Below are 68630 nucleotides of genomic sequence, written 5' to 3'. Positions count from 1 at the left end.
GTGAGAGTTGGGTGTGAACACAGGTGGGAGATTACAAAATGAAGCAACATAAGAGGAGGATACTCAGCTCATTATTTTCATGCATCTTAAAAATTCATTCATGGGATGTGGTTGTCACTAGCTGGGCCCAACATTTCTTGCTCATCCCTAGTTGCCCCCCTTGAGAAGGTGGGGGTGAACTGCCTTCCTGAACCACTGCAGTCCATGTGCTGTGGTTTTACCCACAATGCCCTTAGGGAGGGAATTCCAGTATTTTGACTCAGAGACAATGAAAGAACAGCGATATATTTCCAAGTCGGGATGGTGTGTGACTTGGAGGGGAACTTGCAGGGGGTGGTGTTCCCTTGTATCTGCTGCCCTTTCTGGATGGAAGTGGTCATGGGTTTGGAAGGTGCTATCTGAGGATCTTTGGTAAATTTCTGCAGTGCATCTTGTAGATAGCACACACTGCTGCTACTGAGCGTTGGTGGAGGGAGCAGATGCTTGCGGATGTGGTGTCAATCAAGTGGGTGCTTTGTCCTGGCATGGTGCAAATGTCACTTGCCACTTCTCAGCCCAAGCCTGGACGTTGTCTAGATCTTGATGCAATTAAATGTAGATAGTTTCTGACCTTATGATGAAAGGAAGGTCATCAATGAAACTGTTGAAGATGGTTGGGCCAAGGAACTACCCTGAGGTACTCCTGCAGAGATGTCCTGGAGCTGAGATGACTGACCTTTAAGAATTATCTTCCTGTGTGTCTGGTATGACTCCAACCACCGGAGCATTTGCCTCAACACCCACTGATTCCAGTTTTTCTTGGGCTCCTTTGTCCACACTCAGTCGAATGCAGCCTTGATGTCAAGGACTGTCACTCTCACCTCACCTCTGGAATTCAGCACTTTTGTCCATGTTTGAACCAAGGCTGGACTGAGGTCAGGAACTGGGTGGCCCTGGCAGAACCCAAACTGGGCGTCTCTGAGCAGGTTATTGCTGAGCAGGTGCTGCTTGACAGCTCTGTTACTGACACCTTCCATCACTTTACTGATGATCGAGAGGAGACTGATGGGGTGGTATCGGCTGGGCTGGATTTGTCCTGCTTTTTATGTACGGGACATACCTGGGCAATTTTCCACATTGTCGGGTAGATCCCAGTGTTGTAATGTACTGGAACAGCTTGGCTAGGGGAGCGGCAAGTTCTGGAGCACAAGTCTTCAGTCCTATTGCTGGAATGTTGTCAGAGCCCATAACCTTTGCAGGGATGGTGCAGGAGAGAGGGTTTTGGATTCTTGGATAATTGCGGCTCTTTCAGGGGTAGATGGGACCTCTACAAGCAAGATGGTCTTCACCTGAACCAGAGGGGTACCGATATCCTGGGGGGGATATTTGCTAAGGCTATTCAGGTGGGTTTAAACTAATTCAGCAGGGGGATGGGAACCAAAGTTGTAGTTCGACTATGGAAAAGGTTGAGAGTAGGGTGGTCTGAAATAAAGTTTCAGGGACGCAAGATGGCACCGGCAAGCAAGAAGTTGGTTTGAAGTGTGTCTACTTCAATGCCAGGAGCATCTGGAATAAGGTGGGTGAATTTGCAGCATGGGTTGGTACCTGGGACTTCGATGTTGTGGCCATTTCGGAGACATGGATAGAGCAGGGTCAGGAATGGTTGTTGCAGGTTCCAGGGTTTAGATGTTTCAGTAAGAACAGAGAAGATGGTAAAAGGGGCGGAGGTGTGGCATTGTTGATCAAGGTCAGTATTAGAGTTGCAGAAAGGATGTTTGGGGACTCGTCAACTGAGGTAGTATGGGCTGAGGTTAGAAACAGGAAAAGAGAGGTCACCCTGTTGGGAGTTTTCTATAGGCCTCCGAATAGTTCCAGAGATGTAGAGGAAAGGATAGCAAAGATGATTCTCGATAGGAGTGAGAGAGACAGGGTAGTTGTCATGGGGGACTTCAACTTTCCAAACATTGACTGGGAACACTATAGTTCGAGTACATTAGATGGGTCAGTTTTTGTCCAGTGAGTCCAGGAGGGCTTCCTGACACAGTATGTAGATCGGCCAACAAGGGACGAAGCCACATTAGATTTGGTACTGGGTAATGAGCCTGGCCAGGTGTTAGATTTGGAAGTAGGTGAGCACTTTGGTGATAGCGATCACAATTCCGTTATGTTTACTTTAGTGATGGAAAGGGATAGGTGTTTACCACTGGGCAAGAGTTATAGCTGGGGGAAAGGCAATTACGATGAAATTAGGCAAGATTTAGGGAGCATAGGATGGGGAAGGAAACTGCAGGGGATGGGCACATTAGAAATGTGGAGCTTATTCAAGGAAAAGCTCCTGTTTATCCTAGATAAGTATGTACCTGTCAGGCAGGGAGGAAGCTGTAGAGCGTGGGAGCCGTGGTTTACGAAGGAGGTGGAATCTCTGGTCAAGAGGAAGAAGAAGGCTTATGTTAGGATGAGATGTGAAGGCTCAGTTAGGGCTCTTGAGGGCTACAAGGTAGCCAGGAAAGACCTAAAGAGAGAGCTCAGAAGAGCCAGGAGGAGACATGAGAAGTTGTTGGCAGATAGGATCAGGGTAAACCCTAAGGCTTTCTATATTATTTAAGGAATAAAAAAATGACGAAAGTAAGATTAGGCCCAATCAAGGATAGTAGTGGTAAGTTGTGTGTGGAGTCAGATGGGATAGGGGAAGCACTAAATGAATATTTTCCAACAGTATTCACCCTAGAAAATGACAATGTTGTCGAGGAGAATACTGAGATACAGGCTACTAAACTAGGTGGGATTGAGGTTCACAAGGAGGAGGCATTAGAAATCCTTCAGAGGGTGAAGATAGATAAGTCCCCTGGGACGGATGGGATTTATCCTAGGATCCTCTGGGAAGCCAGGAAGGAGATTGCTGAGCCTTTGGCATTGATCTTTAACTCGTCATTGTCTACAGGAATAGTGCCAGACGACTGGAGGATAGCAAATGTGGTTCCCCTGTTCAACAAGGGGAGGAGAGACAACCCTGGTAATTATAGACCAGTGCGCCTTACCTCAGTTGTTGGTAAAGTGTTGGAAAAGGTTATAAGAGATAGGATTTATAATCATCTAGAAAATAATAAATTGATTAGGGATAGTCAGCACGGTTTTGTGAAGGGAAGGTCATGCCTCACAAACCTTGTTGAGTTCTTTGAGAAGGTGACCAAACAGGTAGATGAGAGTAAACTGGTTGATGTGGTGTATATGGATTTCAGCAAGGCGTTCGATAAGGTTCCCCACAATAGGCTATTGTACAAAATGCAGAGGAATGGGATTGTGGGAAATATAGCAGTTTGGATCAGAAATTGGCTTGCTGAAAGAAGACAGAGGATGGTAGTTGATGGGAAATGTTCATCCTGGAGACCAGTTACTAGTGATTAACCGCAAGGTTCGGTGTTGGGTCCACTGCTGTTTGTCATTTTTATAAATGACCTGGATGAGGGCGTAGAAGGATGGGTTAATAAATTTGCAGACGATACTAAGTTCGGTGGAATTGTGGATAGTGACGAAGGATGCCGTCGGTTGCAGAGAGACATAGATAAGCTGCAGAGCTGGGCTGAAAGGTGGCAAATGGAGTTGAATGCAGACAAGTGTGAGGTGATGCACTTTGGTAGGAGTAACCGGAAGGCAAAGTACTTGGCTAATGGTAAGATTCTTGGTAGTGTAGGTGAGCAGAGAGATCTCGGTGTCCATGTACACAGATCCTTGAAAGTTGCCGCCCAGGTTGACAGGGCTGTTAAGAAGGCATACAGTGTTTTAGCTTTTATTAATAGAGGGATCGAGTTCCGGAACCAAGAGGTTATGGTGAAGGTGTACAAAACTCTGGTGCGGCTGCACTTGGAGTATTGTGTACAGTTCTGGTCACCGCATTATGAGAAGGATGTGGAAGCTTTGGAAAGGGTGCAGAGGAGATTTACTAGGATGTTGCCTGGTATGGAGGGAAGGTCTTACGAGGAAAGGCTGAGGGACTTGAGGCTGTTTTCATTAGAGAGAAGAAGGTTGAGAGGTGACTTAATAGAAACATATAAAATAATCAGAGGGTTAGATAGGGTGGATAGGGAGAGCCTTTTTCCTAGGATGGTGACGGCGAGCATGAGGGGGCATAGCTTTAAATTGAGGGGTGAAAGATATAGGACAGATGTCAGAGGTAGTTTCTTTACTCAGAGTGTAGTAAGGGAATGGAACGCTTTGCCTGCAACGGTAGTAGTTTCGCCAACTTTAGGTACATTTAAGTCATCATTGGATAAGCATATGGACGTACATGGAATAGTGTAGGTCAGATGGGCTTGAGATCGGTATGACAGGTTGGCACAACATCGAGAGCCGAAGGGCCTGTACTGTGCTGTAATGTTCTATATTCTATGTTCTTATCCAGTGTCTCCAACCATATTGTGTGCAGTTCTGGTCACCCCATTACAGGAAGGATGTGGAAGCATTGGAAAAGGTGCAGAGGAGATTTACCAGGATGTTCCCTGGTCTGGAGCGCAGGCCCTATGAAGAAAGGCTGAGGGACTTGGGTCTGTTCTCATTGGAGAGAAGGAGGCTAGGAGGGGATTTAATAGAGACATACAAGATGATCAGAGGATTAGATAGGGTGGACAGTGAGAGTCTTTTTCCAAGGATGATGACTTCAGCTTGTACAAGGGGCCATAGCTACAAATTGAGGGGTGATAGATTTACGACAGATGTCAGAGGCTGGTTCTTTACTCAGAGAGTGGTAAGGGCGTGGAAAGCCCTGCCTGCCAATGTAGTTAACTCAGCCACATTAGGGGTATTTAAACAGTCCTTGTATAAGCATATGGATAATGATGGGATAGTGTGGGGGGAGGGGCTTAGATTAGTTCACAGGTCGACGCAACATTGAGGGCCGAAGGGCCTGTTCTGTGCTGTATTGCTGTATGTTCTATGTTTCTTGATATCACGTGGAGTGAATCGAATTGGCTGAAGACTGGTATCTGTGATGCTGGGGACCACTGGAGGAGCCCAAGATGGATCACCCCCATGGAACTTCTGGCTCAACAGTGCTGCGAATGCTTCAGCCTTATCGTTTGACTGATGGGCAGCAGCTCAATAGGTAATGGAGTCGTAGAGTAATATAGCACAAAAACAGGCCCTTCAGCCCAAAGTGGTCCATGCTGACCATGGTGCCCACTTAGCCAGTTCTAATTTCCCCCGAACGGGGTGGAATTTTGTCAGATGTGTGGAGGAAAGTTCCCTAAATCACAATGTAGAGGCCCCTACTCAGGAGGGTGCAATACTGGACCTCTTTTGAGGAAACAATGTTGGGCAAGTGACTGAAGTGTCAGTCAGAGAGCACTGAGAGTGCAGGGAACCATAATTCTCTTAGAAAAAGATGTGACAGGTCCACAGGTTAAGGTGCTAAACTGGAGCAGGGCCAGTTTTGGGACCATTAGGCAGGATCTAGCAGAGATGGATAGGGTGGGTCTGTTTAAAGGAAAAGGAATGACTGGCAAATGGGAGGCTTTTTAAAAAAGTGTGATATCAGGGACAGTATGTGCCTGTTGGGGTGAAGGGAAAAGCTGGTAGGGTTAGGGATTCCAGGTGACGAGGGATATTGAGGCTCAGGTCAGCATAAAGAAGAAGGCATACATTGGGTTTAAGCTATTGGGCTCAAGTGAATCCTGAGATGACTATAAAAAGTGAAAGAGGAAAATTAGAATAGCAAAAAAGGGTATGAGATGGGAGATAGTGGGAACTCAGATGCTGGAGAATCCAAGATAATAAAATGTGAGGCTGGATGAACACAGCAGGCCAAGCAGCATCTCAGGAGCACAAAAGCTGACGTTTCAGGCCTAGACCCTTCATCCACTTCATCTAAGGGTCTAGGCCCGAAACGTCAGCTTTTGTGCTCCTGAGATGCTGCTTGGCCTGCTGTGTTCATCCAGCCTCACATTTTATTATCAAGGGTATGAGATGGATCTGGCAGATAAGGTTAAAGATAATCCCAAAATGTTGCATAGCTATATTAAGAGTAAAATGATGGCTAGGGAGAGAATAGGTCCCCTTAAATATCAGCATGGAGCCACAGGAGATGGGGGAGATTTTTAATGAACATTTCTCCTCAGTGCTTACTGAGGTGAGAATCATAGATGCTGAGGAAATAAGGGGGAAACAAGTGGGAATGTTTTGGGCCACATGCACTGTGTTTGCAGCCTTAACGTGCATTAAGGTGGGCAAGTCCTTTAGGTCTGATCAAGTCCATTCTCGGATGTTGTGGGAGGCTAGGGAAGAAATTGCAGAGGCCCTTGTAGAGACTTTCCCTTCATCTTTAGCCACTGGTGAAGTTCCAGAAGACCGGAGGGTGGCTAATGTTGTTCCATTGTTTAAGAAAGGGAGCAAAGACAAGCCAAGGAACTACAGGCCAGTGAGCCTGACATCAGCGGTAGGCAAGTTATTGGAGAGGATACTGACGGACAGGATCAACCTATTATTGGATAGTCAAGGCCTGGTTAGGGATAGTCAGAATGGATCTGTGCGGGGGTGGGGGGGGAAATCATGTCTGACAAATCTTTTAGTGTTTTTCAAAGAGGTAACCAAGAGGATAGATGAGCGTCGGGCAGTGGATGTTGTCTATATAGACTTTAGCAAGGCCTTTGAAAGGTCCTGCACAGCAGGTTAGTCATGAAAGTTAGGTCACATGGGATCCAGGGAGAGATAGCTAATTGGATTCATACTTGGCTCAATGGTAGGAAGCAGAGGGTGATGGTTGAAACTTGTTTCTTAAACTGGAGGCCTGTGACTAGTGCTGTGCCACAGAAGTCGGTGCTGGGACCTTTGTTATTTGTTATTTACATAAATAATCTGGGTGTGAATGTACAAGGCAGGATTGGTAAGTTTGTGGATAGTACAGAATTAAGAAGAGTCATTGATAGTGAGGAAGGTTATCATAAATTACAGAGGGCTCTTGATCAGATGGGGAAGTGGGCTGAAGATTGGCAAATACTATTCATTACAGATAAGTGTGAGATGTTGCATTTTGGGAAGTCAAACCAAGGCAGGAATTATACAGTAAATGGTAAGGAACTAAGGAATGTTATGGAACAGAGGAACATAGGAGTACAAATACATCGTTCATTGAAAGTGATATCACAGGTAGACAGGGTGGTGAGGAAGGCATTTAGCATGCTGGCCTTCATTGGTCGAAGCATTGTGTATAGGAGATAACAAAGTGTGAAGCTGGATGAACACAGCAGGCCAAGCAGCGTCTTAGGAGCACAAAAGCTGACGTTTCGGGCCTAGACTCTTCATCTGATGAAGGGTCTAGGACCGAAACGTCAGCTTTTGTGCTCCTAAGACGCTGCTTGGCCTGCTGTGTTCATCCAGCTCCACACTTTGTTATCTCGGATTCTCCAGCATCTGCAGTTCTCATTACCTCTGATCACATTGTGTATAGAAGTTGGGACGTTATGTCACTTTTCATTAAGTTGTTAGTGAGGTCATGCTTGGAGTATTGTGTACAGGTTTGGTCACCCTGTTATAAGAAAGATGTAGTTAAACTGGAAAGTGTGCAAAGAAGATTTACAGGATGTTGCCAGGACTAATAGGCTTGAGTTATAGGGAGAGGTTGGCCAGGATAGGACTTTATTCCTTGGAATGTAGGGGAATGAGGGGTGACCTTATTGAGGTGTATAAAATCAGGAGGGGCATAGATAGGAGGAATGTATATAATCTTTTTTCCCAGGAATGGGGATTTGAAAACTAGAGAGCATGGGTTTAAGGTGAGACGGGAGATATTTAAGAAGGACCTGAGGGACAATTTCCTCACACACAGAGTGGTGTGTATATGGGATGGGCTGCCAGAGACGGTGGTTGAGGCAGGTACAATAGCAACATTTAAAACACTTGGATAGGTACATGGATGGGAAGGGTTTAGAAGGATGTGGACCAAACGCAGGGAATTGGAACTAGCTGAGTGGGCACCATGGTCAGCACGGACCAGTTTGGGCCGAAGGGCCCGTTTCCGTGCTATCTGACAAGCATTTCATGTGCACAACCTTCAACAGCTCAGTAAAACTTACTCAGTAACTTTCCAGCTATGTAATTGTCTCCCTTGTTTAGCTGAGCGATCCTGAAAGGGGTGTAGTACTGTGTATACTCTATTTTAGAGCTGTGCTGGACAAGACTGGGTCATTCTGTACTGGGGTATAAGGCAACAAACTCAAGAACTCATTTTGAAAAGTGTGTTTAAAATACTTATTTTATGAAAAAGCAAAACTTAACAAATGTTGAATATTTTCAGCACTAAATTACTTTTGAAATATAAAATCTGCCTCTGAACTAAGAAATAGAGATAATGAAAAACAAATTTATTTAGGGTCTATGATTTTGGTTAAATGCAAATAATATGGACAAACTATAAACATCTTAGTAATGATTTCAAAGGAACCCCTTTTCCACAAAAGCCAGGTTTTCATTCATGTCTTTTGTAACTGGATTAGGATCTTCAAAAGGTGAAATTTGCGTAAGTCGGATGGTTCATTCAGAATCCCTGCAGTCACTCATCTTGCATTGACATGAAACTGGTTCGATAATTGTATAGATGCTGGTAGTGCCATCACCACAGGTCAAGGTGACTTTGGTAAACTTTGTATTTTTAGGCACGCAGTTGCCACACTGAGTTATCATGTGGGCCGTGTCTGGGTTGTTCTGTGCCATTGAGGAACACCTGTCTTCACACACATTGATGTTAACCTGTGAATGAGAGCAACAACCAAACTTAGAGGCTGAATCTCTGAAATAGCTTGGCCTGTGAAACAAGATTGTGCATTGTTCCCGTATCTAATTTTCAAGGAGTAGAAATGCTTTTAAAATGTTTATCTAGGTGTGCAAATACATATCAATGTTTTTGCATTACCTTTTGACAAAACAGAGACAACAAGCAACATGCAGCATGGTTTTAACCTATGTTCAGAATTTTTGATTATTAAAATAACTGAGCTAAAAAAGTTGATAAGTTCAAAGCAAATTGCTAAGATCTAAATTTAAGCAATTTACAAGGCATTTTCTTTTAGAGTAGAAGGAGTTTAAAATAAGGAACTTACTCTATAAATGAGACAATATTATACTTTGACGATAGAGAGTGGAAAAAATGTCAAAAGTTTGCTTAATTTATTGGAAAGGCAGTGGCATAATGGTGATGGTATCAGTAATGCCACTAGTATAGCTAGTGTTCTGGGAACGTTGCGTTCAAATCCACTGGAGTATATTGGGGGAGTTTAAACCGAGGCCTGCATTGGATTGCTGCCTTCTTCCTTTAGAGTGTAACTGGAGTTTAGTGAACGAGGGAGGGGCTGTTCAGTCCCTCATTTTCTCTCATTGGTGGATACTTCTGCACTTTAATATAAAAGTAAGGTCTTAAGATAATTTGGAGCATAAGGGGAAAGATCGACCTTCAGGAATTCTGAGTATCAGAGGTCAGAGATTGAGCAGCTGAGCAGAGTAACAGGAGAACTTTCAGAGGACCAGCCTAGTGTTACCTTCACTCAATCCAGAAATAGTGACACAGGGCAAGTAAGAGCTGCTGATTGGGTGAATATTTGTACTGTTTACAGAGTCTTTATTTTGTGATTTTGTATGAGCTATATTCATTTGTAAGGGCTTTATTCTGTTTTAGCAAGGTCTGGGGAAGAAGGGCCCTAAAGTAATTGATACTATTTGATTTTAACAGCCCTTTAAAGTTTAATAGAAAGGAGTGAATCATGGCAGATTAGCCGAAAGCTGTGGCATGCTCCTCCTACTCTGTGCGAAAAGTTAGGTATATTTTCAGTGCCTGGGATGAGGACATGTGCGGGAAGTGTCTTGAGCCGCAGTTCCTGAAAGCCCTGGGGGTTTCAGAGCTGGAACAGTCGCTGGGAACACTGTGGAGCATCCATGAAGCTGAGAGAATCAGAGATAGCACCTATAGGGAGGTGGTCACACTGCAGGCAGAGTCCACAAGCAGAAAGGGAATAGGTGACCAAGATAATAAAATGTGAGGCTGGATGAACACAGCAGGCCAAGCAGCATCTCAGGAGCACAAAAGCTGACGTTTCGGGCCTGGACCCTTCATCAGAGCATCAGGAATAGGTGACCATCAGGCAGAGTAATAGGACTAGGCAGGCAGATCAGGCAGACCTGTGGCTATTCCCCTGCTAAACTGAAATGCCCTGTTTGATGCTGTTGGGGGGAACTGCCTCTCAGGGGAAGTCAGGAACAGCCAAATTTAACCCATCACTTTTGGCACTGGTGTACAGAAGAGGAGGAAAAAAGTGCAGAAATGTAATAGTTATGGGAAATTCAATTGTAGTGGGAGTAGCCAGGCTTTTCTGTGGCCACAGATGAGAGTTCACAATTGTATGGTGCCTCCCCAGCAGCATATAATAAGGAACGTAAATGGAAGACTGGCATTTATTGCAAAAGGACTGGATTGTAAAACGAAGGCGATGTTGTTACAATTATATAAGGTGTTGATGAGACCACACCTGGAATATTGTGTCCAGTTTTGATCTCCTTACTTGAGGAATAATGGGATGGAACAAAAACAAAGTTTCTGGAAAAGCTCAGCAGGTCTGGCAGCATCTGTGGAGGAGAAAACAGAGTTAACGCTTCGGGTCCGGTGGCCCTTCCTCAGAACTGATGGTGGCTGGGAAAACGTCAGTTTATATACGGGATATGAGGAATAATGTGGTGGCACTGGAGACAGTTCAGACAAGGTTCACCAGATTGATTCCAGGGATGAAAGGGCTGGCGTACGAGGAGCGGTAGAATAGCTTGGAGTTCAGGACAATGAGGGGGTATATGATTGAGGGACATAAAATGCCAAAGGGGATTGTTAAGATGGACGTGGAACTCACTGCCCCAGAGTGTTATGGAGGCAGAATCAATCAACAAATTCAAGAAAACAAAAGATATTGGACATCAGACACCATTTCCACCACCTCCAGCATGATGCCACCACCAGGCACATATTCCTCTCCCCTCCCTTGTCCACCTTCCACAGGGACCGTTCCCTCTGGAACACCCTGGACCACACTTCCTTCACCCCCAACACCCCCCCACAGCCCTATGGCACCTTCCCCTGTAACCAACGAAGGTGCAACTCCTGCCCATTTACCCCCTCCCTCCCCAGTATCCAAGAGCCCAAACATACCTCCCAGGTGAAGCAACACTTCACCTGTACTTCCCAGAATCTAATCTCCTGCATTCGCTGCTCACAATGGGGTCTCCTCTACACTGGGGAAACAAAGTGGAGACTTGGAGACCACTTTGTAGAACATCTACATTCTGCTCGCAAAAAAGACCCTGAACTACCTGTCGCCTGCCACTTTAATGCATCACTCTGTTCCCTGGCCAACATCTCTGTCTCTGATTTGCTACAGTGTTCCAGTGAAGCCCAACGCAAGCTGGGGGAAAAACACCTCATTTTCTGCTTGGGACCCTACAGCCCTCTGGATCAATATTGATTTTAGGGCCTAAACTCTTCCATGTCTCAGCCCTCACACACCAGGCCCTGTTACCACACAGCCTGCCACTACACACTCCCTGTTGTTAGTCACTAACAGTCCCCATTAACAACTATTCACCCTCCCGGCCTGATCGTTAGCAACTCCTTTGTCTGTCCAACTGTCTTTCTCTGTCTTTGGGCTCTATCCTATCGTTTACTCCCCACCCTCCTCCCTATTTTCTGCATATAAACTGACATTTTCCCAGCCACCATCAGTTCTGAGGAAGGGTCACTGGACCCAAAACGTTAACCCTGTTTTCTCCTCCACGGACGCTGCCAGATCTGCTGAGCTTTTCCAGCAACTTTGTTTTTGTTCCTGATTTACTGCATCCGCAGTTCTTTTGGTTTTTAAAACAAAAGATATGTTTCAGATGAAAACAAGATAAAGGGCACTGGGCAGTGGGCAGGAAAGTGGAATTGAGACCAGGATAAGACCTGGTTAAGGCTGATTTGCCTACTCCAGCTCCTGGTTCCTATGTTCCTCAGAAATTAAGTCTGTGCATGCACACAGCATTTGGACTAAGGTAGGCAAGCTGACACTGCAAATCGAGATGAACAGATGGAAAAGAAAAGTACAGCACAGTACAGGCCCTTCGGCCCACGTATGGCCTCGTAGCCGTTATGGTTACTACAAGATCAAAATTGGGAACTTAAAATTCAAATGTATTTGACCTTTCGGAAAGATGGAAGGGACGGAAGAAATGGTGAGGTAGCACTGTAAGTAAGAAATGAGAAGTGGGCATTTGTGAGAAATGACCTCAGCTAGGCTGATGTCGAGTTGATTTGGGAGCAGGTAAGGAACAGCACGTGAAAGAAAACATTGGTATGAGAAGTGAATAGCCCCCATAAATAGCTGCACCGTATGTAATGTTATAAATCAACAAATTTTCAGAGTATGTAAAAAGAATAGAGCAACAGTTAATGGTGATTTTAATCTACATGTTGATTTTGTCAATCAAATTGGAAAGGGTAGCTCCTACAATGAGTTGATAGAATAAGGGATTGCTTCCTAGAGCAATATGTCATGGGCTAACCGGGGGCAGCCTTTCCTGGATAATAGGAACTGCAAATGCTGGAGAATTTGAGATAACAAGGTGCAGAGCTGGATAAACACAGCAGGACAAGCAGCATCAGAGGAGCAGGAAAGCTGACGCTTCAGGCCTAGATCTTTCTTCAGAAAATGGGCATTTCTGATGAAGGGTCTAGGCCCGAAACGTCAGCTTTCCTGATCCTAAGATGCTGCTGGGCCTGCTGTGTTCATCCAGCTCTACACCTTGTTATCTCACAGCCTATCCTGGATCTGGAATGAGGTAATGAGGCAGGTCTAATAAATTACCTCCAAACAAAATATCCCTTGGGAAGTAGTGATCATAACATGGTACGATTTAATATTCAGTGTAAGAAAATTTCTCAGAATTCACCTATGTTTAACTTAAATAAAATTACAATGAAATGAGGTTAGAGTTAGCTAAAGTGGCCTGGCCGGATAGATTTGCAAGAAAGACAGTAAATCTGTAGTGGCAGATATTTAAGGATGGAATTCATGAATCTCAACAAAAATATATCCCAGTCAGGAGGAAAGATTCCATGAGAGGGATAAACCTACCACGGCTAAGCAAGAACAAAGTCAGAAGTTACGTGACACCAGTTATAGTCCCGTAGGCCCGACCAGTCCCCCTCCACCGACACCCTCATCTGCCTAGCCGAACTCATCCTCACCCTCAACAACTTCTCTTTCGATTCCTCCCACTTCCTGCAGACTAAGGGGGTGGCCATGGGCACCCTCATGGGCCCAAGCTATGCCTGCCTCTTTGTAGGTTACGTGGAACAGTCCCTCTTCCGCACCTACACAGGCCCCAAACCCCACCTCTGCCTCCGTTACATTGATGACTGTATCGGCGCCACCTCTTGCTCCCCAGAGGAGCTCGAACAGTTCATCCACTTCACGAACACCTTCCACCCCAACCTCAAGTTCACCTGGGCCATCTCCAACACATCCCTCACCTTCCTGGACCTTTCTGTCTCCATCTCAGGCAACCACCTACAAACCAATGTCCATTTCAAGCCCACCGACTCCCACAGCTATCTGGAATACACCTCCTCCCACCCACCCTCCTGCAAAAATTCCAACCCTATTCGCAATTCCTTCGCCTCCGCCGCATCTGGTCCCAGAATGAGGCATTCCACTCCCGCACATCCCAGATGTCCGCTTTCTTCAAGGACCGCAACATCCCCCCTGCAGTGGTCAAGAACGCCCTTGACCGTGTCTCCTGCATTTCCTGCGACACATCCCTCACACCCTGCCCCCGCCACAACCGCCCAAAGAGGATCCCCCTCGTTCTTACACACCACCCCACCAACTTCCAGATACGACGCATCATCCTCCGACACTTCTGCCATCTCCAATCCGACCCCACCACCCAAGACATTTTTCCATCCCCACCCTTGTCTGCTTTCCGGAGAGACCACTCTCTCCGTGACTCCCTTGATCACTCCACTCTGCCCTCCAACCCCACCACACCCGGCACCTTCCCCTGCAACCGCAGGAAATGCTACACTTGCCCCCACACCTCCTCCCTCACCCCTGTCCCAAGCCCCAGGACGACTTTCCATATTAAGCAGATGTTCACCTGCACATCTGCCAATGTGGTATACTGTATCCACTGTACCTGTTGTGGCTTCCTCTACATTGGGGAAACCAAGTGGAGGTTTGGTGACCGCTTTGCAGAACACCTCTGCTCGGTTCGCAATAAACAACTGAACCTCCATGTTGTGAACCATTTCAACTCCCCCTCACATTCCTTAGATGACATGTCCATCATGGGCCTCCTGCAGTGCCACAATGATGCCACCCAAAGGTTGCAGGAACAGCAACTCATATTCCGCTTGGGAACCCTGCAGACCCAATGGTATCAATGTGGACTTCACCAGCTTCAAAATCTCCCCTTCCCCCACTGCATCCCAAAACCAGCCCAGCTCATCCCTGCCTCCCTAACCTGTTCTTCCTCTCACCTATCCTCTCCTCCCACCTCAAGCCGTACCTCCATTTCCTACCTACTAACCTCATCCCGCCTCCTTGACCTGTCCGTCCTGCCCGGACTGACCTATTCCCTCCCTACCTCCTCACCTATACGCTCCTCTCCACCTATCTTCTTTTCTCTCCATCTTCAGTCCGCCTTCCCCTCTCTCCTTATTTGTTCCAGTTCCCTCTCCCCATTCCCCCTCTCTGATGAAGGGTCTGGGCCCGAAACGTCAGCTTTTGTGCTCCTGAGATGCTGCTTGGCCTGCTGTGTTCATCCACCTCCACACTTTGTTATCGCTGATTCTTCAGCATCTGCAGTTCCCATTATCACTGACCAGTTCTAGTCCAACAGGTTTATTTGAAATCACAAGCTTTTGGAGTGTAGCTTCTTCCTTGACAAAGGGTCTACATTCTGAAAGCTGACCAGTTGAAATACAATGTGGTGCTGTGTGACTTCTGACTTTGTTCACTCCAGTCCAACACCAGCACCTCCGCATCATAGCTAACCAAGGAAGTTAAGGTGAGTATAAAGTTGAAAGAAAAATCATATAAGGAGGCAAAATCCTGTGATTGCCCTGAAGATGGAGTTAAATTCAGAATCCAGCACAGGAAGAATAAAAGGGTTAAAAAAAGACAGATACAATAAACTACGTCGGAAAGCTAGTGAGGTGTTCAAAAACGGACAATAAAATCTTTGCTGAATATATATTATAGAAGGGGAAACTGGTTAAAGTGAATGTAGGCCCCTTAGAAAATCAATCTGGGAAGATGGTTATGGGGCACAAGGAAATGGCAGAGGAGTTAAATAGATACTTTACGTCAGTCTTTATGGTACATCTCATTAATGTGAACAAAAAGGTGGGGGTGGGGAGAGGAATTAGGAACAGTACCATCACTAGAGAAGTAGAAACAGACAAACAAATGGAGCTAAAGGCAGTTAAGTCCCCTGGCCCTGATGGTTTGCATCCTAGGATCCTAAAAGGGGTAGCTACAGAGATAGTAGATGCATTGGTTATAATCTTCCAGAGTTCCTTGGATTTTGGAGAAGTACTGAAGGATTGGGAAACTGCCAATGTCACACCCCTATTCAAAAAGAGAAGGAGAGAGGCAAAAAGCCAGGCTTTAAGATAATGAAGTGTGGAGCTGGATGAACACAGCAGGCCAAGCAGCATCTTAGGAGCACAAAAGCTGACGTTTCGGGCCTAGAGCCTTCATCAGAGAGGGGGTTGGGGAGAGGGAACTGGAATAAATAGGGAGAGAGGGGAAGGCGGACCGAAGATGGAGAGAAAACAAGATAGGTAGAGAGGAGAGCATAGGTGAGGAGGTAGGGAGGGAATAGGTCAGTCATGTACCTGCCCAGTTATAATGTCATTGAATGGCAGAGTAAACTTGATGGACTGAATTGTCTATTTATACGTCTTCTGGTCTTTGGATGTCAAAGAGAAACAAAAAGTGTATGATGCTGTAAACCTAGTGATTGGACAAAAGACGGGGAGAGTAAGAGAAAGAGAAATCAGAGCATAAGAGAAAATTTGCAAGAGTTCAGAACTAGAGGGGCATAGGTTTAAGGTGAGAGGGGGATGATTTGAAAGGGACCTAAGGGGCACCTTGTTCATGCAGAGGGTGATGCGTGTATGGAATGAGCTGCCAGAGGAAGTGGTGGAGGCTGGTACAGTTACAACATTTAAAAGGCATCTGGATGGGGACATGAACAGGAAGAGTTGGTGGGGGGGGGATATGGGCCAAGTTCTGGCAAATGGGACTAGATTTATTTCAAATATCTAGTTGATGAGTTTGACCAAAGAGTCTGTCTCCATGCTGTTTATCCCCATGACTCTATTAATACAAACGTAGACACTAGAAGTTCTACAAATATATGAAAAGGGAAGTAGCTAAGTTCAGCACTAGTCCATCAGCAAGTGGAACTGGGGAGCTAATAATGGGAAATGGCTGAGGCTTTGACCATACATTTATGGGACTGAGGAAGTTAAAATAATCATGATCGCTGGAGAAAAAGTACTGGGAAAATTATCAGATCTTAATGCTGACAGGAGCCAGGACCTATTGCCTCACATCTTTGGGTCTTTGAATAAGTGGCTATAAAGCATTTGCATGGTTTGTAATCTTGCAAACTGCCCTAGGCTCTGAAAAGGTGCCACTGAAGAAGCTACAGGCCAGTTAGCCTAACACCTGTTCATGGGAAAGTGTGAGGATCTGTTCTTAAGAAGGTAGTAGCTGGAAATTGAGAAAACCATAATACAATCAAGAAAAGTCAATGAGTTTTGTAAGTGGGAAATGATTTTGAAAATGTATTTGTGTTTTTTTTTGAACGTGTAACCAGTAGGGTGGATAAATGGGACCCATTAAACATAGTCTGTTTGGAGTTTGACAATGCATTCAACAACGTACCATATAAAAGAACATTAATGATGAGTATAATGATAATAAAATGTGAGGCTGGATGAACACAGCAGGCCCAGCAGCATCTCAGGAGCACTGAAGCTGACATTTCGGGCCTAGACCGAAGGGTCTAGGCCCGAAACGTCAGCTTCTGTGTTCCTGAGATGCTGCTGGGCCTGCTGTGTTCATCCAGCCTCACATTTTATTATCTTGGATTTTCCAGCATCTGCAGTTCCCATTATCACATTAATGATAAGTATATATGGTTTTGGGGCTGATATATTAGCATGGAAAAAGGAGTAGCTGGCTATCAGGAAACAGACAGTGTGAAAAATGGGTCATTTTCAGGTAGGTAAACTGTAAGTAATGCTGCTTGGCCTGCTGTGTTCACCCAGCTCGACACCTTGTTTTCTCTGTAACTAATGTAATGTTGAAAGGAGCAAAGCCGAGGCCTCAACTATTTCCTATCTACATTGAATTGAGTGCTCTGCAGCTCAATTGCTGATGGTGCAAAGATAGACAGGAAAGGAAGTTGCGAGGAAGATACAAAACGTCTGTAAGGAGATACAGATAAATTAAGTAGATGGGTAAAAAATTTTCAGATGGAGTGTAATGAGGGAAAATGTGAGGTTGTACACTTTGGCAGGAAGATCACAAAAACAAAGTATTATATAAATGTAGAGAGCGTGCGGAATGTGGCAGTCCAGAGCAACCTGGGTGACCTCGTCTGTGAATCACAGAAGTCAGCATCGCAGAAACAACAAATAATTTAGAAGCCAAATGAAATTTTAGTCTTTAATATAAGGGGCATGGAGTTTAAAAGTGGGAATGTCTTGCTATAATTTTACTTTGGTTGTTGGTATAAGATACTGTGAATAGAATTTGAACGCGGTGGCTCAGTGGTTAGCGCCAGGGACCCGGGTTCGATTCCACCCGCGGGCAACTGTCTGTGTGGAGTTTGCACATTCTCCCTGTGTCTGTGTGGGTTCCCTGCAATTACTCTGGTTTTCTCCCACAGTCCAAAGATGTGTCACACTAAACTGCCCACAGTGTCCAGGAATGTGCAGGCTATGTGGATTGGCCATGGGAAATGCAGGGTTACAGGGATAGCGTATGAGGTTGGGTCTGGGTGCAGTGTTCTTCAGAGGGTCGATGTGGACTCAATGGGCCAAATGGCCTGCTTCTATGTTGTAGAGATTCTATTAGAATTGTTCTTGTCGTTTAAGGGCGACTGCATTGGAAGCAGATTAGAGAAAGTTCACAAGTCTTGCAAGGATAGGTTCACATGATGTGAATCAAATTGGCAAAAGACTAGATTCTGTGGTGCTGAGACATCCAGCGGAGGATCAAATGGATCATTCATTTGGCTCTGCAGTTTAAAGATTATTACAAATGTTTCAGCCTTGGCCTTACACTGATGTGCTGGGCTCCCCCATTATTGACAATGAAGGTATATTTGCAGCCTCCTCCTCCAGTGAGTTGCTAAACTGTCCACCACCATTCCCGAGGGGATGTGGCAGGACCACAGGAGATTACCTTCTTGAGAGCAACTAAAGATGTGCGATAAATACTGACCCAGCCGGAGACTCTGAAATCAACTGAATGAATAAAAAAAACAAATTGCTCTGGAAATCGTTGTCCTGCTGAATTGTCTAACATTATTTGCCTGCAACGGTAGTAGATTCGCCAACTTTAGGTACATTTAAGTCGTCATTGGATAAGCATATGGACGTACATGGAATAGTGTAGGTTAGATGGGCTTGAGATCGGTATGACAGGTCGGCACAACATCGAGGGCCGAAGGGCCTGTACTGTGCTGTAATGTTCTATGTTCTAATGGCTGTGGATAGAGTTTTCAGTGAATGGGATGGCTGAGAAGGGAGGTTTTGAAATGAAAAGAGAGAAGTTGTGTTTATAGATTAGTGTTGCAGAGTATCAATGAATTAAAAATAATGCAGCATCGGAGAAGAGAGAACATTTGTCTTAATGGTAAGAGGGCACCAGTGAATAAGGTTCATGTAAATGTGAAGAAATAACATTGAAGTGTCTGTATAAGAAAAAGCTTACTGTTGGGCCATGATGGAACTTATAAGCAGATTCTTCTGGGGAAGGTGGCTGTGCCGTTTGGATTTTTTCAATTGCATTTTTAATAGTTTTTGAGCTTCATTACAGAATAAACACAGATTCTCAGAGCAAGTGGCCTGCACAAGTGCAGTGGGTACTGACATCTTGTTCACAAAATACTTCTCTGTCACACGTGCTGGGCTGCAGTGTCAATGGGGTGTAGAGGCCCCCTCACCTAGCACCTACTCACCGTGCACCTATAATTTATCTTCTTACCACTCCATGGGCACCAATTGGCCATCTGTTGCGTGAGTGACTGAGCAGCAAACGCAGGGCTGGCAGTGAGCAAGTCACTGGAATTCTAACTCTTCCAGCTCACTGAGGAATCAGATTACTGGGTACATTTTTTGTCTCCATATCTCAGGAAGACTATATTTCCTTTAGAGATAATACCGAGGTGGCTTGCCAGATTGGTCCCTGGGAAGAGAGAGTTGTCTTCCAATGAGATGCTGAGTAAACTGGACTGAGGTGCTGTGGAGTTTAGAAGATGAGAGATGAGCTCATGGAAACATCCAGGATTCTGATAGGTTAGATAGGGTAGAATACAGGGGCACAGTCTCAGGATAAGCAGCCAACTATTTGAGACTGAGGTCAGGGAGAAATTTCTTCATTCAAACTGTTGTGAATCTTCACAATCCTATATTCTAGATTGTTTTGAAATGCTTCATCATTGAATATATTTAAGGGTGAGACACACAGGTCTTTGCTCACTCAGGGAGTTGAGATTTGCAGAGAACAGATGGGGGTGCTGAATTGAGGAAGAAGAGCTGGCATAATTGGACAGTACTGCTTGGCAGGGAAGACCTAAGAGTCAGTTCTGAGGAAGGGTCACCTGACCCGAAACGTGAACTCTGTTTTTTTCCCTTCACAGATGCCGCCAGAACTGCTGAGCTTTTCCAGCAACTTCTGTTTTTGTTCCTCCTTTCTTATGCTGTAATCATGACTGAAAATCGTTTTGTTTAATTTCAGATTTAATAAAATAATGAAATGCACCCTTCTTTTATTACAGTAGTGGGATTTGAACACGCGCTTTTAGTGCATTTATTCACACTAATTCAGGCAATATTACCATAATATTACCTTGTTACTTGCAACTGCTCTCAAAACTCAGAGTTTATGGGGAAGAAGAGGGAAAAACATTATGCATCATTACCTGGCCAGAGCAGATACCGTCAATCAATTTGACATTCTTCACAACTGCACTGCATGTTTGAATTGTCGCAGCAACTGGGAACAAAAACACAACAATAATTATTAATTGCAGGAATACAGCCAATTCCATAACCCAATGGATTTTATCTGATAGCTGAACAAGAGCTGAATCTCCAGTGAGGGGAGCTGATACTTGGTAACTATGACTGGAATTTTCCGGTTTGAGATTTTCAGGATTAAATTTACAAAATATTATATAAAGGCTTAACATGTGGCAAGGCCACATGGTAGCAAATTCCAAAGACTGGTGCTCCTCTAAGGAATTCCTCCTCATCTCAGCCGTCTTTTTTGAGACTATACACACTGGCTCCAGACTCAGCTGCGAGGACAAACATCCAATCTACATTCACATTTCTGTGACTGTTAGAATTAAATAAGATCACAGCTGAAATACGCCCTAACTCCGTATGTTTGCCTCAGGCTCATATCTATTGGAACCCATGCTGAATCAAAAAAATTGTCTCAGATTTAAATTTAATACTTGAAGTAGCATTGAATACCATTTGAGAAAGAGAATTCTAAACTTCACTTGTTTCTTGTGGAAGTGCTATCTAATATCTGTCCTGAATGACTTGGTCCTAATTCTTAGACTATGTCCCTGATCCTAGAATCTTCAACCAGTGTAAACAGTTTAATCTTTATCTACCCTATCAACATCGCAGAATTCCTACAGCGCAGAAAGAGGCTATTTTGACCTTTCAGATTGCATTGGCCCTCTGAAGACATCCAATCCAGACCCCTACACTGTCCCCATTACCTCACATTTGCCATAACTAAACAACATAGCCTGCACATCCCTGGACACGAGGGACAATTTAGCACGGCCAATCTGCCTAGCCTGCCCATCTTTGGACTGTGGGAGGAAACCATACAGACACAGGGACAATATACAAGCTCCATACAGCAAGCTGCCTGCAGGTGAAATCAAACTCGGGTCCCAGGCACCGTGAGGCAGCAGTGCTAACCACTGAGCCACCCTGCCACCCCAGAAAGATTCTAAAAATCTCCATAAGATCACCCCCTAACTTTCTAAACGTTGGCACTGTGTCTCAGTAAGTGGTTAGTCCAAAGATGTACAGGTTAGGTGGATTGGCCATACAAAATGTGGGGATACAAGGATAGGGTGGGGCCTGGATTTTGGCATAATGCTCTTTGAAGGGTCAGTGCAAAGTCAATGGGCCAAATGGTCTCTTTCTGCACTGTAGCAATTCTCGGATTCTGAATTTGGAGAATAAAGGCCTGATTTAACCGATCTTTCTTCATAACATGACCCCTGAAGCCCAGGCATAAGCCTTGTAAACGCATGTTGAACTCCCTCCAGGGCCAAAACATTTTTCTTTAGTTTGCTCACAGTACTGTAAGTGGGGTCTAATCAGGGTTTTGGGTAACTGCAGCATTAGTTCTGCTTTCCAACACTCCAGCCCTTTAGATGTAAAGACCAGCATTCCATTAGCCTTCTCAACTATTGTCAGCATCTTTTATGTGGCATTTTAAAGAGCTGTGCACCTGACCCCCCAAATACCACTGGATATCCACTGTATTTAACTTTGTACCTTTTTAAAGATACCCTGATCTTTTCTCTTCCCGTCCAAAATTGTTAACATTACACTTGCTTATATTAAAATCTATCTGACTCGGCTTTGCGCATTCACGTAATCTATCAAGATTATGCTGTAATTTTACCCTGTTGTAAACATTGTCCCCATCATGCAATCTCGGTATTCCATGCCCACTTTCCTTCCATACCCCTCCAGCCTTTTAGCCACAAGGGCCACATCCAGCTTCCTCTTGAATATATCTAATAAACTGTCCCCGACACCGTTCTTTGGTAGAGAATTCCACAGGTTTGCAACTCTCTGAGTGCAAAAATTCTTCCTCATCTCAGTCCTGAATGGCTTACCTGTGAGGGGAATCAGGAACATTCTTTCCACACCTAGCCTGTCCAGTCCCATCAGGATCCTATATGTTTATGAGACCTCCCCCTCATTCATCTAAATTCCAGCGAGTACAGGCCCAGTCGATCCAGTTTTTCCTCAGTCCTGCCATCCTGGGAATCCTCCCCCTCTCTCCCTATTTATTTCAGAATCCTCTTCCCCTCCCCCCTCTCTGATGAAGGGTCTAGGCCCAAAACATCAGCTTTCTTGATCCTATGATGCTGCTTGGCCTGCCGCGATCATCCAGCTCCACACTTTGTTATCTCGGATTCTCCAGCTTCTGCAGTTCCGGTTATCGCTGATGCCATTAGCTTTCCTCACTGCCTGCTGCACCTCCATGCCACACCTTCAGTAAGTGTTCCACCATGACACCCAGATCGCATTGCACCTCACCTTTTCCTAAACTGCCACCGCTCAGATAACTGCCTTCCTGCTTTTGGCACCCAAAACATGTTACATTTATCCACATTATTCAGCATTTGTCAAGTATTTGCACACTCAGCCAGTCTGTCCAAGTCACCCAGCAGCCTCTTTACATTCTCCTCACAGCATACACTGCCACCCAGCTTAGTGCCATCTGCACATTTGGAGATGCTGAATTCAATTCCTTCATCCAAATTGCGAATGTATATTGTGAACAGCTGGGGTCCCAGCACTGAGCCCTGCGGCGTTCATCATAGACTGCCACTCTGAAAGGGACTGATTTATTCCAACTCTCGGCTTCCTGTCTGCCAACCAGTTCTCAGTCCACAACAATACATCATCTCTAATACAATGAACTTTAATTTTGCTTACTAATCTCTTGTGTGGGACCTTGTCAAAAGCTTTTTGAAAGTCCAGATACACAACATCCACTGAATCGCTCTTGTCCACTCTACTGTAAAATTCCAGAAGATTTGTCAAGTAAACATTCCCTTTAGTGAATTCATGCTGATTTGACACCACTTTCCAAATGCTCCAGTTACTACATCCTTAATAATCGACTCCAGCATTTTCCCCGATGTCAGGCTAACCAGTCTAATTCCCTCCCGGTGCGGCTTCCTCTACATTGGGGAAACCAAGCGGAGGCTTGGGGACCGCTTTGCAACCCGGTGCGGCTTCCTCTACATTGGGGAAACCAAGCGGAGGCTTGGGGACCGCTTTGCAGAACACCTCCGCTCAGTTCGCAAAAAACAACTGCACCTCCCAGTCGCAAACCATTTCCACTCCCCCTCCCATTCTCTTGATGACATGTCCATCATGGGCCTCCTGCAGTGCCACAATGATGCCACCCGAAGGTTGCAGGAACAGCAACTCATATTCCGCCTGGGAACCCTGCAGCCATATGGTATCAATGTGGACTTCACCAGTTTCAAAATCTCCCCTTCCCCTACTGCATCCCTCAACCAGCCCAGTTCGTCCGCTCCCCCCACTGCACCACACAACCAGCCCAGCTCTTCCCCCCCACCCACTGCATCCCAAAACCAGTCCAACCTGTCTCTGCCTCCCTAACCGGTTCTCCCTCTCACCCATCCCTTCCTCCCACCCCAAGCCGCACCCCCCGCTACCTACTAACCTCATCCCACCTCCTTGACCTGTCCGTCTTCCCTGGACTGACCTATCCCCTCCCTACCTCCCCACCTACACCCTCTCCACCTATCTTCTTTACTCTCCATCTTCGGTCCGCCTCCCCCTCTCTCCCTATTTATTCCAGTTCCCTCCCCCCATCCCCCTCTCTGATGAAGGGTCTAGGCCTGAAACGTCAGCTTTTGTGCTCCTGAGATGCTGCTTTGCCTGCTGTGTTCATCCAGCCTCACATTTTATTATCTTGGATTCTCCAGCATCTGCAGTTCCCATTATCTCTAATTCCCTCCTTTCTCTCCTTTCATTTTTTTTGGAGGCCAACACACCACTACCACTTGTGACTTCTTTCACTTGTTATTTCTAGCCTTTATCTTGCTCTTACAAGCCAAGATGATTTCTCCCCGCTGTACTGATCTCTTGCTTTATTAACAGAGCTAACTCAGCACCATTTCTTTTCTGCCCATACTTTCAAGTTGTGAAAAAGCCATGAATATTTAGTTCTCCGCCTTTGTCACTTTGCAGCCATGTATCTGTTGTGGCTATCTTATAATGCTACTTCATCTCTGTGTGTTCTGTTTAAAACTCTATGTTCTACTATTCTGTTCTCTTTAGTTTAATTTCTGTCCCTTCCTGTCACTCTGGTTATCATTATCTATATCACTACCCTACACTATGCCTTAACATTCCTTGATAATTTTCCAAGTCTCACCCAATATAAACTTGCCCTACCCTGCTCCATCCATTGTTTAATTTAAATCTCCCTCTCTGCATTCCTGGTTTCCTGATTTATTGGGATCCTAGTCCAGGTCTGTCTCCACAGCTGCACTTTCCTCTGTACCGGTGCCTGAGTCCCACAAATTGAAACTCAATTCTCCTACACTAGTCTTTGATCCATGAATAGAACTCTGATCTTACCTGGTTGATGCCAATTTCCTCATGGTTCATGTAGCAATTTTAATTCCGTCCCTATCTGCCCATATCCCTTGGAGCTCCTGCTATATATTGGTACTTCATTAATATTGACTATGGGAACCCTCCCCTCCCACTCCAAGTCCTCTCCAGCTCTCAGGAATGTTCTTAGCCCTGGTACCAGCAGGCAACTCAGGCCTCAGAGCTCATGTTGTCAACTATACAGAACTTCATCTACTCCCCTAACTATACTTTTTTACATATTTTTCCTAAGAAGGGTCCCAACCTTAAATAGCAACCATCTGGCTCCCCTGATCCTGCCTGGCCTGCTGCGCTCCTCCAGCTCCACGCTGTGTTATCTCTGACTCCAGCATCGGCAGCTCTTACTTTTTGTGAATGACTTATACCTCTTACATTCCTTTCTCCTTCCCCTGCTTCAAGGCTCCACCTGAAGCTGTGCGAGGACCAGCTAGCTCATCTTCGCTGCAGTCCCCACTCCCACCCACACAAGCTTGTAACTACATTCAATTGTTGCACAACTGCAACATCTGAGACCCTTCCAGCTACTTCTGGATCTTGGGATAACCGGCCCCATCATTAGTTACACCTTCCTGACCCTCACCATCGACTGAATCTAATTAACACAGACACTTCCTGTGATAAATATAGTCAAAGGAATTTACAGTGAAAGAAGATGTTTCAAATAAGGATTCATGTACAGGAAATGTGTGCAGGCATAAGGTTTATTAATTTTAAGATTTACACATGTGGTTCACTCTTAACTGCGGCAATTAGGGATGGACAATAAACGCTGGTCCAGGCAGCAATGCCCACCTCCTATCAATGAACGTTTTTTAAAAAAAACTTCATTATGAAGTGGGAAAATACTTAAAAAGAAATCATTTGGCTCACTATTGAGAAAAAGCAATGGAGTAGTAATAATTGGATAACTCAAGAGGATTCAATGCTGCCATTTTTTACTGTGAAAATGAAGATGCTACAAATGAAAATGAAGATTTAGCTTACCAGCACACATCTGACAGCAAGAACCTTCAGATGCAAACATCTCACCACCAGACTAACAGAGAAAATGCAGAGAGTTAAACACAAGATAATGTAGTGATCATACACCTTACATGGAATCAGACATGACTAAAGAACCATAAAAGGTGTAGATTTACAATGTGAAAGGACAAGACTGGGCCGTAATTTCTGGAGTGCTGAATATTGGTTGAAACCTGGATTTAACTCATTTTAAAAAAAAACCAATTGCCTTAAAAGTGCACTCAAAGCACCACACTCACTAAATCCAATAGTGGACATTGCTTTCATTGTGGGCCCAGTGATTAAATAAATGCAGTTAATCACATTGTTTCTGGGTGAGATGTTCCCGTTAATAGGAGTGCTTCCAGGCAGTGTCTTAGTAGCAAAGTGGTTTGTGATATGGTAATGACCACTTATGGCCTGACTCATGCATATGTGGCCAGCACACATTACAAAATAAAAACCGAAAGAACTGCTGTAAATCAGGAACTAAAACTGAAGTTTCTGGAAAAGCTCAGCAGGTGTGGCAGCATCTGTGAACAAAACATCAGAGTTAACATTTTGGGTTCGGCGACGGATGTTTTCTCTTTCACAGATGCTGCCACACCTTTTGAGCTTTTCGAGCAACGTCTATTTTTGCACAGTTCAAAAATGATGTTGCCATACAACAAATTATCAAGCAATTGACTACTGACACATTTAGGCAACAGTTCCGCTGCCTAACGAAAAAAAAATGGCCAAAGAACCACAGACGCTGGAAATCTGAAACAGAAACAGAAATTGCTGGAGAAACTCAGCAGGCCTGGCAGCATCTGTGGAGAGAAAGCAAATTAATGTTGTGGGTCCAGTGAACCTTCTTCAGAAGTCTCTCAACTGAATTATGCATATTGATAAAGACAGCTATAATGGTAGCAATCTGACCTGGTTTAGCAAGGTGAGCTTGCTTTTGATATGGTTTTCGATTTTTGATTTATTATTATCACATGTACTGTAGCACAGTGAAAAGTATTGTTTTGCATGCTATCCAGGCAAATCATAACTTCCGTAAGAACATCAGGGGGATAGAACGGAATGCAGAATATAGTGTTACAGCTACAGAGGAGACTCAGAGAAAGATCAACTCTAATATATGAGAGGTCAGTTCAGATGTCTGATAACAGAGGGAAAGAAGCTGTTCTTCAAATTTTTGGTACATGTTTCAAACTTTTGCATCTTCTGTCTAACACCTACCCTCCCCACTACACGCCCCCCCTTCTTCAGAACATATACACCAATATTTTCCGAAATACAATCAGTTCTGAAGAATGGCCACTGGACCCATAATATGAATCCCGTTTTTCTCCCTACAGATACTGCCAGACCTGTTGAATTTCTCCAGCAATTTCTGTTTTAGTTCTAATCATTTCTTCTTCTACCTTATAAATCGAAGATAATTAACACATTCCTCACCTTAATGCATGCTTCCAAACTCGTAGAGCAATGTTCTTTAGCTTCTTGGGTAATGACATGCCCTTCAACTGAAGTACAATAAACTCGAGTGCATGCATCAATGTGACGCATCTGGTTTGGCTGAAACAGCAAAAAAGAGCTTTCAGCTTGGATTAAACTTGTAAACTGTTATTTTGTGGGAATGTTTCACTTCTCAATGCAGAGAAAAGTACAAAGGAATACAGCATTTTTCGATATTCTGATCAAGGTAGAATGGATTAGTCATTGTGTAAAGGTCCCTCTGTGCTGTCCCATTAATACCTCGCTATGCAAACATAGCTTCATATTTTTGTTAAGGGAAGCTTCCTTTTGTCTGCAGCAATAATCTGTCTCCAGACCAACATTATATACACACCTCTTACTGCATCAGTGTGGTACACACTCTCAAATTGGTACTAAATTGAGACAATTTTAAGATGCGTGTTCATGCCAATCAGAAACTGAATTAGTAATGTCACAAGCAGTCATACTAATCTAATCAAATGTTATTTATTTAACACAGTTCATAATTTGGGTCCTTTAAAGCATTTACATTGGTACGAAAGCATCATGTCCTCCACAATTCAGAGCTGAAAACAGCAAGGGTCATTAAGGACACCGTCATCTGAAAGCTTCCTTCGAAGTCACATATCGTCCTGTTTCGGGAACTATATATTTTAAAATAATTTGTGGGATATGGGAGTCTCTGGCTGTGCCAGCATTTTAACACCCATCCCTAGTTGCCCCTTGAGAAGGTGGGGGTGAGCTGCCTTCTTGAACTGCTGCATGCCACATGCTGTGGGTTGATCCACAATGCCCTTAGGGAGGGAATTCCGGGAATTTGACCCAGTGACAGTGAAGGAACAGCGATATATTTCCAAGTCAGGACGGTGAGTCACTTGGAGGGAACTTGCAGGGTGTGGTGTTCCCATGTATCTGCTGCCCTTGTCCTTCTAGTGGAAGTGGTCATGGGTTTGAAAGGCAACAAAATGTGAGGCTGGATGAACACAGCAGGTGGTGGGTTTGAAAGGTGCTGAATAAGGATCTTTGGTCGATTTCTGTAGTGCATCTTGTAGATGGTACACCCTGCTGCTACCACGCGCTGGTGGCGAAGGCTGTAAATATTGGGAAAAGGTTGAAGTTGTTGTTATCAAGCGGTTGCTTTGTCCTGGTGGTGTCGAGGTTCTTGTATGTTGCTGGAGCTGCATCCATGCAGACAAGAGACAAGTATTCAATGACACTCCTACATTATGTCTTACAGATAGTGAGGAGGTTTTGGGAAGCCAGGAGATGAGTTACTCAGAGCAAATTTCCTAGTTTCTGCCCAGTTCTTGTAGCCACAATATTTATGTGGCGAGCCAAATCAGTTTCTGGGTAGTGATAACTCCAGGATGTTGGTGACAGTGAGCTTTGCATGGTTGGGAAAGAGAGGTCACATGTGAAGTGAGACACAGCCAAATGAAGATATAGCCCTGGGATTTTGGAGCAGTGCGGGAATTTAGTGCAGAGTGGAAGAGGTGCTTTTTGCTTGTGTCCATAGCTTGTAAGGTTATTTAGAAAGACAAAATCAAAGCCCAGGATCATTGACAAAGCACAATGCAAAGAGTAACATCACATAAAACTGAAAGTTTATTGCTTGGTGATTGCTGAGTATTTTTTATTCACTTTTGGGGCTCGGGCATCGCTGGCTAACCAGCAATTTTATTGCCTCCCCCGAACTGCCCTTGAATGGAATGATTTGAGAGGCCATTTCAGAGGGCAGTTGTAACTCAACCACATTGCTGTGTGTTTGGAGTCACATTTAAGCCAAAACAGGTGAGGATGAAAGATTTCCTTCCTCAAGGACACAGGTGAACCAACCAGGTCTTTCCAACTAGTGGCAATTCTTAATTTATCCAATTGGGCTTTTCTAACAATCGACAATGAACTTATGGTCATGATTAGAATCTGAATTCCAGATATGTTTTGAATTCACAGTCATCAGTAGGTGCGTAATTACAGATTTTTGTTTACAATTTAATGAGTCAATTTTAATTAATGATCCCCGAATAAAAGATCTCCTAGGAAGTTGTAATCAGAACATGATTGAGTTTAATGTTCAGTTTGAGCATGAGAAACTTGGGCCAGAAACGACTATGTTTAAATTAAACAAAAGGAATATTAGCAAAATGAGGGCAACATTAGCTAAAGTAAAATGAGCAAATAGATTAGCAGGAATGGCAGTAAGCAAGCAGTGACAGAGATTTAAGGATGTAATTCATGATTCTCAACAAAATATATCCCAGTATGAAGGAAAGATTCTAACAGAGGGATAAACCACCCATGGCTAACAAAGGAAGTTAAGAAGAGTTCCAGTGATAGTAGGAACTGCAGATGCTGGATATTCTGAGATAACAAGGTGTAGAGCTGGATGAAAACCAAGCAGCATCAAAGGAGCATGAAAGCTGATGTTTTGGGCCTAGACCCTTCTTCAGAAATGAGGGAGGAAAAGGGGTTTCTTAAATAAATAGGGAGTGGGGGGGAGATAAGAAGATGGATAGAGGAGAAGATAGGTGGAGAGGAGATAGACAGTACAAAGAGGTGGGGATGGAGCCAGTAAACGTGAGTGTAGGTGGGGAGTTAGGGAGGGGATAGGTCAGCCCAGGGAGGACGGACAAGTCAAGATAGTGGGATGAGGCCAGTAGGTAGGAGATGAAGGTGGGGCTTGGGGTGGGAGGAGGGGATAGGTGGGAGGAAGGACAGGTTAGGGAGGCGGAGACGAGCTGGGCTTGTTTTGGGATGCAGTGGGGGGGAGGAGAGATTTTGAAGCTTGTGAAGTCCACATTGATACCATTGGGCTGCAGGGTCCCCAAGCGGAATATGAGTTGCTGTTCCTGCAACCTTTGGGTGAACGTAGAACATAGGACATTACAGCACAGTACAGGCCCTTCGGCCCTTGATGTTGTGCCGACCTGTCATACCGATCTCAAGCCCATCTAACCTACACTATTCCATGTACGTCCATAGGCTTGTCCAATGACGACTTAAATGTACCTAAAGTTGGCGAATCTACTACCGTTGCAGGCAAAGCGTTCCATTCCCTTACTACTCTCTGAGTAAAGAAACTACCTCTGACATCTGTCCTGTATCTTTCACCCCTCAATTTAAAGCTATGCCCCCTCATGCTCGCCGTCACCATCCTAGGAAAAAGGCTCTCCCTATCCACCCTATCTAACCCTCTGATTATTTTATATGTCTCAATTAAGTCACCTCTCAACCTTCTTCTCTCTAACGAAAACAGCCTCAAGTCCCTCAGCCTCTCCTCGTAAGGCCTTCCCTCCATACCAGGCAACATCCTAGTAAATCTCCTCTGCACCCTTTCCAAAGCTTCCACATCCTTCTTATAATGTGGTGACCAGAACTCTACGCAATACTCCAAGTGCGGCTGCACCAGAATTTTGTACAGCTTCACCATAACCTCTTGGTTCCGGAACTCGATCCCTCTACTAATAAAAGCTAAAACACTGTATGCCTTCTTAACAGCCCTGTCAACCTGGGTGGCAACTTTCAAGGATCTGTGTACATGGACACCGAGATCTCTCTGCTCACCTACACTACCAAGAATCTTACCATTAGCCGAGTACTTTGCCTTCTGGTTACTCCTACCAAAGTGCATCACCTCACACTTGTCTGCATTCAACTCCATTTGCCACCTCTCAGCCCAGCTCTGCAGCTTATCAATGTCTCTCTGCAACCTACAGCATCCTTCGTCACTATCCCCAACTCCACCGACCTTAGTGTCGTCTGCAAATTTACTAACCCATCCTTCTACGCCCTCATCCAGGTCATTTATAAAAATTACAAACAGCAGCGGACCCAACACCGACCCTTGCGGTACACCACTAGTAACTGGTCTCCAGGATGAACATTTCCCGTCAACTACCACCCTCTGTGTTCTTTCAGCAAGCCAATTTCCGATCCAAACTGCTATATCTCCCACAATCCCATTCCTCTGCATTTTGTACAATAGCCTACTGTGGGGAACCTTATCTAACGCCTTGCTAAAATCCATATACACCACATCAATCGGTTTACTCTCATCTACCTGTTTGGTCACCTTCTCAAAGAACTCAATAAGGTTTGTGAGGCACGGCCTTCCCTTCACAAAACCGTGCTGACTATCCCTAATCAATTTATTCTTTTCTAGATGATTATGAATCCTATCCCTTATAACCTTTTCCAACACTTTACCAACATCATTGTGGCACTGCAGGAGGCCCAGGATGGACATGTTGTCTGGGGACTGGGAGGGGGAGTTGAAATGGTTCGTGACTGGGAGTTGCAGTTGCCTCGTTCCCACTTTGAGGAACACCTACGTTCAGTTCGCAGCCTCCTCTACATCGGGGAAACCAAGCGGAAGCTTGGGGACTGCTTTGTGGAACACCTAGACTTGGTTCGCAGTAAACAACTGCACCTCCCAGTTGCAATGGCAGATGCATTGGTTGTAATTTTTTAAAAATTGTTGGATTCTGGAGAAGTACCAGAGGATTGGTAAACTGCTACTGTGAGAACCTTATTCAAAAAGGGAGGGAAGTAAAAAGCAGGTTGATTAGCCTAACATCAATTGTTGGAAAAATGTTGGGATAAATTATTAAACAAGTAATAACAGCACATTTGGAAAACTACAATCTTATCAAGCAGAGTCAGCACAGCTTCTTGAAAGTGAAATCCCATCAGACTAATTTATTAGAGGTTTTTTTTGCGGGCTGATGTATCAACCAGGGTAGATAGAGTGCAACCAGCAGATGTGTTGTATTTGGACTTTCAAAGGTGTTCCACAAGGTACCTCACAAGAAGTTAAGCCATAATCTAAGAGTCCATGCTATTGGAGGTAGAATATAGGCATGGATACAGAATTGGCTATTTGGTGAGAAATAGTGAGAGGAGATGAGATTTTTTTTACAGATTAGCAACCTGTGATCTATGGGGTTCCACAGTTTACAATATATAGAACATAGACATTACAGCACAGTACAGGCCCTTCGGCCCTCGATGTTGTGCCGACCTGTCATACCGATCTTAAGCTCATTTAACCTACACAATTCCATGTACGTCCATATGCTTATCCACAATATATTAATGAGTTGGGGGTAAGAAGTGAATGCACTGTCGTGAAATTTGCAGATGACATAAAAATAGATGGGAAAGCAGGTTGTGAGTGGGATACAAATAGTTGACAGATAAATATTGTTAACTTAAGTATGTGGGCCAAATATTAGCAAATAGAGTATAATGCAGGAAAATGTGAAGTTGTTCATTTTTGAAGAAGAACAAAATGACAAGTATTGTTTAAATGGAGAATGAATTTAGAAAGCCGCAACACAAAGGGAGTTGGGGAGGGGTGGGATTTGTGCATGAAACCCAGAAAGCTACTATACAGTTGCAGCAGGTGATCAGGAAGGCTAATAGAATGTTGGCCCTTATTTCGGGGGGTTCGAATATACTTCCTGCAACTGTACAAGGTGCTGGTGAAACTACATCTGGTGTACCATGAGCAGTTTTGGTCCCTCATTTGAGGAAAGGCATCATTTCTTTGGCAAAAGTTCAGCAAATATTCACTCTGATGATCCTTGGTATTACTGGTCTTACAAGCAAAAGCTAAACAGATTGGGATTCTACTCATTGGAGTTGAGTGAGCAAGAGGTGACCTCATTGAAACGTACAAGATTGATAAAGGGCTTGACAGGGTTAATACTGAGACCATTGTGAGCAGGGTATGTAGGTGCTCACAGTGTGATTTCTTCTACACTGAGGAGTGAAAGCAGACTGCATGACCGCTTTGCAGAACACCTATGTTCTATTTACAAAAATGACCCTGGGCTTCCAGTGGCCCACCATTTCAATTTCATGACCAACATCCCTGTCTTGCTACAGCGGAACTCAGCTCAAGAAACGGGTCTAGGCCCGAAATGTCAGCTTTTGTGCTCCTGAGATGCTGCTGGGCCTGCTGTGTTCATCCAGCCTCACATTTTATTATCAACACCTCATTTTCTGCTTGGGAGCCCTGCAACCACCTGGACTCAATATTGAATTCAATTATTTAAGGGCCTAAGCACCCTCTTCTACGTTCTTATCCCAACCCCCACATACCAAACATTGTCATCACAGGGACTGCCACTACAAACAATGCATTATCAGCCGCCAACAGTCCCCATTAGCAGTTATTGATTCCCTGAGGCTGATTTTTATCCATTCCTTTGTCCAACTGTTTTGTTCTTTCTCTGGGCTCCATCTCCACTATCATTTTCCTTCCCCCTCTCTCCACCCCATCTTTAGCATGCTGAGTTTTTCCAGCAATTTCTGGTTTTGCTAAATACTGAGAGGGTGTTTCTCCTGAAGGGAGAGTAGAGGACCAAAGAGAATTCAGAATTAAGAGGTGCCAATTTCATACTGAGATGAGGAGGAATTTCTTCTCTCAGAGATTTGAGAATGTTTGGAACTCAGTGTCACAGAGAGTTATGGGGACAGAGTCTTTGTGCATATTTAGGGATGAGATAGACTAATTGATTAGTCGGGGAATCAAGGATTATGGGGAAAGGGCAGAAATTGGATGAGAGGAATGTCAGGTCAGCTATGATCCAATTGAATAAGGAGCAGGCTCAGGGGCTGAATGACTTCTTCTCTTGTTCCTATTTCCGATAGTCTCATGGTCTTATAATGGAGAAATCAGCAGTGATTATGCTATTGAATAACAAAGAATGATGGTCTGATTCTCTCTCATTGGAGATGGTCATTGCCTAGCACTTGTGTGGTGGAAGTGATACTAACCACTTAATAAAATAGAGAGTAGGTACAGGATTATGTTGTTTGACCCTTTGAGCCTACTACATCTTCAATATGACCAGGGCTGATTCTCCATCTCAATGCCATATCCCTGCTTTCTCTCTATACTCCTGATGCTTTTAATATTGAAAACATTATCCACCTCTTTCTTGAATGCAACCTGCACTGCCTTCCGTTGTTGAAATTTCACAGACTGATTGCCTTCTGAATGAAGGAATGTTTTCTTATCCGAGTCATATATAGCCTACCTTTGTCAGAAAAACATGTATATTATCCAGATAATGATCAGTGAACAACCCCCGTCTGACTGTATGATGGAGGGAAGGTTACTGATGAAGCAGCTGAAGATGGTTGAGCTTCGGCCACTACCCTGAGGAACTCCTGCAGAGATGTCCTGGAGCTGAGATGACTGACCTCCAACAATCATAATCATCTTCCTTTGTTCCAACTATGACTCCAAACAGCAGAGAGTTCGCCCACTGATACCCATTGCTTCCAGTTTTTTTAAGGTTCCTTGATGATATACACTGTCAAATACACCTCGATGTTAAACTCCCTGGAATTCACCTCTTTTGTCCATGTTTGAACCAAGGCTGGAATGAGGTCAGGAGCTGAGTGGCCCTGGCGGAACCCAAACTGGGCATCACTGAGCAGGTTATTTCTGAGCAGGTGCTGCTTGACAGCTCTGTTACTGACACGTTCCATCACTTTACTGATGGCCGAGAGGAGATTGATGGGGCGGTATCGGCCGGGCTGGATTTGTCCTGCTTTTGAGTAGTGGACATAAGTGGGCAATTTTTTACATTGTCAGGTTGACAATGTCTCAGACACCACTGTCACAAACCCTGGATATGTCCTGTCTCACTGGCAGAGGTGGTAGCACTGTGATATACAGTTGGTAGGGAGTTGCCTGAGACTCCCCCAAATTGACTCTGGATTCCATGAACTGTCATGACTTCAGGTTAAACACTGACAAGGAAACCTCCTGCTGATTACCACACACTGTCCCTCCCTCGGCTGATGAATCAGTTCTCCTCAATGTTGAGCAGCACTTGGAGGAAGCACTGAGGGTGTCAAGGGCACAGAGTGTACTCTGGGCGGGGGATTTCAATGTCCACCACCAACAGTGGCTCGGCACCAGTACTACTCATCGAGCTGGTCGGGTCCTAAAGGACAGAGCTACCAGACTGTGTCTGCGGCAGGTGGTGAGGGAACCAACAAGAGGGAGAAACATACCTGACCTCATCCTTACCAATCTGCCAGCTGCAGGTGCATCTGTCCATGACAGGATCAGTAAGAGTGGCCATCGCACAGTCCTTGTGGAGACAAAGTCCCGCCTTCACATTGAGAATTTAATTTGGGGAGGGGGAATTACAGTGCTATTAGGTAAGAACTATGGAGAACTTGTTGGGATCAGGTGTTCTCAGGGAAATGCATGATAGAAATGTGGAGTTGTTTAGGGAGCAGTTGCTACAGATACTGGATCGGTTTGTCCCACTGAGGCAAGGAAAGGATGGTACAGTGGAGGTACCTTGGATGACAAGACATGTGGAACACCTAGTTCAGAGGGAGAAGGAAGCTTACTTAAGGATGAGGAAGCAAGGATCAGACAGGGCTCTAGAGGTCTACAAGGTAGCCAGGAAGGAACTAAAGAATGGACTTAGGAGAGCTAGAAGTGGGTATGAGAAAACTTTGCCAGGTAGCATCAAGGAAAACCCTAAAGCTTTCTATACTTACGTGAATAACAAGAGGATGCCCAGAGTGAGGGTAGGGCCAATCAGGGATAGTGGAGGGAACTTATGTGCTGAGCCAGATGTGGTGGGGGAGGTCCTTAATGAATACTTTGCTTCAGCATTCACCAGTGAGAGGGACCTTGACATTTGTGAGGGCAGCATGAAACAGGCTGATATGCTCGAACAGGTTGATGGTAGGAAGGATGATGTGCTAGAGATTTTGAAAAACATGAGGATAGATAAGTTCCCTGGGCCAGGCAGGATATACCTAATGTTCTTACAAGACGCAAGGGAAGAGATTGCTGCCCCTTTGGCTATGATCTTTGTGTCCTCATTGTCCACTGGAGTAGTACCAGAAGATTGGAGGGTGGTAAATGCCATTCCCTTGTTCAGGAAAGAAAATAGGGATAATCCTGGATTTACAAACCAGTCAGTCTTACTTCTGTGGTGGGTAAATTATTGGAGAGGATTCTGAGAGATAGTATGTATGATTATTTGGTAAAGCACAGTTTGATTAGAGATAGTGAGCATGTCTTTGTGAGGGGGAGGCCATGCCTCACAAACCGTACTGAATTCTTCGAGGATTCAAAACACATTGGTGAAGGTGGAGCAGTGGATGTGGTGTATATGGATTTTAGCAAGGCATTCGATAAAGTTCCCCATAGTAGACTCATTCAGAAAATGAGGAGGCTTGGGATTCAGGGAAATTTGTCTGTTTGGATACAAAACTGGCCGTCCAATAGAAGACAGAGGGTGGTAGTAGATGGAAAGTATTCAGCTTGGAGCTTAGTGACCATGGTGTGCCACACGGATCCGTTCTGGGGCCTCTGCTCTTTGTGATCTTTATAAATGACTTGGATGAAGAAGTGGAAGGATGGGTTAGTAAGTTTGCCGATGACATGAAGGTTAGTGGAGTTGTAGACAGCGTGGAGGGCTGTTGTAGGTTGCAATGGGACATTGACAGGATGCAGAGCTGGGCAAAGAAGTGGCAGATGGAATTCAAGACAGAAAAGTGTGAAGTGATTCATTTTGGAAGGTCAAATTTGAATGCAGAATACAGGGCTAATGGCAGGATTCTTGGCAGTGTGGAGGAACAGTGGGATCTTGGGGGTCCATGCCCATAGATCCGTCAAAGTTGCTCCCCAAGTTGATAGGGTTGTAAAGAAGGCATGTGGTGCATTGGCTTTCATTCGCAGGGGAATTGAGTTTAAGAGCCGTGAGGTTATGCTGCAGCTCTATAAAATTCTGGTTAGACCATTATTGGAATTTTGTGTTCTGTTCCGGTCACCTCATTATAGGAAAGATGTGGAAGTTTCAGAGAGGGTGCAGAGGAGATTTACCAGGATGCTGCCTGGACTGGAGCGCAGGGCTTACAAGGAAAGGTTGAGAGGGCTCGGGCTTTTCTCATTGGACCAAAGAAGGATGAGAGGTGATTTGATAGAGGTGTATAAGATGATGAGAGGCACAGATAGAGTGGATAGTCAGAGATTTTTCCCAAGGGCGGAAATGAGTATTACAAGGGGCATAATTTTAAGGTGATTAGAGGGAGGCACAGGAGAGAGTCAGAGGTAGGTTCTTTACACAGAGAGTGGTGGGTGTGGAATGCACTGCTGGCAGTGTTAGTGGAGTCAGATACATTCAGGACATTTAAGCGACTCATGGATAGGCACATGGATGATACAATAATGTAGGGTATGCAGGGTAGGTTGATTTTAGTAGGATAATAGGTCGGTGCAACATCGTGGGCCACAGGGCCAGTACTGTGCTGTACTGTTCTATGTTCTATGTTTGATATTAATACCCTCCATCATATTGTGTAGTACTATTGCTGTACTAAATGGGGCAGATTTTGCACACATCTGGCAACTCAAGTCTGGGCATCCACAAGGCACTGTGGGCCATCAACAGCAGCAGAATTGAACTCTAGCACAACCTGTAACCCCATGGCCCGGCACATCCCCCACTCAACCATTACTATCAGGCCATGGGATCAACCCTGGTTCAATGGAGACCGCAGGAGGGCATGGCAGGAGCAGTACCAGGCATACCTGAAGATGAGGTGTCAACTTGGTGAAGCCACCAAACAGGATTACTAGCACACCAAACAGCGAGAGCAGCAGGTGATAGGCAGAGCTAAGCTGTCTGCCAACTAACGGATCAGATCTAAGCTCTGCAGTCCTGCCATATCCAGTTGTGAATGGTGGTGGGCAATTAAACAGCTCACAGGAGGAGGAGGCTCCACAAATATCCCCATCCTCAATGATGGAAGAGCCCAGCACATGTGTGCAAAAGATAAGGCTGAAGCTTTCACAGTGGATGACCTAACTCGACCTTCCCCTGTGGTCCCCAGAGTTATCAGTCTTCAGCCAATTCAATTCACTCCGATTGACATCAAGAAACAGTTGGAGACATTGGACACAGCAAAGGCCCTGACAACATTCCAGCAATAGCCCTGAAGACTTGTGCTCCAGAACTTGGTGTTCCCCTGGCCAAGCTGTTCCAGTAGATTACAACACTGGTATCTCCCCGACAATTGGGAAATTGCCCAAATATATGCTATACATAGGTTATACATAAAAGCTCAATAGTTGGCCAAACAGATGGTGTAGGAAGGAGTGTTTCAGATATCTGGGCTATTGGGATTTCTTCCGAGATATGTGGGACCTGTACAAGAAGGACGGGTCGCATCTAAACTGGAAGGGCACAAATATTATGGCTGGGAGGTTTGCTGGTGTCACGTGGGAGGATTTAAGCTAGCTCAGCAGGGGCTTGGGAACCAATGCAAAGGGGAATTGACTGAAAGAGAACAAGAGAATAGAGCCAGTAAGACTCAGAGGAAGGGCAGGCAGGGTGGGGTTGTGAGAAAAAGTGAGTCAGGTTGACTGAAGTGCATCTGTTTCAATGCGAGAAGTATAACAGAGACTTGGTTAAGCGGGGTACAGGGTTGACAGCTTAACTTTCCAGGAAACAGATGTTTCAGGCGGGATAGAGGGGGATCTAAAAGGGACAGGGGGACTGCACTACCTGTTAAGGAGAATATCACAGCTGTACTGCAGGAGGACACCTTGGATGGCTCATACTGTGAGGCAATATGGGTATAGCTGAGGAACAGGAAGGGTGCATTCACACTGTTTGGGCTTTACTATAGGCCTCCCAACAGCCAGTGGGAGATCTGTAGGCAGATTGTGGAAAGATGCAAAAGTAACAGGGTTATTGTTGTTGGTGATATTAACTTCCTGTGGGCCATCAGCAGAGACTCACTTAGTGCTTGGGGCTTGGATGGAGCAGAGTTTGTAAGGAGCATCCATTTGGGCTTCTTGAAATATGTAGATAGTCCAGCTAGGAAAAGGGCTGTGCTGGATCTAGTACTGGGGAATGAGCCTGGCCAGGTGGCCAATGTCTCAGGGGAGCAGCTCGGGAACAGTGATCACAATTCAGTAATCTTTTAAGGTACTGATGGATAAAGGTAAGTGTAGTTGTCAGGTGAAGGTGCTGAATTGGGCGAAGACTAGTTACAACAATATTAAGCAGGAACTGAAGAATGTAGATTGAAGGCAAATGTTTGAGGGAAAATCAACATCTGGTATGTGAGAGGCTTTCATGTGTAAGTTGCTGGGAATGCAGGACCAGCACATTCCTTTAAGGATGAAGGACAAATATGGCAAGTTTAGGGAATCTTGGATAACGAGAGATATTGTGAGCCTAATCAAAAAGAAAAAGGAAGCATTTGTCAAGGTGAGGAGGCCAGGAACACATGAGGCAAGGGTGGGATACAAGGAAAGTCAAAGAAACTTAAGCAAGGAGTCAGGAGGGCGAAAAAGGGTCATGAAAAGTCATTGGCCAACAGGATTAAGGAAAATCCCAAGACTTTTTATACATATATAAAAAGCAAGAGGGTAACCAGGAAGAGGGTTGGCCTGCTTAAGGATAGGGAAGGGAATTTATGTGTGGAGCCAGAGGAAATGGGTGAGGTATTAAATGAGTATTTTGTGTCACTGTTCACTATAGAGAAGGCCATGGTGGATAATGAGTCTGGGGAAGGGTGTGTAAATAGTTTGGGAGGAGGTATTGGGAGTTTTGAAGCACATTAAGGTCGACTAGTCCCCAGGGCCTGATGGGATGTACCCCAGAATACTGATAGGGGCAAGGGAAGAAATTGCTGGGGCCTTGAGGGGAATCCTTGTATCCTCACTGGCTACAGGGGAGGTCCCAGAGGGTTGGAGAATAGCCAGTGTTGTTCCTTTGTTTAAGAAGGGAAGGTTTAAGAAGAGATAATGCAGCTAATTACAGGCTGGTGAGCCTTATGTCAGTGACAGGGAAATTATTGGAGAGGTTTCTTCAAGGCTGGATTTACTTCCACTTGGAAATAGGTGGGCATATTAGCGACAGGCAACATGGTTTTGTGAAGGGGATGTCGTGTCTCACTAACTCGGGTAAGTTTCTAGAGGAAGTGATGAAGACGATCAGTGAGGATAGGGCAGTGGATGTTGTCTATATGGAATTCAGCGAGGCCTTTGACAAGGTCCCACATGGCAGACGGTAAAGTCACATGGGTCAGAGGTGAGCTTGCAAGATGGATAAAAAACTGCCTCAGTCATGGAATACAGAGGATAGCAGTACAAGGGCGCATTTCTGAATGGAGATCTGTGACTAGTGGCGTTCCTCAGGGATTGGTTTTGGGACCTTTGCTGTTTGTAATATATATAAATGGTTTGGAGGAAAATATAACTGCTTTTATTAGTAAGTTTATAGATGACACAAAGGTTGGTAGAATTGCAGAGAGCGATGAGGACTGTCATAGGATACTGCAGGATATAGATCGGTTGGTGACTCGGGCAGAGAGATGGCAGATGGAGTTTAATCTGGAAAGATGTGAGGTAATGCATTTTGGAACATCTAATCCAGATGGAAAATATACAGTAAATGGCAGAATCCTTAAGAGTACTGATAGGCGGAGGGATCTGGGTGTACAGGTGCGCAGGTCATTGAAGGTAGCAACACAGGTGGAGAAGGTAGTCACCAAGGCGTACGGCATGCTTATCTTCATCGGCCGGGGTACTGAGTTTAAAAAATTGGCAGGTAATGTTGCAGCTTTGTAGAACCTCAGTTAGGCTGCTTTTGGAATATTGTGTTCAGTTTTGGTTACCACACTACCAGAAGGATGTGGTGGCTTTGGATAGGGTACAGAAAAGATTTACCAGGATGTTGCCTGGAATAAAGGGCATTAGCTATGAGGAGAGGCTGGAGAAAGTTTGGTTGTCTTCACTGGAACGACAGAGGTTGAGGGGGCCCCTGATAGAGGTCTACAAGATTATGAAGGTCATGGACAGAGTGGAGAGTCAGAAGCTTTCTCCCCAGGGTGGAAGAGTCAGCTACCAGGGGCCATGGGTTTAAGGTGCGAGGGGCAAGGCTTAAAGGTGATGTACAAGGCAAGTTTTTTACACAGAGGGTGGTGGGTGCGTGGAACTCACTGCCAGAGGAGGTAGTGGAAGCAGATACTATAGTAACTTTTAAAGGTCAACTTGACGATTACGTGAACCGGATAGGAATAGAGGGATACGGTCCCCAGAAGGGTAGAGGGTTTTAGTTGTGACGGGCAGCATGTTGGTGCAGACTTGGAGGGCCAAAGGGCCTGTTCCTGGGCTGTAATTTTCTATGTTCTTTGTTCTAAATCCAACCCGACCAATTACCGCCCCATCAATGTACAAGTTCTGAGGAAAGGTCATTGGGCCCAAAACATTAACTCTGTTTTTTCCTTCATAGATGCTGCCAGACCTGCTGAGCTTTTCCAGCAACTTTGTTTTTGTTCTTGAGATAGAGATGTTGGCCAGGGAAAAGGGTGATATCCTAAAATGGTGGGCAACTGGAAGCTCAAGGTTATTTTTGTGGACAGAATGTAGGTGTTCTGCAAAGAAATTGTATAATCTGTGCTTTGTCTCCCTAGTGTAGAAGAGACCACATCATGAGCAGTGAATAAAATGGACTAGATTGAGTGAAGTGCAGGTAAATTATTGCTTTACATGGAAGGGCCTTGGATAATGAGAAGGGAGGAAGTAAACAGGCAGGTAGTTGTAAAGGAAGGTGCCGTGGTCTGTGGGGTGATGCTGGGAGTGGAGGAGTAGTAGACTAGGGTGTGCCGAGGGAATGCTCCCTGTGAAAGGTGGGCAATGGAGGGGAAGGAAATATGTTCCAGAGACAGTAGGAGCTGCAGATGCTGGATAATCTGCGATAACAAGGTGAAGAGCTGGATGACACGGCAGGCCAAGCAGCTCAACTGCTCCCATGATGCTACTTGGCCTGCTGTGTTCATCCAGCTCTTCGCCTTGTTATCTTAGGAAGGAAATCAGTGTCTGGCTATGGCATCTCACTGGAAATGGAAAAATGGTGGCTAATGGTCCTTTGGGTCTGGATGCTGCTGGGATGGAAGATAAAGACAAGGAAAACCCTATTGCTCTCTGAAGAAGGGTTTAGGCCCGAAATGTCAGCTTTTGTCCTCCTCAGATGCTGCTGGGCCTGCTGTGTTCATCCAGCTTCACACTGTGTTGTCTTGGAAACCCTATTGCTGTTGTGGGAGGGAAGAGATGGGGTTGAGGGCAGAAGTACAGAGATGGGTCAGACACAGCTGTGGGCCCTGTTAACCAATCCGCAGTTGAGGAAGAAGGTGGACATTTCAGAGTCTCCCTTGTCGCAGTTTGCATCATTGGAACAGATGCAATGGAGACAGAGCAATGGAAGAATGGAACAGAATCTTTTCAGAAACCACAGTGTGACGATGTGTGGTCAAGGTAACTGTGGGAGTCAGAGAGTTGGTTTTTTTTAACTGTTGCTGCATCAAATTACTGGAATTTGCTTCCTAACAGCACTACATGTGTCCCTACACCACATGCACTGCAGCAGTTCAGGAAGACAAATCACCAGCTTCTTCTCAAGGACAGCTAGGGGATGGTCATAAATGGTGGCCCAGTCAGCGATGGCCACGTTATGTGAACAAATAAAAGCAATTAAGTGGTTATGATCTGGAATACACTGCTTGTCAGTGTGATGGGTGCAGATTTAATCATAGATTTCACAGAAAGACACTCAGTAAATATCTAAACAGAAAAAAAGTCTCACAATGAGACCTGTCCACTGATATCCTCTAAAAGTTTCCATCTTGTTCCATAGGCCCATTTACACTTCTACTCTAGTTTGTGAGCTTCTGAGATCACTCACGTTATTCATTTCAAAACTTCAGGGCAGGTCCATACCTCAAGCATGAGCTCAGGAGAAGTTGGAGAATTATAAATACATTTTACTTGAACACATTCTGGACAGCAATCATTTTTATCGCGAGAGTCCCTCAACTCAAAGCCCTAGGAAAGAACACAGGAGATTGGATTAAACATTTTGAATTCATAATTACTTGCCTTTTCAGCTCATGCACAACACTGGTCTGAAATTTATAAACACAATTGCATTGAAACAGTCAGCACTATCATGACCATTGAGATAAATACTGGCATCCAAACATTTACACAAACTATGCCCTGCGCCTCCCTTTGGTTACAATTTCTTTTTACATCTTTTGCGTGGGAAGTGGGCATCATTGAAAAGGCCAGCATTGGTTGACCCCCCCAACTGTCCTTGGAGCAAGTAATTAGGCCATTTCAGAGGGTAATTAAAACATCAGGAAAACTTGGAAGGAAACTAGAGCACATGACTGGTGGAATCAGCTTGCCACTTGTTCTGAATGACTTCCATGGTGGATACTTGCCAACACCATCTCAGGGCACGATCCTTGGGTAGCAGCCAAATGCACTCTTCCTCCATGGATATTGGGGGGTGATGGCCTAGTGGTATTATCACTGGACTATTAGTCTGGAGACCAAGATAACATTCAGGGTTTGAATCCCGCCACGGCAGATGGTAGAATTTGGATTCAATAAATATCTGTAATTAAGAATCTAGTGATAACCATGAATACGTTGCCGATTGTGGAAAAATCCCATCTGGGTCACTAATGTCCTTTAGGGAAAGAAACTGCTATCCTTACCTGGCCTGGCCACCATGAGACTCTAGACCCACAGCAGTGTGCTTGACTCTTAACTGCCCTCTGGGCAATTAGGGATGGACAATAAATGCTGCCTGAAAGTGAGGACTCATCAATGAATAAATGAATGAAGAAAAAAAATCTTGCATCCCTCTTCTGCCAATCTGCCCTAACTATGTTGGCACTTTTGACCATGCTCTGGCTGGGTGGAATAGTGGGGACACTTTGTGTGCAGGGACAGGTATTCAGCTCACAAGCCAGACCAGGCTGCATGTCGGTGCTAGGGGCAAAAAAACACTGCAAATGCTGGAATCTAAGGGAGACAAAAGGAGGCCGTAAGGACAGAGCAGGCGAGGGTCCTGAAGGACGGCAATACTCAAAAAATTGACTGTTCCTTTCCTCCAGGTGCTGCTTGGCTGTTGTGTTCTTCCAGCCTCTTGCATTTCAGTGCTCCTTGCTGGCTCTCTTATCACTCACTAATTTAGCTTCTACATGCTCAGAGGACAAATTAAAATACTGTGGATGATAGAAATCTGAAATATAAAGCAAAAAGTACTGGAGGAAGCCAGCAGATCTGGCAGCAGACATGGAGACAGAAAAACAAATTTTGAATCCAGCTACCCTTTGTCAGAATAAAAATAGTGAGGAAAGAGTGATACTTATGCCGATGAAGGAGGAGATGGTGGGGAGGGAGTGCAGAATGAATAGAGTACGTGGAAACAGTGCCCAGACAGAGAGAGAGAGAGAGAGAGAGACAGAGAGGCATATAGAGGTAAAAGCCGTGTAGATTCAGAAATGTAAATAGTCTAAAATGGGTTGGCTGTGCTCGGAGCAATACCCACAGAACAGAAACCTAAGTGTGTGGGGGAGGGCAACAGACATGAGGAAGGGTGATCCTGTACTGAAATAGTTAAATTCTCTGCCGAGTCCTGAAGGCCAGAAAGTATCTAGGCAGAACATGAGCTGTTGTTCCTTCAGCTGCACAGGACTGGGTGCTGTTCACATCTTTGTTCCTCCTTGGATCTGGCTTGCTCTGTGCACAAAAATGTTTGCTGCCAAAGAGTTGTTCGGGAGTGACAGTGCAGAAGACAGAGTCAATATTGTAGGATGACCAAGGATTAGGCAACTTGCACGCCTGTGTGCTGTACCTTCCATGGGCCTTATGAATGATGGTTCTCACAGGCCGCTCGAATCACTTGCCCAGCTACTCTCACTGAGCTCAGACCCATCTCCTTCCCATTGCATACTTTGATATCCAGCACAACGACTGGGTTCTGAGTTCTAATCAGTCATACTGGGTTTGAAATATTAACTCTGTTTGCCCCTCTACAGACACTGCCAGACGTACAGAGTTCCTCCAGCACTCTCTTGTTTGGTATAATATGTTACCAGTCCAGAACTTCATTCATTGAGTTCTTGTGTGTAGCCGTGAGCTGCTGCTGGCTGATGTGAAAATGTGCCCAAAGCCCATACTGAGAAACTGAAAAGAGTATGCATGAAAACTAAAGTCATCAAAATTTATGTCAACATTTTTATTTATAAAGAAAAAGTCTCCTTCTCCTGGGCCTTCAAATTGCCCTCAATAGGACAAAGAACAAAGAAAATTACAGCACAGGAACAGGCCCTTCGGCCCTCCAGCCTGCGCCGATCCAAATCCTCTATCTAAACCTGTCACCCATTTTCCAAGGATCTGTATCCCTCTGCTCCCTGCCCATTCATGTATCTGTCTAGATACATTTAAATGACGCTATCATGCCCGCCTTTACCACCTCACTGGCAATGCATTCCAGGCACCCACCACCCTCTGCGTAAAGAACTTTCCACATCTATCTCCATTAAACTTTTCCCCTCTCTCCTTGAAATCATGAGATAGATTTCTTCTTTCTCTTTCTCCTACTATGTCTCAGTGCATTCCCTGGATTTGCAGCTGGGGTGCATGATGAACCAGATATGTGGAGGACCTTACTGTCAGGGACAAGTCAACCCTTCTCATTTTGGACTTCCAAGGATTAGAGTAGAGCAGGTAGGGTGGAAATGGAAGGCCCAGTTACTTCTGCAGTGTCCTGCATGGTAACTGCTGAGGGGCCTGTGCATAGTTCTTCCCCTGGATGGATGTTTCCTGCACTGCTCTGTTTCTTTATGGCAAAAGTACAACTTTGGGTCAAGATTTTCCATTTCACTGTCACCATGCCTTTGGATCTGAGAACCAATGGTTGGGGCAATGAAGCACAGGTTTGTGTGCATCTCTGGCATCTTCTAAGGGTGCTCGGCCTAATTCTTCATGCCAGCCATCAAGCTGTCCACAGAGCTGGACAGATGGTCACATGGCTTGTTGCACTAATGAAGCTCTTGGTTAATGAGGGTCACTGTGTTCTCTGACTGCTAGCTGCCCAGGCATTTTGACCTTAGCCTACTGCAGAGCTGTTGCTGTGAGGCTCTCACAATATTGTGTATCCACACTTTCTATGCTTGGAATTCCTCCCACTGTGTCAGTATCTGGGTGATGCAGGAGGCAGCCTTGCTACTATACTTCCTGAGGCCTCAGTATTCTCATCCTCAGAGGTTCAGGAGGAAGTTTCCTCCACACTGATCATATTCCCACAGATGTCTTGGGTAAGGCTTGTGGAACCTGCAAGTAAAAAGCAAGAGAAGGCTTCGTGGTCACTGGGTCACAAAGTAAAGATTCAGTGTGACAATGGGATTCCGGAGAGTGGCAGTGACATGCAAAGGGGCATGTACACATGTGGTGAGACACTGCCGTGTCTGCATCCCTACAGGAGTGGTCTTGGCTTTTTCCTTCAAGGGTCAGAATTTTCTCCTTATGTGACTAAGGACTTGGGTGTCAGGTGGAGCAGACAAGATCACTGACCTCGTTTCTGCATTGCTGACTGTTCCTCCGCAACCTAGAAATGGCACTGACCAGTGGCAACCTGGGACAAGGTTAGCCATGATTGGTGGTGCAAAACTTCCAGGTCAATATTGGAGAACCGCAGTGACATCTTTCCTTTCTCTTAAATCTCATGCACATGTCCTTTAATGAGCAGGGCAGCTTGGGAATGCTTGTTTGGATGCACGGTGGGTGTTTTGAAGATGACCCTGGTGCATGGGAGCTGGCTTTTCATGGCCTTTGAAAGGTTACCAGACTCAGAACTCTGTCTTCTCTTCACAGATACTGCCAGACTTGCTGAGTTCTCCGACAATTTCTGTTCTTTGTTTGTTTCTGATCTCCAGCATCCGCAGCTGTTTGCGTTACTCTGGTAAATAATGGCCCAGTTGACCCAATCTCTCCTCATACGACAAGTCCTGCATCCCAGGAATAATAGTTAAAAACTGTACATTATACATCAGGTGTGCTCTCATCGAGGCCATGTGCAACTGCAGTGAGACATTTCAGCTATTCTATCAATGACACTCAACATACTATTTGTCTTTCTAAATGCTGAGGAAGTATTGGCCTTATCAATATATGATTAATCAGAAACCCGGGTAACAATATTCTGAGGACATTGGTTTGAATCCCACCACAGCAGATAATGAAATTTGAATTCAATAATAATCTGGAATTAAGACACTAATGATGACCAAGAAACCATTGCCGATGGTTGGGAAAAATAAATTTGGCTCACGAATATCCTTCTGTCATCCTCAGTCTGACCTACATGAGATTCCAGACCCACAGCAATGCGATTTACTCCTAACTGCTCTCTGGGCCAAATTAAGGTGGGCAATAAATGCTCACCTAGTTAGCGATGCATATTTCGCATGAATAAATAAAGAGAAAATGCTTGCTGCACCTGAATGCATGCCCGGTGTACAAGATTACTCAGGGCCCCTTTTATATCAACATTTCCCAATCTGTCACCATTGAAATAATATTCTGTTGTTGTCCAAGTGGATACCTTCACGCCACATTATACTGAATCTTTCATGTATTTGTCCTCTCACACAACTTGTATGAATCACATTGAAACCTCATTGTTTCCTGTTCCCCACTCACTGTTCTTCATGGTTTTGAGTCATCAGCACACATGAAATATTTCTTTGAACAAAGAATCAATAAAAAGGCAGAAAATAAACTTTGAGCAGAAACTTGCAAGTAATGTAAACATGTCAACAAATAGATAAAAAGGAAGAGAGAAACCAGTGAAAGTGAACACAGGACTCATGGAGAGCGAGGCTGGGGAAAGAATAATGGGGATAAAGCAGAGAAGATTTGTGGGAATGTTGTCATGGCTGAAGAATTGTAGCTATGAGGAGAGTTTGGAGAGGTTGAGGCTGTTTTACTTGACTGAGTTGACATGATTCATGACAGACAGGAACACAGGAGCTGCAGCCCTTGACATTGTCCCACAGGTATGAGGCACTTGCTCCCTGCGTGGATGAGGAACAGGGCTGCAGGGACGATGAGGCAACTGACCCATGGCACCAAGGTCCAGGAGGCCATTCAAGAGGGGGGAGCAAGAAGACAGATTGTAGTTGTTGGGGATTCCATCATCGGGGGATAGACAGTATCATCTGTGAGCAGGCTGAAGAATCCCAGATGGTGCGTTGCCTGCCCAGTGCCAGGGTGCGAGACATCTCTGACCGGCTTGAGGGGATACCAGAGAGGGAGGGGGACGATCCAGTTGTTGTGGTCCACGTAGGTACCAACAAAATAGGCAGGACGAGGGAAGAAGACCTGTTTTGGGGTTATGAAAAGCTACGAGCAAAATTAAAAAACAGGTCTTCAAGGGTCATAATCTCTGAATTGCTGCCCGAGCTATGTGCAAATTGGCATAGAACATAGAACATTACAGCGCAGTACAGGCCCTTCGGCCCTCAATGTTGCACCAACCTGTCATACCAATCTCAAGCCCATCTAACCTACACTATTCCATTATCATCCATATGTTTATCCAATGACCATTTAAATGCCCTAAAACTACTGTTGCAGACAGGGCATTCCACGCCCTTACTACCCTCTGAGTAAAGAGCTTACCTCTGACATCTGTCCTATATCTATCACCCCTCAATTTAAAGCTATGTCCCCTGTGCGAGCCATCTCCATCCGAGGAAAAAGGCTCCCACTGTCCACCCTATCTAACCCTCTGATCATCTTGTGTGTCTCTATTAAGTCACCTCTTAACCTTCTTCTCTCTAACGAAAACAGTCTCAAGTCCCTCAGCCTTTCCTCATAAGACATTCCCTCCATACCAGGCAACATCCTAGTAAATCTCCTCTGCACCTTTTCCAAAGCTTCCACATCCTTCTTATAATGCGGCGACCAGAACTGTACGCAATACTCCAAGTGTGGCCGCACCAGAGTTTTGTACAGCTGCAACATGACCTCATGGCTCTGAAACTCAATCCCTCTACCAATAAAACCTAACACACCGTAAGCCTTCTTAATAACCCTATCAACCTGGGTGGTAACTTTCAGAGATCTATGCATATGGACAGCGAGATCCCTCTGCTCATTCACACGACCTAGAATCTTACCATTAGCCCAGTACTCTGTATTCCTGTTACTCCTTCCAAAGTGAATCACTTCATACTTTTCCGCATTAAAATCTATTTGCCACCTCTCAGCCCATCTCTGCAGCTTATCTATGTCTCTCTGTAGCCTGCAACATCCTTCCGCACCATCCACAACTCTACCGACTTTAGTGTCATCTGCAAATTTACTAACCCATTCTTCTACGCCCTCATTTATAAAAATGTCAAACAGCACTGGCCCCAAAACAGATCCTTGTGGTACACCACTAGTAACTGAACTCCAGGGTGAACATTTCCCATTAACTGCCACCCTCTGTCATCTTACAGCTGGCCAGTTTCTGATCCAAACTGCTAACCTACCCTCAATCCCATGCCTCTGTATTTTCTGCAATAGCCTACTGTGGGGAGCGTTCTTAAATGCTACATTGAAATCCATATACACCTCTTCAACCGCTTTACCCTCATCTACCTGTTTGGTCACTTTGTCAAAGAACTCAATAAGGTTTGTGAGGCACGACCTACCCTTCTCAAAACCGTGTTGACTATCCCTGATCAAATTATTCCTTTCTAGATGATTATAAATCCTATCTCTTATAACCCTCTCCAACACTTTACCCAAAACCGAAGTAAGGCTCACTGGTCTATAATTACCAGGGTTATCTCTACTCCCCTTCTAGAACAAGGGAACAACATTTGCCATCCTCCAGTCATCTGGCACTATTCCTGAACATAATGATGACATAAAGATCAAAGCCAAAAGCTCTGCAATCTCCTCCTTAGCTTCCCAGAGAATCCTAGGATACATCCCATCTGGCCCAGGGGACTTAACTATTTTCACCCTTTCCAGAATTGCTAACACCTCCTCCTTGTGAACCTCAACCCCACCTAGTCTAATAGCCTATATCACAGTATTCTCCTCAACAACACTGTCGTTTTCCTGTGTGAATACTGATGAAAAATATTCATTTAGCGCTTCCCCTATCTCTTCAGACTCCACACACAATTTCCCACTACTGTCCTTGACTGGCCCTAATCTTACTCTAGTCATTCTTTTACTCCTGACATACCAATAGAAAGCTTTCGGGTTTTCCTCAATCCTACCTGCCAAAGACTTCTCATGTCCCCTCCAGGCTCTTCTTAACCTTCTCTTTAGATCCTTCCTGGCTAACTCTCAAGCGCTGAGCCTTCATACCTCATCTTTACACAAGACTCCCCCTTCCTCTTGACAGGAGATTCAACTTGTTTAGTAAACCACAGCTCCCGCGCTCGACCACTTCCTCCCAGCCTGACAGGTACATACTTATCAAGGATGCAGTAGCTGTTCCTTGAACAAGCTCCACATTTCTAATGTGCCCATCCCCTGCAGTTTCCTTCCCCATCCTATGCATCCTAAATCTTGCCTAATCTCATTGGAATTGTCTTTCCCACAGCTGTAACTCTTGCCCAGTGGGATACACCTATCCCTTTCCGTGGCTAACGTAAATTTAACCAAACTGTGGTTACTATCACCAAAGTGCACACCTACCTCCAAATCTAACACCTAGCCGGGCTTATTACCCAGTACCAAATCTCATGTGGCCTCGTCCCTTGTTGGCCTGTCTACATACTGTGTCAGGAAACCCTCCTGTACACACTGGACAAAAATGGACTCATCTAATGTACTCGACCTATAGCGTTTCCAGTCAATATTTGGAAAGTTAAAGTCCCCAATAACAACTACCCTGTTACCATTGCTCCTATCCAGAATCATCTTGGCAATCCTTTCCTCTACATCTCTGGAACTATCCGGAGGCCTATAGAAAACTCCCAACGGGGTGACCTCTCCTTTCCTGTTTCTAACCTCAGCCCATACTACCTCAGTTGACGAGTCCCCAAACATCCTTTCTGCAACTGTAATGCTGTCCTTGACCAATAATGCCACACCTCCCCCACTTTTACCATCTTCTCTGTTCTTACTGAAACATCTAAATCCCGGAACCTGCAACAACCATTCCTGTCCCTGCTCTATCCATGTCTCCGAAATGGCCATAACATCGAAGTCCCTGGTACTAACCCATGCTGCAAGTTCACCCACCTTATTCCGGATGCTCCTGGCATTGAAGTAGACACACTTCAATCCAACTTCCTGCCTGCCAGTACACTCCTGTGATCTTGAAACCTTATTTATGACTTCACTACTATTAACCTCCTGTACACTGGAGCTACAATTCATGCACAGGGAGATGAGGATCAGGGAAGTAAACGCGTGGCTAAAAGTGTGGTGTGGGAAAGAGGGTTTCCTTTTCATGGGGCACTGGCATCAGTTCCGGGACAGGAGGGATCTATACTGTTGGGATGAACTCCACCTGAACAGGGCCAGGTCCAGCGTTCTGGCAAAAAGGGTAAATAGGGTGGTAAATAGGACTTTAAACTAGTAAGTAGGGGGGAAGGGAGAAGTGAGTGTAGATGGAGTATAACAATTAATGTAAGGCAAAGCAGCAGGTTAGCAGGTGATGAGGAAGCTTCAACTCCATTGAAAATCAGGAAAGAAGTTTAAGGGAAGGAGGACTCAAGAGCTGTTAGTAATGGGAGGTGATAGGACCCGAAAGGAAAGTGCAAAAACTGGTATCAGCGCACTTTATCTGAATGCTCGGAGTAATCGAAACAAGGTGCATGAGTTGCTGGTGTGAATCATGGCAAATGGGTATGATTTAGTGACCATTACAGCGACATGGTTATAGGATGCTCATGACTGGGAGTTAAATATCCAGGCGTATCAAACTGTTCGGAAGGACAGACAGGAAGGTAAGGGAGGTGGTGTCACACTTTTTTAAAGATGATATCAGGGCTGTAGTGAGAGATGATACAGGTTCTACTGAACAAAACATTGAATCCATTTGGGTGGAAATTAGGAATAGCAGACAGAAGCCACCAATAGGTGGGTCTAGAGGCTACCAAATAATGACATCATGGTGGGGCGAGCAATAAACATAGAAATAGCTAATGCATGTAAAACTGGTACAGCAATTATCATGTGGGATTTTAATCTACATATCAATTGGTCAAACCAGGTCGGTCATGGCAGCCTTGAGGAGGGGTTCATAGAATGCATCAGTGATAGTTTCCTTGAACAATATGTAATGGAACCTAAGAGGGAGCAAGCTATCGGAGATCGAGTCTTGTGTAATGAGACAGGAATAATTCATGATCTCACAGTTAGGGATCCCCTTGGAGGGAGTGATCACAGTGTGGTCGAATTTAAAATATAGGTGGAACGTGAGAAGTTTAAGTCCAGTACCTATGTCCTGTGCTTAAACAAAGGAGACTATGAAGGAATGAGCGAGGAGTTAGCTAAGGTAGAATGGGAGCAGAAACAATTTTTCACAGTGCTCAGCAGAAGTATATTCCAGTGATAAGGAAGAACTGTAGGAAAAGAGAGAGCCAGCATGGATGTCTAAGGAAATAAAGGAAAGTATCAGATTGAAAAAAAACACATACATAAAAAGCAAAGAATGTTGGGAAACTAGTAGGCTGGGAAATCTTTAAAGGCCAACAGAAAGCCACAAAAAGTTACAAAGAAAAGTAAGATAGGATGTGAGTTTGCTCGCTGAACTGGAAGGTTACTTTTCAGACGTTTCGTCACCATTCTAGATAACATCATCAGTGAGCCTCCGACGAAGCGCTGGTGTTATGACCTGCTTTCTATTTATCTGTTTAGGCTTCCTTGCGTTGGTGATGTCATTTCCTGCATTGGTGATGTCATTTCCTGTTCTTTTTCTCAGAGGATGGTAGATGGGCTCCAAGTCAATGTGTTTGTTGATGGAGTTCCGGTTGGAATGCCATGCTTCTAGGAATTCTCGTGCGTGTCTCTGTTTGGCTTGTCCTAGGATGGATGTGTTGTCCCAATCAAAGTGGTGTCCTTCCTCATCTGTATGTAAGGATACTAGTGACAGTGGGTCATGTTGTTTTGTGGCTAGTTGATGTTCATGTATCCTGGTGGCTAGCTTTCTGCCAGTTTGTCCAATGTAGTGTTTGTCACAGTTCTTGCAAGGTATTTTGTAGATGACATTCGTTTTGCTTGTTGTCTGTATAGGGTCTTTTAAGTTCATTAGCTTCTGTTTTAGTGTGTTGGTGGGTTTGTGGGCTACCCTGATGCCAAGAGGTCCGGGTAGTCTGGCAGTCATTTCGGAAATGTCTTTGATGTAAGGGAGACAGGTGGCAATAGACCCGACCCCACAACTAGAGAACTGAATCACAGCCTTACTCAAAAAACTTCAAAAATCTGGAGAATTAAACAAGAGAGACTTCCAAAAAATGAAACCAGATGGATCCAACACACCACGCTTCTACGGACTACCAAAAATTCACAAACCAGGAGCCCCCCTCAGACCCATAGTGTCGCTACCTGGAACACCAACCTACAGTTTAGCCAAGGAACTACACCAAAGACTAAAACACCTAGTAGAAGACTCCCGCTACTCCATTCGCTCCACCCAAGAATTCCTGAACACCATCAAAGACACCAAGATCGAAGAGGATGAAATGATGGTCTCCTCTGATGTAACAGCCCTGTTCACATCCATCAACATCAACCTGGCCAAAGAAACACTGACTACACTATTAGAAGAACCAAAGACACATACACCAGGCACCACCAACCTCATCAGCAAGGACAACATCATCAAGCTAGTGGACCTGTGCCTTACCACCCACTTCACTTTCAATAACAAAACCTACAGACAAACCAACGGTACGCCCATGGGATCTCCGATATCAGGGTTCTTAGCAGAGGCAGTAATGCAGAGACTCGAACAGCTCTGCCAATCATCCAACCCAAACTTTGGGTCCGCTATGTGGATGACACCTTTGTCATCACTAAACAAAACAAATTAGAGGAAACATTCAAGACCATCAATAACACCCTTACTGGCAAAACATTCACAAAAGAGGAGGAAAACAACAGCAAACTGCCATTCCTAGATGTCACAGTAGAGCGAACAGTCAATGGGGAACTTCAAACCAGCGTCTACAGGAAAACAACACATACGGACCAAATATTGATCTACAGGAGCAGCCATCCCAACACCCACAAACGAAGCTGCATTAGAACATTATTCCAATGAGCCACCACACACTGCAGCACAGAGGAACTACGCAGAGCAGAAGAAAATCACCTATACAGCGTATTCAAAAAGACCGGTACCCTATGAACACAGTCCGCCGATTCCTCAGCAACAAATCAAAACAAACAGACAAAACGGGCCCAGAAACCATAACCACTCTCCCCTACATCAAAGACGTTTCCGAAATGACTGTCAGACTACTCAGACCTCTTGGCATCAGGGTAGCCCACAAACCCACCAACACACTAAAACAGCAGCTAATCAACTTAAAACACCCTATACAGACATCAATTAAAACGAACGTCATCTACAAAATACCTTGCAAGAACTGTGACAAACACTACATTGGACAAACTGGCAGAAAGCTAGCCACCAGGATACATGAACATCAACTAGCCACAAAACGACATGACCCACTATCACTCGTATCCTTACATACAGATGAGGAAGGACACCACTTTGATTGGGACAACACATCCATCCTAGGACAAGCCAAACAGAGACATGCACGAGAATTCCTAGAAGCTTGGCATTCCAACCGGAACTCCATCAACAAACACATTGATTTGGAGCCCATCTACCATCCTCTGAGAAAAAGAACAGGAAATGACATCACCAACGCAGGAAATGACATCACCAACCCAAGGAAGCCAAAACAGATAAATAGAAAGCAGGACATAACACCAGCGCTTCACCGGAGGCTCACTGATGATGTTACCTGGAATGGTGACGAAACATCTGAAAAGTAACCTTCCAGTTCAGCGAGCAAAAGCACATCCAGAAACTCAAGCTGAGCTACAAATCTTCTCAAAACTCGCTAAAAGTAAGATAGATTATGAGAGTAAACAAGCTCAGAATATAAAAGCAGGCAGCAAAAGTTTCTATAAATATGTAAATTGTAAAACAGTGGTGAAGATAAACATTGATCCTTTAGAAGATGAGAGGGCCAATTTAATAACTGGGAATGAGGAAATAGCTGAGACATTAAACAGTTATTTTGTGTTGGTCTTCACTGTGAAAGATACAAATAACATGCTGAAAACTGATGGCAAGAAGGTTATAGCAGGTGAGGGCCAAGAAACTATCATTATCACTCAGGAGGCAGTACTGGGCAAGCTAATGGGATGAACGGTAGACAAGTCCCCTGACCGTGATGAAATGCATCGCAGGGTACTAAAAGAGATAATGGAGAAAATACCAAATGCACTAGTAATTATTTACCAAAATTCACTGGACTCTGGGGTGGCTCCCGCAGATTGGAAAACAGCCAATGTGACGCCACTGTTTAAAAAAGGACGTAGACTAAAAGCAGGTAACTATTGGCCAGTGAGCTTAGGTTTGGTAGTGGGGAAAATGCTTGGGTCTATCACTAATGAAGAAATAGCAAGACATCTGGATATAAATTGTCCCATTGGGAACATCCAGCATGGGTTCATGAAGGGTAGGCCATGTTTACCTAATTTGGTGGAATTCTTTAAGGACATTACTTGCATGGTGGACAATGGGGAACCTGTGGATGTGGTGTATCTGGATTTCCAGAAGGTATTTGACAAGGTGCCACACCAAAGGCTGCTACATAAGGTAAAGTTGCACGGTATTACAGGTAATGTATTGGCATGGATAGAGGATTGGTTGACCAGTAGAAAGCAAAGAGTAGAGGTAAAGAGGTGTTTTTCTGGTTGACGGTTAGTGGCTTGTGGTGTGCCTCAGGATCAGTGTTGGGACCACTATTGTTTACAATTTACATCGATGATTTGGAGTTGGGGACTAAGTGTGGTGTGTCAAAATTTGCAGATGACACTAAGGTGAGTAGTAGAGCAAAGTGTGCAGAAGACACTGAAAGTCTGCAGAGGAATATAGATAGCCTAAGTGAGTGGGAAAAGGTCTGGAGATGGAGTACAAGGTTGGTAAGTGTGAGGCCATCCATTTTGGTGGGAATAACAACAAAATGGACTATGTTTCAAATGGTAAAAAATTGTAGCACACTGCTGTGCAGAGGGACTTGGGTGTCCTTGTGCATGAATCGCTGAAGGTGGGATTGCAGGTGTAGCAGGTAATTTAAAAAGGCAAATGGAATTTTGTCTGCCATTGCTCGAGGGATGGAGTTTAAAAACAGGGAGGCTGTGCTGCAGCTGTATCGGGTCCTGGTGAGGCCACACCTGGAGTACTGTGTGCAGTTTTGGGCTCCTCGCTTGAGAAGGGATAGACTAGCACTGGAGGGGATGCAGAGGAGATTCACTCGGTTGATTCCAGCATTGGGAGGGTTGGATTACGAGGAGAGACTGAGTAGGCTGGGATCATACTCATTGGAATTCTGCAGAATGAGGGGAGATCTTAAAGAAACATATAAGGTTATGAAGCGAATAGATAAAGTGGAGGCATTGAGGCTGTTTCCATTAGCAGGTGAAACTAAGACTAGAGGGCATCACCTCAAAATAAAGGGCAGCAGATGTAGGACTGAGGTCAGGAGGAACTTCTTCACCCAAAGGGTTATGAATCTGTGGAATTCCCTGCCCAGTGAAGCGGTTGAACCTACCTCACTGAATGTTTTTAAGGCAAGGCTGGATAAATTTTTGACCAGTAAAGGAATTAAGGGCTCTGGTGAGTGGGCGGGTAAGTGAAACTGAGTCTCAAAAACTTTAGCCATGATCCTATTCAATGGTGGGGAAGGCTCGAGGGGCCGGATGGCCTCCTCCTGCTCCTAGTTCTTGTGTTCTTGTGAGTCAGGTGTACAAAATTGTGAGGGGCAGAGATAGAGCAGACAGGAGGAATCTGTTCACCTTAGCAAAAAGTTAAAAAAGCCATGAGCCTTAGATTCGAATTAAGCGGCAGAAGGATTAGAGGGGATGCAAGGAAAGATGTTTTTTATGCAGAGGCTTGTGGCGCAATTCACTGCCTGAGTTGTTAGTGGAGGCAGAGATGTTAGTGTTTCAAAAGGTGCCTGGATCTGTACCTTAAGTGCTTCAAGCTGCAGCAATATGAGTCGCGTGCAGGAAGGTGGGATTAAAAAGGACATCTGGGTGGCTTTGGGTTGGCAGGAGCATGATGGGCCAAATGGTCCCCTTCTGTGCTGTATCATTTCTATGGCTCTAACTTAAGCTGTCAGCGAGTGAGATCCACTGAACTCCTTGTGCTCTCATCGGACTCTCTTGTAAAGGCACAAACGGAGCAGAGAGTGAGGCTGTTTTCTGAGATTTTTCCTGACATCCAACCCACGTACAGCCCGATTAGGATTTTGCTGTCTAATGTTCTCAGGTTGTAGGAAAAAGCACCAAGATTTAACAAAATACTTTCAAGTTTTCAAATAATTCTGTTTCTTTGGTGTGTTAACAAGCATAAGTATTGCATAAAAATCAGAAGACTACCGTGCTGCAAGTTGTCACACAGGTCTTTGTAGATGTTGTTAGTTTAGGTGATCCACCACCAGAGGCCTTACGGGTGCAAGTGTATGTCTTACAGGTGTTGCCTTGCTTCTGGTGAACCTTTTCGCCTGGGCGTAGGGAAGTGTTTTTGAAGGAACATGTGCGAGCTGCAAGAAGAGAAACCGGCTTCAATGTTCTGCTTAATGCGCCAGTAATATGGTATGAGAGATTTCTCAATGCAGTAAATCTGTGCACTGCACATTCACAGCAGAATTCTGGGTTTGAATTCAAGATATTATCAGGGAATTTTTCAGTTTGTGCTCATAAAAAAATGAGACAATCATGGGCGATGTTAGTCTACATACTGACTGGATACAGTAGATAGGCAAACGCCAAATAGGTGAGCTTTTCAGAGAAAGTAGAGTCTTGGAATCATTGAGATACAGCATGGAAACAGGCCCTTCAGCCAAAGTCGTCTATGCTGACCAGATTTCCCAAACTGAACTAGTCTCATTTGCCAGCATTTGGCCCATATCTCTCTGAACCTTTCCTATTCACTTACCTGCCCAAATGTCTTTGAAATCATTGTAACTGTACCAGCCTCCACCACTTCCTCTGGCAGCTTGCTCCATACATGCACCACCTGCTGCGTGAACAAGTTGCCCCTCAGGTCCCTTTTAAATCTTGCCCTTCTCTCCTTAAACCTATGCCCCAGGGAAAAGACCTGGGCCATTCACCTTATTTATGCCTCGAATGATTTTATAAATCTCCTTAAAATCACCCCTCAGCCTCCTATGCTCGAGGCAAAAAAGTCCCAGCCTATCCAGCCTTTTCTTATAACTCAAATGTATTCCCAAAATTATGCCTTTTTCACCGCCTTGTCTACCTGTGACACCAAGGAATTCAAGGAATTATACACCTTCACCCCTGGATCTCTCTGTTCGACAACACTTCACCATTAGCTGTGTAAGTGCTGCCCTGTTTTCGCCAACTCGGAAGTAGATTCGCCAACTTTAGGTACATTTAAGTCGTCATTGGATAAGCATATGGACGTACATGGAATGGTGTAGGTTAGATGGGCTTGAGATCGGTATGACAGGTCGGCACAACATCGAGGGCCGAAGGGCCTGTACTGTGCTGTAATGTTCTATGTTCTATGTTCTATGCTGTATTTATCTGACTATATCTGTTATTCCTTGGCTCACTGGTCCAGTTGATCAAGATAAATAGTAGATTCAGGATAATCTCTCAGAACAGTGCTGGTGTAGGAGGGAGGGCTTCAGATATGTAGATAATTGGGATGCCTTCTGGGGAAGGTGGGAACTGTACAAGAAGGACGGGTTGCATCTGAACTGGAAGGGGACCAATGTTCTGGGTGGAAGGTTTGCTCGAGTAGTTCGGGAAGGTTTAAACTAGTATGGCAGGGGGGTGGGAACCTGAGCTGTATACCGGAGGTGAGAGTTGATGCGGGTGAGGCAGTAGCAAGAGGTAGACCAGCTAGTGGGAAGGATTTTCCTGGGAAGGAACCAAGGGATCGGTTAAAGTGTGTTTGCTTTAATGCAAGGAGTATCAGGAATAAAAGTGATGAACTTAGAGCATGGATCAGTACCTGGTGCTATGATGTTGTGGCCATAACAGAGACATGGGTTTCTCAGGGGCAGGAATGGTTGCTGGATGTTCCAGGGTTTAGAACATTTAAAAAGAATAGGGAGGGGGGAAAAAGAGGAGGGGGTGTAGCACTACTAATCAGAGAGGGTATCACAGCTACAGAAGCTTCCTTTGTCGAGGAAGATCTGCCTACTGAGTCAGTGTGGGTGGAAATTAGGAACAGCAAGGGAGTAGTCACCTCGTTAGGGGTTTACTACAGGCCCCCCAATAGCAGCAGGGAGATTGAAGAAAGCATAGGTCGGCAGATTTTGGAAAAGTGTGGACGTAGTAGGGTTGTTGTAATGGGTGACTTTAATTTTCCTAATATTGATTGGAACCTCCTTCGAGCAGAAGATTTGAATGGGGCTGTTTTTGTAAGGTGTGTTCAGGAGGGTTTCCTAACACAGTACGTTGACAGGCCGACGAGGGGAGAGGCCATTCTAGACTTGGTGCTCGGAAATGAGCCGGGGCAGGTATCAGATCTTGTGGTGGGAGAGCATTTTGGTGATAGTGACCATAACTGCCTCACATTCTACATAGCTATGGAGAAGGAGAGGATTAGGCAAAATGGGAGGATATTTAATTGGGGAAGAGGAAACTATGACGCGATTAGACATGAGTTAGGAAGCATGGACTGGGAGCAATTGTTCCATGGTAAGGGAACTATAGACATGTGGAGACTGTTTAAGGAACAGTTGTTGCGAGTGATGAGTAAATATGTCCCTCTGAGACAGGCAAGAAGGGGTAAGATAAAGGAACCTTGGATGACGAGAGCGGTGGAGCTTCTAGTGAAAAGGAAGAAGGTAGCTTACATAAGGTGGAGGAAGCTAGGGTCAAGTTCAGCTAGAGAGGATTACACGCAGGCAAGGAAGGAGCTCAAAAATGGTCTGAGGAGAGCCAGGAGGGGGCACGAGAAAGGCTTGGCAGAAGGAATCCGGGAAAACACAAAGGCATTTTACACTTACGTGAGGAATAAGAGAATGGTCAAAGAAAGAGTAGGGCCGATCAGGGATAGCATAGGGAACTTGTGTGTGGAGCCTGAGGAGGTAGGGGAAGCCCTAAATGAGTTTTTTGCTTCTGTCTTTACGAAAGAAACGAACTTTGTAGTGAATGAAACCTTTGAAGAACAGGTGTGCATGCTGGAATGGATAGAGATAGAGGAAGCTGATGTGCTGAAAATTTTGTCAAACATTAAGATTGACAAGTCGCCAGGCCCGGACCAGATTTGTCCTCGGCTGCTTTGGGAAGCGAGAAATGGAATTGCTTCACCACTTGCGAAGATCTTTGCATCCTCGCTCTCCACTGGAGTCGTACCTGAGGACTGGAGAGAGGCAAATGTAATTCCTCTCTTCAAGAAAGGAAATAGGGAAATCCCTGGCAATTACAGACCAGTAAGTCTCACGTCTGTTGTCTGCAAGGTGTTAGAAAGGATTCTGAGGGATAGGATTTATGACCATCTGGAAAAGCATGGCTTGATCAAATACAGTCAACACAGCTTTGTGAGGGGTAGGCCATGCCTCACAAACCTTATCAAGTTCTTTGAGGATGTGACTAGAAAAGTTGATGAGGGTCGAGCTGTGGATGTGGTGTATATGGACTTCAGTAAGGCATTTGATAAGGTTCCCCATGGTAGGCTCATTCAGAAGGTCAGGAGGAATGGGATACAGGGGAACTTAGCTGCTTGGATACAGAATTGGCTGGCCAACAGAAGACAGCGAGTGGTAGTAGAAGGAAAATATTCTGCCTGGAAGTCAGTGGTGAGTGGTGTTCCACAGGGCTCTGTCCTTGGGCCTCTACTGTTTGTAATTTTTATTAATGACTTGGATGAGGGGATTGAAGGATGGGTCAGCAAGTTTGCAGACGACACAAAGGTCGGAGGTGTCGTTGACAGTATAGAGGGCTGTTGTAGGCTGCAGCGGGACATTGACAGGATGCAGAGATGGGCTGAGAGGTGGCAGATGGAGTTCAACCTGGTTAAATGCGAGGTGATGCATTTTGGAAGGTCGAATTTGAAAGCTGAGTACAGGATTAAGGATAGGATTCTTGGCAGTGTGGAGGAACAGAGGGATCTTGGTGTGCAGATACATAGATCCCTTAAAATGGCCACCCAAGTGGACAGGGTTGTTAAGAAAGCATATGGTGTTTTGGCTTTCATTAACAGGGGGATTGAGTTTAAGAGTCGTGAGGTCCTGTTGCAGCTCTATAAAACTTTGGTTAGACCGCACTTGGAATACTGCGTCCAGTTCTGGTCGCCCTATTATAGGAAAGATGTGGATGCTTTGGAGAGAGTTCAGAGGAGGTTTACCAGGTTGCTGCCTGGACTGGAGGGCTTATCTTATGAAGAGAGGTTGACTGACCTCGGTTTCTTTTCATTGGAGAAAAGGAGGAGGAGAGAGGACCTAATTGAGGTATACAAGATAGTGAGAGGCATAGATAGAGTTGATGGCCAGAGACTATTTCCCAGGGCAGAAATGGCTAACACGCGGGGTCATAGTTTTAAGCTGGTTGGAGGAAAGTATAGAGGGGATGTCATAGGCGGGTTCTTTACACAGAGAGTTGTGAGAGCATGAAATGCGTTGCCAGCAGCAGTTGTGGAAGCAAGGTCATTGGGGTCATTTAAGAGACTGTTGGACATGCATATGGTCACAGAAATTTGAGGGTGCATACATGAGGATCAATGGTCGGCACAACATTGTGGGCTGAAGGGCCTGTTCTGTGCTGTACTGTTCTATGTGCTGTTCTATGTTCTAACATCATGTTCAATCACCAACCAGAGTGCCGGCTATACTCGACCTGGTTATTTAATAATCTCATTCTGAAGGCAACACCTCTCAATCCCAACTCCGTTCCAGGTAGCAATGACCATTTTATGATTGAATTTTATATTCAGTTTGGAGGAGAGGGAAGGTCCAAGATCATTTTAAAAATTTAAATATGGGGAATTATAATGGCGCGACAGCAAAGCAAGCTAAAGCGATTTGGAAAATTAGTTGGAAGAGTAGTTTAGTAGAGGTGCTGTGGTGAATATTTAATGGTATACTTAAGAAGGCAAAGGAGAGCCACTGGACATGATTTATTTGAATTTCCGACAGGAGACTGCGAAAAAGGCATGAGCGCATGGTGTAGGGGCAAGGTACTGGCACAGATAGAAGATTGGCATACTGACAGAAAGCAGAGAATAGGGATAGATGGGTCTTTTTCAGGATGGCAGTGTTAGGATCACAACTAATCATGTTATACATTACCAACCTGGATGATGGAACTGGGGGTATTGTTATTAAGTCTGCAGATGACACAAAAATAGGTTAGAGGGACAGGTAGTGTTGAGGAAGTGGGGAAGCTGCAGAAGGTCGTAGACAAAGAGTGGGCAGAGAAATGGCAGGTGAAATACAATGTGGGAAAATGCAAGGTTATGCATATTGGTAGGAAGAATAGAGGCATTGACTATTTTTTAAAAGGGGAAAAGCTTTGGAATTCTGAAACACAAAGGGGCTTGGAGGTCCAAGTTCAGGATTCTCTTATGGTTACATGCATGCCTAGTTGACATTTAGGAAGGCAAATGCAATGTTAGCATTCATATCAAGACGGTCAGTATACAATACAGGGATGCACTGCCGAGGCTGTTTAAGGATCTGGCCAGACCACATTTGAAATATTGTGAGTAGATTTGGGCCCTGTATCTAAGGAAGGGTGCGCTGACCTTGGATGGGGTTCAGAGGAAGTTTGTAAGAATGATCCCGGGGATGAAGGGCTTGTCATATGAGAACTCTGGGTCTGTACTTAATGGAGTTTAGACAGATGAGGGGGAATCTGATTGAAACTTACAGAATACTGAGAGGCCTTGACAGAATGAATGTGGAGAAGATGTTTCCACTAGTAGGAGAGGCTAAGACACGAAGACACAGCCTCAGAGTGAAGGGACAACTGAGAAGAGGAGGAATTTCTTCAGCCAGGGAATGGTTAATGGTTGGAGCACATTTTTACAATAGCTGTGGAGGCCATGTCATCACCATGTAAGGGGATCAGATTCCCTACAGTGTGGAAACAGGCCCTTTGGCCCAACAAGTCCATACCGCCCCTTGGAATATCCCATCCAGACCCCCACACACCCCTGAACACTACGGGCAATTTAACATGGCCAATCCACATAGCCTACACATCTTTGGACTGTGGGAGGAAACCGGAGGAAACCCACGCAGACACAGGGAGAATGTGCAAACTCCGCACAGACAGTCACCTGAGGTTGGAATTGAGCCCAGGTCCCTGGTGCTGTGAGGCTGCAGTGCTAAACACTGAGCCACTGTACCACTCTGAAGGGAGAAGGCAGAAAGGGGGTGGAGGGGTGTGGTGTAATGCAATAGGGGGAGATAGACATTTGGGCATACGAAGGGATGGGTAACATTAAACTACGATGAAAAGCTGATGAAGGGACCATTAATAGGCTAAAATAGTTTGACTTTGCTGAAAGAAGCCCATGTTATGAAGTAAGTGCACAAGAAGTAGGGGTGTTGTGGTAAGCAAAGGACATGGATGAAAATGTTCAGGCCTTAAAATTATTGAACTTGATATAGAGTTCAGGAGATTTTACAGAATTAAAAAGCTGCATAGAATTACCAAAAAAAAGAGCAAAATTAATAAAGAGTGATAGAGACGCTCAGACAGAAAACTAAAAACAGAAGGGATTTTATAAATATTTGAAGAAGAACTGAGTCAACAGAATGAATGTTGGTTCTATAGAAAGTGAGATTTAAGATGCTAAAATGGAAGATAGGCAAATGGTGGATGAATTGAAGAGACATTTTCATTGGTCTTCACTCTGAGAACATAAGTAATAACCTAGATGTAGCAATAAATCAGGAAATGGAGTAGAAGAAGGAACTCAGGGGAATTACAATAACCAGAGATGTGACAAGGGGTAAGTTGTTGGAGATGCAGGCTGTCAAGTGCTTGGGTCCTAATGGGCTTCATTCTAGGCTCTCAAAAGAAATGCCCACTGAGATAATTTTGATTGTTTTCACTTTCTAAAACTTCTTTGATTTGTGAATGTAACTCCTTTATTTAAAAAGGCAGAGAGATAGAAAGGAGGAATCTATTGACCAACTAGCTTTTCATCTATCATAGGAGAAATGCTAGAAACAATTGTTAAAGACATTACAGCATCACATTTGGGTCAGTGTAAGTTATCAAGCACAGTCAACATGGTTTTGTGAAAGGGAAATCATTGAGCAATATTTGAGAAATGTATTGGAATTCTTTGAAAAGTTAATGGATAAAAGGGAACCGACAGATGTACTCTGCTGATAAGGTGACTCATGAACATTCATTGTGGAAAATGAAATCTCATGGAGCATTGGACAGCATATTGGAATGAAGTTTGGCAGGTTAACAGGAAGCAGAAAGGAGGCAGAAATGAGATATTTCCAGGTTGCCAAGGCATCACAAATTAGTGTCACAGGGATCAATACTGGGACCTTACCTTCTATAAATAACTTAGGTGAAGTAGTGGAAGGTATTAGTCTGTTGATACGGAGCAATACAGAGGAAAATAAGTTGTGAAAAGGACATTAGAAGGCTATGATAAGTAGGTTAAGTATGTGGCAAATGGAGTATAATGTGGGAACACCTGAAGTTACCCTGAAGTTTAGCAGGAAGGATAAAAAGAAGTACATTCTGTAAACAGTGAGAAGAAGCAGAACCGTGTGAATTTCATTCTTAGCATACAGGTGGAATAGTGAACAAGGTTGTCCCACAGTACAACAGGACCTTGATCAGATGGGCTGATGGGCTGAAGAGTGGCAAATGGAGTTTAATTTGGACGAATGTGAGGTGTTGCATGTCGGTAAAGTTAATCAGGACAGGACTTATACACTTAACGGTCGTGTCCTGGACAGTGTTGCTGAAAGACACTTTGGGATGCAGGCTCATAGTTCCTTGAAAGTAGAGTCGCAGGTAGACAGAGTGATGAAGAGGGGTTTGGTGCTCGCCTTTACTGGTCAGTGTATTGAGTCTAGGCGTTGGGAGGGTCATGTTGCGGCTGTACAGGACGTTGGTTGAGGCCACTTTTGGAATACTGCATGCAATTCTGGTCTCTCTGCTGTAGGAAGGATGTTGTGAAACTTGAAAGGGTTCAGAAAAGATTTACAAGGATATTGTCAGGGTTGGAGAGTTGAACAATAGGAAGAAGCTGAGGCTATTTTCCCTGGAGCATAGGAGGCTGAGAGGTGACATTATAGAGGTTTATAAAATCATAACGGACATGGATACAGTGAATAGAAAAGGTCTTTGTCCTAGGCTAAGGCAGTCCAAAGCTAGACCCACAGTATCCTGATTCAGCATGGCTTGGGTTTAAGGTGAGAGGGAACAGATTTAAAATGGTCCTAAGGGGAAGCTTTTTCATGCAGAGGATGTTCATAGAATCCCTACAGTGTGGAAACAGGCTCTTTGGCCCAACAAATTCACAACAACTCTCAGAGCATCCCACCTATGCCCATTCCCCTATAACCCACGCATCCATGAACACTGGGCAATTTAGCATGGCCAATCCACCTAACCTATACATATTTAAACTGTACGAGGAAACTGGAGCACCCAGAGAAAACCCATGCAGACACAGGGAGAACGTGAAACCCCACGTCAACAGTCACCTGAGGGTGGAATTGAACCCAGGCCCCTGGTGCTGTGAGGTAGCAGTGCTAACCATTGAGACATCATGCTGGCCCTGCCTTACGTGTATGGAATAAGCTGCCAGAGGAAGTGGTGGAAGCTGATACAATTAGATCATTTTAAAGCATCAGGATGGGTATATTAATAGGAAAGGTTTAAAGGGGTATGGGCCAAATGTGGGCAAATGGGGCTAGATTAATTTAAGATATCTGGTCAGCATGGACAAGTTGGACTGAAGGGCCTGTTTCTGAGCTGTATATCCCTATAACTCTATGAATCTGATTTCTGTTTAGCCACAGTATCCTGATTCAACATGGCAATCTGTTCCTTTATCTCGACAACCTTAGTCACCACATTCCTCTGTATGCAAACATAGACAGTAAAGCTTTACTTTCTCCCTTGCTTTGAACCTACCAGCTTACTTATTATTTCCTATTTTCGTGTTATTGGACTCTCCCAGTGTTCTATGTTATTTCTTCTCTGACTGGTTGTAGAGTGAGATACACCCAGGTGACCTCTGCATCACCAGCCCGTACCTTTTTGACTACTGATGGTCATCTACTTCCTCTCTCCCAGCTCTGGGGTGACCACATCTGTAAAAGTACTATCTGGGTAGTTCTCAGCCTTGAGGAAACACTGTAGCTGCTGTTAAACTCTTAAAGGTGACTTCAAGCTACTGCAATGAGTGACACTGTCCGTACAATGATTATCCAAGTTATACAAGCAGTAACCTGTTCACAATTAGCATAGGCTGTGCATATGAGAGTCTGGAGGAGCTCTCAGTTACGATCAGGTAATAATTCTCACCACTGCTAATAAAGCTTAGTGCTGTTCTTAAACTTTACTACTGTGAATCAGTGAGTACATTCGTTTACTACTGCGCAACCCAATTTAACTCCTTAATTTTCTAGCTCCCAATTTACACCAATGCCAAGTTTCAACAGGAAAGAAAAGAATATTTACCAGCACGTTGATGTGGCATCACTGTCAATCGATCAACATTGCAGAATCTCCTTCCAAACAGCACGCTGGGTTTACCTGTATTAAAAGGATTTCAGAGTTTCAAGAAGGCAGCTCACCACCACCAAGGAAAATTAGGCATGGGCAACAAATTTTGGCCTTGCTTGCGATGCTCACATCTTGTGAAAGGAAAGAAATGCATCATCTTCACAGTCACATAGAGCTTGAGTTTAGGTCTCATCTTACAGCCAGGCAAACATGGGCAAGACATTAGAATGATGCAAATAAATAATATTTGTTTGGTGCTTAAATCACACAGAGAATAGTGTCTAACATTGTACAACTCACTGATGTAGAATGCTTTCGTTCAATACACACTTTTACTCTCATTTTCTTCTGGCACATTGATATGATACAACCTGTTGAATAAGGTGGAAGCATGGCAGGCTGTTTAGGTCCCTTCTTGGACAGCTGGGCTACGCTTCATTAACCTGTCAAACTGTCCACTTCTACCCACACAGGGGTTATATGATCATCAAAGATAAAACTGGTTATAAGTTACTGAATGGGTGGAGAGGGCAACCAGACAGACGTGGAAGCACTTTAAAGCCCCACTTCCATGTCCTTTCTGCCTTTTCCCCCCTTAAGGTTGCATAAAAGAGAGCAGGAGAGTCCTTATGCTGGAAATCATGCAGTGCTGCACAACCAAGACTAGTATTTAATTAATATGATTTATGGTAGCATTCAGAGCACTCATGATAAGTAAAAGCACTAATTCACGCATTTGATTGACACATTTGATGCATTGTGTATGTGACCATTCTTTCAGAAGTAATTCTCTCATTCTTGATCAGGCACACCAAATCTGGCCTCAGCATGATGCCAACATCATCAAATATCACATCCTCTGTCCTGCAGGGGAATGATGTAATTGATATTTCTCATTATCAGCAATTGAGAATGAATTATAACCACTTATCTTTACCAATAAGAGAAATAAAGATCCCATCTATTTTTAATGCACTGAGCTACTTTACATAATGCTTTGTACAAAATGTAACACTAGTAGGATCTCTCTGTTTCACTGACTCCAATGTAGGACTTATACACCAATTAACATTTTGAATGACGACATAGTTACATGAAAAAAAAAGTGAATACTTACGACAGGTTGTAACAGTGCAACAGGAATCAACATTTGGTAAGTGAATGAGGATTTCAGGTTTCTTGCATTTTGGAGGAAAGGGACATTTTGATTTATCACAGGAAAGCTAAAAAGAGGGAACAATAAAGAATATTTGAACACCAAGCATTCCAAGGAAAGGTGGAATAAACATCGGAATGAAAAGATGATATTGTGAGATCTTGTTGTCAACTGTTTATAGTTTTAAAATCAAGTATTGGTTCATTTTAACTTTCAAACACTATGAAATAGAGTAGGTAATTCAGCTATGCAAGCCTGCTCTGCTATTTAATAAGAAAACAACTTCTGTTTGTGTTATGAATTCTACATTCCCCTCTACCCCGAGCATCTTTGACTTACCAGCCTGTCAAGAATCTATCAACATCATATTTAAAAGGTTTCAATAACCTCGACTCAACCACCTTCTGAAGCTGAGAGTTTGAAAATTGCACATTCCTTTGAGAAAAAAATCT

General features: G+C 44.6%; 1 protein-coding gene across 1 annotated transcript; it reads right to left on the bottom strand.

The window, feature by feature from the left end:
• Nucleotides 1-8300: 8300 nt before the first annotated feature.
• On the bottom strand, nucleotides 8301-67000 carry LOC125450875 (mucin-2-like). Its single transcript, XM_059645050.1, has 7 exons — nucleotides 66978-67000; nucleotides 57708-57871; nucleotides 42984-43088; nucleotides 27164-27283; nucleotides 25697-25748; nucleotides 20206-20279; nucleotides 8301-8715 (listed from the first exon to the last, which is right to left on the bottom strand). The coding sequence occupies exons 1-7, from the start codon at nucleotides 66994-66996 to the stop codon at nucleotides 8500-8502; spliced, it is 750 nt and encodes a 249-aa protein (XP_059501033.1). The 5' UTR covers nucleotides 66997-67000; the 3' UTR covers nucleotides 8301-8499.
• Between the last annotated feature and the right edge of the window lie 1630 nt (nucleotides 67001-68630).

Source organism: Stegostoma tigrinum, chromosome 3 (genome assembly GCF_030684315.1).
Source record: "Stegostoma tigrinum isolate sSteTig4 chromosome 3, sSteTig4.hap1, whole genome shotgun sequence".
Lineage (NCBI taxonomy): Eukaryota > Metazoa > Chordata > Chondrichthyes > Orectolobiformes > Stegostomatidae > Stegostoma > Stegostoma tigrinum.
This window is presented reverse-complemented; position numbering and strand designations above follow the sequence as displayed.

Coding starts and splice junctions, on each gene's coding strand:
- LOC125450875 (XM_059645050.1), bottom strand. Junction 27,284..42,983: donor CTCCTGAGCTCATGCTTGAG/GTATGGACCTGC, acceptor TTGCTGTTTCAG/CCAAACCAGATGCGTCACAT. Junction 8,716..20,205: donor ACGGTATCTGCTCTGGCCAG/GTAATGATGCAT, acceptor TCTCATTCACAG/GTTAACATCAATGTGTGTGA.